Below are 69715 nucleotides of genomic sequence, written 5' to 3'. Positions count from 1 at the left end.
TCAGATTTCGGGACAGGTTGTTGTTTAGATCAGTATGTGCTCTTTTCAAGTTCAAATTTTATGTTCCATCATTCATATTTCCCTCATATTGTAATTGCTTCTGAATAGTGAGGCCTTCATCAGCGCCGGCATCTGTGGAACCATTAGCTCAACCACCTCATCCTAAGTCGTATATGGAGGTGTGCAGAATAAATCTGATCTTTCCTGTATTTACTTGACTTCATTATCATGATAGAAGTACTTTGTAGACTTTAATCATCTAAATATCTTCTGTCTATATGTTATTTTTTCTCTTTTCCTTCCGTGAAAAAAATTGGCTTATGAGTTCAAAATCTTTGTAGATAATGGCCATGATACAACGAGGTGAGAAGCCTCCTGGGATAAAGGTAACAGTTCTTCTTCTTCTTCATCATAATCTTTGTAGGAGATCAATGACATGCCTCCAAATCCTAATCAGTCACCATCAAAACCTGTCTATAAGTTGTGATTTATCAATACTTTTCTTTGATTCGCTCATGAGTTAGAAATTTTTTTTTTTTTGTTTGCCATTTGTTTCTTAATTTATAGGAGATCAATGACATGCCTCCAAATCCTAATCAGCCACCCTCAAAACCTGTCTTAGCACCTAGACCCAAGGTTTGTACTGAAATTTTTTTTTTTAATTGATTTACATTCATTATCATGTTAATTTCAATCTATGTTTTTGTGCTTGTCATTTAAAAAAATTTATTGCCGTTTTCTAAATGCTCCTAGAGGATAGTAGGCTAGATTCGCTTATTTCCTTTTGTTCTACATTCTTTGTGATTCTTATGACTTCCAAATCAATAAACCAAGTTAACAAGTTTGTGTAGTGACTGTCTTGAGCTAGCTACTTATCACTTCAACCAAAACTCTGATGAAAAATGAGTTCTCTTTTCGTGTCAAACAGCCATGGGAAATCCCTCAGCAGAGTCAACCAGCTCCGAACTATGGATATCCCTACCAAACTAAAAGTGACCCTCAGCCAATTCAACAAACTGTCAGCCAAACTAGCAGTGATGATGGCTCAGTTTCTGAATTACAAGATAATGGCCAACCTTCTCAGCCCAATGACAAAGCCCACTTAGTTTCAGAACCCTGGTGGGGAAAGAAAACAGTGAAGTTAACTGAACTTGATGAAACAGATGAAATGAGGGCATCCAGCGCCCGGCCAAACCAACGAGCATGGGTTCCTCCACAACCACCGGCAGTTGTGATGTCTGAAGCAGCCACGGCCATAAGACAACCGAAAGCATCAGTTCAGAAACGGCTCTCGAGCGATGATGATATTTCAGTGGCATCAAACTTGGAGGATACAGAGAATGAAGCTGCGAGAACAACCGTATCTGTTGCCGAAGTCAAGTACCCTTCTAATACAACCATGGATTTGAATCACTCTGAAATACAAGAAGAAAGGATGGACACAGTTGAAGTGAATAACTAGATTAGTAAGTTTCTGCAATTAATAATTTGATAACTTCACTTTGTTTGATGAGGAGGTTTATAAGAAATAGTTATTACTATCATGGACTATTATACAGTTCATATGAATATGCTTTACAATAACTTTCCTAATAATTTCAGCAAATTTGAATATTTTCAATGTATATTTAAATGAGGTTTGTGATTCATGTGGTGATATTTTGGTTCATAAATGCTGGTTGTCTTTGGAGGACAATGATTCATTTATGTAAAATGTTTTACAAGCTTGTTATGTTGTTATAGTGATGGTTGGACCATGCCATGCACGTTGTTGATAAAGAGAGTTTGTTTGTTTTTTTTTTTTTTAAGGTTTAGATATTTTTTAGGGTTTGAATGGAAATGAGAATTCTTTGCAAGTGGTTGCATGCCATTCACGTTATTGATAGAAGCACTTTTGTCCAAAATTAACTTTCATAGAAATTGCACTTTTGGTTCAATTGGCCGTTTCTTTTTTTATTTTATTTTATTTTAATTTTTATTATTATTTTTTAAGTTGAAAAACAATATCACACACACTTTATTTGATGGAATTGACATGATATTGAAAAGAGAGAAAATAATTTTGGGTTCATATATATTAGCTCTAGTCTTTATTTAGGACTTGCTTGCTAAAGGTATTATTATTATTATTATTATTATTATTATTATTATTATTATTATTATTATTATTATTATTATATATTGGAAAATTTTATTAAGAGTGTTTAGTCACTTTTTTTTTAATGAAAATATTATGGAATCTTTAGATACCATTAGAAAATATCAGAGTTTTTTACCTAAATATTTTTTCTATGTCATACGGTATTATTATTATTATTATTATTATTATTTATAAAAATATTTTTATTTTGATTATTTTGATTATTATAATTATAATATTTATGTGGAATATTTTTTACAATCTTAAACCAAGCACATTCCATAATATTAAAATTCCTATGTTCTTATGTTATGAGTTTTTTTATTTATTTTTATTCCCCAAAGTGACGGGTTACATCTTTACTTCCTAATGTCTTTAATTCTCATATAAAAACATTTTATATTTTCTAATTTCATTGCATATTCAACCTGGATTTTGTAAAAATAAAATAATGCTAAATATTTTCAAATAAAAAATTAAAAATTATCATCAAGACAAAGTACAAAAAATAACCCCTTCTTTTGGCTTAGTCCTTTTTTCTCTTTTTTTTTTCTTTTTTTTAATTGCTTTATTTTTTTCTCAATAAATTAATGATTTATTTATTCATTAAAAATAAAAATAGAGGAATGTTATTTTAGTCCTTCAAACTCAAAAGTAGACGGTCTGATCCTACTCAAAGTTTGGCCAAAATAAAGAACCTTTAAAATTAAGAATTAATATGAATTATAATATATATATATATATAATAGATGAGACCAATAAATTTGTCCTCACAAACTGAAATTAGGCTAATACATTAATTTTTTTTTTAAATAATAAATGAGTTTGGTGGAATCAAAACTACCAAAAAAAGAAGTCATGGAACAACCAAAAGGCAGGTTCTTTTCATTATCACATCAAAAGTGTGCAGTTTGTGACCAATAATAATAAAATTAAATGCAATGTTGCACATGAGATTGATTAATGGGACTTAGACAAGGCATCAAATTTCATGTGAGAACACAGCTTAATAATAATAAAAACCAAATATTATTCATTATAGACTGACATCTATCTCTCATTTTCCACTAATACCCCCCACATACTTTTTTATTGGCCATACTTTGGAGATCCACTTATGTTTCCTTTTGCCTTGAAATGTACATAACTTTCTTTATTATCTTCCACTTAACTTGAATGACCATTTGAGAATTTTTTAATTATGGCAATTTCTTACCATAATGGAGTCCATGAAATTAAAAAAAAAAAAAGTTGCTCTAATTTCCAAGCACTAACTACATGTAAATATAGAACTAATTATTAAGGATTTTTTTTTTTTGAAAAGGGTTAAGGATTAATTTTCAAATTAGACTATATATATATATATATATATATATATATTAAAAAGGTGGTTTCATGACTAGTGACTAATATCCTTCCTAGTTTGGTCTGTGCCACAAAAAAAACAAAAAAAGAGAGAAAGAGAAAAAAGATAACATATAAAATAGCATGGAGCACAATGAATGAGAGTGACATCAAAGACACTTGCATGACAATCACATTATTGTGTTAATTAAGTCAAGATGCTCTTTAATAGTTAAAATAAACATTTGTTGCCCACTAGATCTGATCCGAGTCAAGAAACCATTCATTAAAAATTATTAAATAAAACTAATAATTAGTTTAAGAGCAAAGTGATCTATTTTTAAGTTTAAATTTATTTTATAAAATAAATAAACCATATTTATTATGGGACAAAAAAAAATAATAATAATAAGTGTAAATTAAAAACAACACAATACAAGAGAACCATAGCCCATTAATCATGGAATAAATACTGAAAAAAGAAAATTACATTACTCAAAACAAAAAACATTCCCCACACACCAGTATTTATATATAAAAAAATTTGTCAAAATCATTTTTAAAGTGGACCTATAAAGAATTTGATCATAAAATCTATTTAATTTGAGATAAAGTATTTTATTACTGAAATATAATCCATGGCATTATTTACAACCTGAAATGGACTCTAGGAACTAGTCATAACCAATATATTCCTATTTTTCTAAGATAAATATATATATATATATAATATCCATGTAAATTTTGATAAATTTCAAACCTATATAAATAATTTATTTAATTATTCAGATTCAGAGAATCAGGATAAAGGGAGACGGTGGATCTTGTCCTGCCTCTATGGACATGATCATGTGTGAATTGTGACCGGAAATTACACAGATGTTTTTACCCATAAAATCCAAGAGATTTATAATAAACTCCATCTCAGGTATAAATATTTTGTTAGGTTACTTATTGGTTCAAATTATTCCATAGCACAAAAAAGGGATGTAGATAAATAAGTTTTTATTTAAATAAAAAATTATATTTAATTCTTCTAGTTCAATTGTCAAGCAACTTTTCACTCCCTTTTCATTCACTGAAAGTCTATATTTAAATTTTCATTCTCGACTCTTTTTTTGATTTTTGACATTTTTATACCGTTACTTAATCATCAGTTAGAGCTCTAATAAATGACTTCAGAAAAGCTTTTTGTAATTATGAATTTCTATATAAATTCAAAATATTTCACTATTTTCCGAAGGTATAAGCAAAATCAATTTTAGAAAATATAAGAGATTATAGATATAATTTTTATATATTTAATTAGAACTTCTGACATACAGACAACTCTCTTTATTTCTATTAAATATTAATAAAACAAGCTTTAAAATTACAAAATACAGACAACCAAATTTTATTTTGTTTTTTTTTTCAACAAATAACACAAACACTATTGTACAATGGGTTAATAAGGAATAAACAGTTACGATCATATATTAATTACTCAGGAGATTTATTAATCCGATTGATTAGAGTACTATAAGTTTACTCAGATTTTTTTTTTCCTTTTTTTTAACAAATTGCCGATAAGCATTTTTTTATTTTTTATTTTTATTTTTTACATTGAGTTTTAAAAGTTTCGAATTTGGAACCTCACAAATATAAATAAGATAAAAAATCACTAAGCTATGCCTTGATTTTTTTTTTTCTCAAAAAATTTTTAGAAATCAAACTATTAAACTGAGCTAATAAATCCGTAACCATCTCTTGATTGTTTTCTCAGTTAAAAAAAATATATATATATAAATATAAAATAACATTTTTTTTTTTAATGTTTTATTATTTAATTATTGGTGCCGGCCCGAGAGGAAGTGGAGAGCATAATCCAGTACGAGAGCTCGCGGTTTCAACGAGCTCTGCTCTCGATTCCTTCTTCGTCCCATCTCTCTCTCCTTCCCTTATATATAATCTCCATCTTCTCCTCTCCATCATTCACTCTCTCTTTCTCTTGATCTTCATGGATTTGAAGCTTCCTTTTTCTGGAGAGGTTGGAGCTGTCTCCTTCCTCGATGCCCAAAAGAGCCCCTTCCGCCAGCTCAGAGGTACTACTTCCATCTATCATGCTGGATTTCATTTTAATTTTGTTCTTTTTGGTTGGGTATCTTATTTGTGATTGATTTGTTTGAGTATTTCTCTGTAGCGTAGTAGGATTTACGATGTATTTTAGTGTTTTTTTTTTATGAATTTTATTGCAAAATGAGGAGTTTGTCTCGCCGAGTCTGGAATCTGATGTTTTTGTTTGTTTTTATGTGGGACTAGCTGAGTTGATTATTTGGGAGAGTTGGTGATTTAGCAGTGTGGATGTTGCTTGCTTGGACTTTGGCTTGAATGCTTGTGTTGTTGGATTTTGGTCTCTCTCTTCCTTTTGATTATGATTATTGAGTGTTAATCATTTCTAATTATCGAAATTTTTTCATACAAATTTGCGTTTTTTATCTCAATTTATAAGATGCATTTACTGTCCTGAGTGTTTATTCTTTTTATGAAATCATTTTTGAAAGTTTAAATGCATGCCTTTATTTATCTCTCTGAATAAACCGGTGCGTTTCCAGTGGGATTTTGCACAATGCAGAAGAAGGTGACAAGTTCATCTAGGAAAGTTTTTTGCTCATTGCAGCAGCCTCCTGCCCCAGCTTGGCCAGGCCGAGCTGTTCCAGACCCGGGGCGCAAATCATGGGATGGCCCCAAGCCAATATCTATTGTTGGATCCACTGGTTCAATTGGTACTCAGGTATATAATCTCCTGGTGGAGCAAGAACATCCCTGAGATTTTGTACTTTTTGGATCATGCTTTAGAAATATCTCCCTATTGCATGATAGCCACTATCAGCTTTGGAAATTTTTGTTTGTGTCATTGTTGGCCACTGCTTTATATTGTTGAACTTCTTTTTTGAACTTGGTAAATTTGGTGCCTTTCAGACATTGGACATAGTGGCTGAGAATCCAGAAAAGTTCAAAGTGGTTGCACTTGCAGCTGGTTCAAATGTGACTCTTTTGGCTGATCAGGTTAGAATGATGCAGGCTTATTGTAATTGCAAACTGAATGTTGATTTGTGCCTGTACTTACTTTGAAGACCTTTGGATTCTTATGGAGCGTTGGTATTTGGTTTCCTTGTGCAGGTGAAAACATTTAAACCTCAACTGGTTTCAGTTAAAAATGCCTCTTTAGTTGCTGAGCTTAAAGAAGCTTTGGCTGATTCTGATCACAAGCCAGAAATTATTCCTGGTGAGGAAGGCATTGTGGAGGTCTGTCACTTCACTTCCCTCTTCAAAGTTTCAGCTTGATATTGTTGTTAACATATATGGGCTGATAATTGTGAACATTAATTTTGTAGGTTGCTCGCCACCCGGATGCTGTCTCAGTAGTTACAGGAATAGTGGGTTGTGCAGGCTTGAAGGTAAGACAGTCAACTTGTGCCTATTCACTGTTTCCCTGATCAAAGTTAAGTATGTTCTATGGTGAAGTATAAAGTGGAAATGTCATTTTGCTCTGTTCAATAGTAACACTGATTGGATGTTGGCGTACACAAAAGAGTGTTTAAGATAATAAGAAGACAGCATGAATTTTTTATTTGCTGGTGTTTACACTGGGAATTGAGAGAATATAAAGCAATACAATGCACTTCTAGGGCTCATTTTAGGATGCTTTTCTTTGTATTATCTGGATGCTTGATGAAAGATAACACAAGGCATCATTGTGCATGTCTGCAAGTACATGTGTGTCTGCATGGATGATCTGTGCTACCTATTCTAGTTATAATGACTGATCAGCAAATATGAAGATCCCTCTTTTTCATTATTTTCACTGAAAGAAATTCATTTATCCATGTTTTTGTCATTGAACATCAGTCTCCTTTTTCCTCCATTGTCCCCAGCCTACTGTTGCTGCCATTGAGGCTGGAAAAGACATAGCTCTTGCAAACAAAGAGACCCTCATAGCCGGAGGACCATTTGTGCTACCACTTGCACACAAGCACAATGTGAAGATACTTCCTGCAGATTCGGAACATTCTGCAATCTTCCAGGTACAAAAGGGGGTTCTTTAACTGGACTGTATTTTAGAAATGGTTGCTCAAGTGTTGTGATACTGATAATGGAATCACTTCTCTGGCTGCAGTGTATCCAGGGCTTGCCGGAGGGGGCACTTCGACGTATCATTTTGACTGCATCTGGTGGTGCTTTCAGGTTTGTCACCACCAAACTTTTTGTTAAGACAAATGCTTGAAGGAGAAGAAAATTGAAAATTGATTTACTTTATTCCATTTTGGGACTCTGGGGTTTCATGACTTAATGAAGACTTCACTATGTACACTCACCAGCCATCTGGCAACATCTTCTGTTGAACTTTGAGTTGAATCTGTGGCTTTTCCTGTTAGCATCAGATCAATATGTAAATATCTGTACATGCAGGGACTGGCCAGTTGAAAAGTTGAAGGAAGTGAAAGTTGCTGATGCTTTAAAACATCCAAACTGGAGCATGGGAAAGAAGATCACTGTTGACTCTGCCACTCTTTTCAACAAGGTATAGCATACAACACATTCTGCCTAATTTTCTTAATTGTCTATAACTAGGAAACTGGGATCTCCACTTGCTAACAATTTTGGTGTTTTGAATAGGGTCTAGAAGTTATTGAAGCACATTATTTGTTTGGTGCCGATTACGACCATATAGAGATTGTCATACACCCACAGTCCATCATACACTCAATGATTGAGACACAGGTAACAATCAGTTACCATTACATACTATAGTGTGCAATGCATGTTTCATAAAAAAAATCAGTTACAAATGAAATGATTTGTTCAAGTCATTGACAAATGTGCTTTAATTCGCCTTCAGGATTCATCTGTTCTAGCTCAGCTAGGACTGCCTGATATGCGTCTGCCAATCCTCTACACATTATCATGGCCGGACAGAATTTACTGCTCTGAGGTCACTTGGCCCCGTCTTGACCTTTGCAAGTAAGAATTCTTTGTACATTCCGAGCTCTAAATTTGTATGGACAATCATTTTCATCCTGAACTCTCCAGACAGTAATGTAACTGTTTCAAATGAGATGATGCAGGATTGGTTCTCTAACATTCAAAGCTCCTGATAATGCGAAATACCCATCCATGGATCTTGCCTACGCCGCCGGTCGGGCCGGAGGCACCATGACTGGAGTCCTCAGTGCTGCTAATGAGAAAGCTGTGGAGATGTTTCTCGATGAAAAGTATATTTGTTTCTTGCTTTTTAAAGATAAATTCAAACTCCTGCTTATCAATGTATTTGACAATTTTTCATTGATATCTCAGGATTAGTTATCTGGACATTTTCAAGGTTGTGGAGGTCACCTGTGAAGCACATATGAAGGAACTGGTGATCAGTCCTTCACTTGAAGAGATAATTCATTATGATTTATGGGCCAGGGATTATGCAGCCACCTTGCAAAAATTAGCTGGTTTGAGTCCTCTCCCTGCTTAATTAAACCCTGTGCTTGAGAAAATGTCCATCAATGATCAATTACCATTCAGCCTAGTTCACAAACTTTGTATGTGAAGCACCCTAGTGTGCTTGCAGAGTGTATTTTAATGAAATAAACTAGTATGGGCAGGCTTGATAAAAGAATGGTTCAATCAACCTTAAGATTTGATGGAAATTTTATAATTGCATGCATACAACTGAACTGAGGTTAACAAAATTCTAAAATAAAGAATTTTAGGAATATAACTAAACAAAAGGCTTTGGGGTATTATAGTAATTTCTTATTTTAAAATTGACCATGATAAAGCATGATTTAAGGATCTGATTAAATATTTAATATGTACATGTGAAAAACACCTTAAAAAGATTTTTAAAAAAAAATTAAATGAGAGAGAACAAATGCAGTGTTTTGTTAGATGCAAAACAAACCAAATAAATTGCACGAGTGTGTGAAACTCATACGGATCAAATTATAATCCTACCTACCAAAAAAAACATGAAGAATTTTAAGATCAAATCAAGTTCAAAATCAACCCATTGACTTCTTCATCCATTCTGTCTCATTTTTGTACAACTAATAGTCAGAATACACCAACAAAATCAAATCAAATCAAATCAAAACTCTTCATCATGTTACACGTCTCTCATCACACCACAATCAATGTACACAAACAACTAAATAACGCTAAAATTAATTAATTAATTAATTAATTAAACAAATACAATGCAAAACATAATTAAATATATATATATATATATATTTATAAAAATTCTAGAAATGGGATCTATTTGCAGCATTGCCAAAGAACCCAACAAACTCCGGCCGGTAAGGTAAGAATGACCGCTTACCGCCCTTCATACCCTCACCGCCTTTCTTCGAATAGTAAAGCCTATGTGCGGTGACTATATCCAATTCGGTAACCTTACCCACCTTCCCCTTCTTCTCACTCCCTCCTTTAGATTTCTCCTTCTCCTTCTCCACCACCGGCGGCGGCGGCGGAGGCGGCGCGAGAAACAAGAACTTCTTATTCCCATCACTCCGGCTCCGGCCCTGAACAATATCACGAAGCCGCAACCTCCCTGGTTCGCCATACGACTTGCTCCGCACCTGCCGCTCCGGCGCCCAGACGCAATAGCTCGCCTCTGGAACACCCTCCAGCTCGTCGCACTCCGACGATGACGCCGACCCCACGAGCTCATCCCGATCCTTGATCGCCAGCCCCTGCATCGGGATCACCGGCGCAAGCTCTCGCCCGAAGAGGGGAAATGCTGTGCGGATCTGGCCATTGGAGAAGATATCATCGGCGGTGACCTCCTGGCCGGATATCGGATCCCGAGGCACGAATGCGAAGTCGGAGTCGTCGCCGACCTCCTCCTTCTCCGCATCACGGTTGCCATCTCCGTCGCTACGGACGGCCGGGATCCACTTCGGTGATCCTAGATGTGCGGCTGAGATCGCTTCTCGCTGTTCCTCCATGTGAGAGTCCCTTCTCAATCCCTTTCTCTCTCTTTGGATTTCGTTTTGCGTTTTTATAAAAAGAGATAACATGAGGCGCGTTTTCATAAAAGAGGAAAACGAGTGGAAGGCGGCCGTGTGATCACGAGCGGGAATCTTGAGAAAAAAAATTAACGGTGAGATTTAGTTGGAAGTGATTGGAAGGTTCGGGTTTGTAGGATGGCTTGATGCCTGAGAAACGCAACGAGGCACACGTGGTTGGTGGTGTGAGCTTCTAGAAGGTCAAGGGGCTACGTTTTGATTATTTTCTAGGTGAGCTACCATTTATATTTTTAAGTTTTTTTTAAATTTTTTTAATAAAATAAAATTTAAAATATTTCATAATTATTTTTACATCTTATAAAATTCAAAAATGCGCTTCTAGATTTTTTCTTGTAGAAAATGATTTTTTTATAAGTTATGAGAATTAGGTATGAGCCACTAAAAAAAATTTAATTTATAGATTTTTTTTGTTGTTTAAATGTATATTTAGTTCATTTTTAAAGCAATAGTTATGAAATTTTTTTGATCAAATTAATATTTATTTTATTTGTTTTTATTAAAGTAATTGATTGAATGGTTAGAAAAGTGTATTTCTTTTAAGTTGTGTCAAATAGAAAATTAGAGATATTTCTCCTCTTAGCAAAATGATCAGTCAGTTTTTTTAATCTATTTTAATTAATTTACATGATTCAAAAAGTCGATTAAAATTAGTTGATAATTTAAAATTTATAATAATAATTATATTATTTAATAAAATTATTTTATTTAAAATATGATTTAATAAAATGTGTGGTTAAATATGATTTATTGAATCTTATACAATTATATTGAATATAAAATGTAGATTTTAAAAAATAATATTTAATATTTCATAAATTTTTTAAATTAATAAATAAAAAAATCTTTTAAATGAGACAAGTAAAAAAACCAGAGAAGTAATATGAATAAGTAAGAAACAATAAAATAAATAATTTCATCTATTCAATTATCAGATTAATTGTTTCATTTGACTTTGGTGAGCTTAATAAATGAGATTGATCTCTGATTGTGATAAAGAAAGTGGTCCCTAATCCCTGAAGTTTTGTCCATAAGTTGTTAGGTGAATAATAAACTCCAAGAATGAAGATCAAAGCAATGACATAGCCTAGCCTAGCCTAGCCTAGCCACCATTGGATTTTGCAAGCCATCTCTTGCCTTACAAAAATAAATATATATATATCTAATTCAAAGTTTGGCTTTTAGCCAAACTTTGAAACCAAAACAATGACCCATTAATAAGAGATACTTAGCCAATGCCCATTTTAGGTTTACATGCACCCAAGTGCACCCCCTTGTTCCACAAAAATAAATATAAAGATTTAATTTATTTTCACTTATTTCTATTTTTTTTTTTTAAAGTTGAGAGCATCTCTTAATGAAGCATAACTTAGTTTTGAATTAAGAGTATATTTAACTATTTGAATTAAATGATATTTCTAAAAAATCATTGGAATAACAATTTTGTATTTATTTATTTTCATTTATTAATATAGAAATCAAGCTTAAAAAATTATATGCTCTGTGTGAATGAGGTTTAGTGACTTTCATATCAATACACCAACTCACGTAGTCACGTGCATGCCATCTTCAAAGGATTTCCTTATCATGTTACACATCATCCATTGCGTCACATAGTCTCTAAGCTTTGGATAAGTCATATAAATAAATATTTATTTATTTCTTAATTACTCGCTTGAGTCATTTGTTATTTATCATATTCATTTAGTATCAATGATATATAACCTCCTTATCTAGTAAATAATTAGTCTTTTATATCATTCTGTTTTTTTTTTTTTATTATTATTATTCTTATGTTGTTAGAACATTATAGTTAATTTTGTTAAAAAAATTGAATTAAAAGCTTTGTGAAAACTTCACATCTAAAGTGTATAGTAATATTTGATAAAACACAAACATAATATATATATATATATATATTAAGGTGGGCAAGCCACTCACCTCAAATAAAATTATAAGACGAAGTTGATTTTTTCTCTCTTGCTTGGTAAAAAAAAAAAGTTACCATACTTCTTATAATGTGAAAGTAAACCATATAATTTTTCCAAATAAGAGATGTTATTATATATTTTTTTAAAAAAAATCTTCCATATGTAAATAGAGGATAAATTGAGTTTATAGTAGAATAAAGAGAAAAAGCAAATTGAATTTTAAAAAAAAAAACTTGTAATCATGCTTATATATAATAATTGGGCTTAGCTCATTTTTTTAACATAGATCTATACATAATATATTGTATTGAATAGTTGTGGAATCTACCAAACTTCAATTTTTTTTAGAAAAATGTAATTGAATGAGAATAACTGTTTATAATATATTAAGATGAGATGGTTATTAATCAAAAAGCTTACCATAGTTAGCATGCAAATAAAATATCAAGCTTTCAAAAGCTAGGCTTGTCATTCAACAAATAATGGTGTTTTTCCTACTTCTTGGTCTAATGCACCTTTTTGACGAAATATATATATAAAATATTTAATTATGTACCACTTAATTCCTTTTTAATATCATCCATGTTTTTTAAATCATTTTATGTTGCTTTCTGCCACACATAAAGGGCATAAAACTTCTATATGATTCCACATTTCCACCATGTGGTTTAATTTAGCAACCCTAAACAAAATTCTTATATACATATCATACATTAGAGTCAAAAGTTTGAATATTAAATTAAGATTAACTGTTATTCATATATATATATATATATATATAGGATAATGACCAATCAAATTTTGTTGTTTTCTTATTCATTTTAATTTTAAATTAACCTATGACTAACAAGAGATATTTCTAAAAGTCACATATCAAGACTCAAAAGCACCAATGTTTTCAAGTGAACATGTGAACAAAAACAAATTGGACTTTTAAGAAGAAAACATTCTTGCTTATATTTTGTGTTTACAATTTCATAGTAAATCCAACACAATGGGGTGATAGTAATTTTAAATAGTTTTTGCACATATACTCTTAAAAAATCTAAAATTATAAATATATTTATATGAAAAGCCTTCAAATTTTGTGTCTCAATATCTCTGTCTTTGTGATTTAGTAGTTACTTTGTATTTATATTAAAATTCAAAATTAATGAAGCTAAATTTATGTTTAGTTATCATATATATATATATATATATTGAAAATGTGGATAAATGACTGAGATTAGAAATGAATGAACACAACAACAGCCCACTACAAAAAAATGGAACATAACAAAACAACAAAGATCCAGCAACAAAATGAAAATCAACTATATGTGGAATAATATGACAAGTTAAAAACAAAAGAAAGATAAAATGGGAAACAATAATGTTTTTTCACACCCAAACAACCCGCACAACAAGCTATTTCATGGTCTGGTCCTGCGCCTCCCCAACCAACGTGTCTCCCATGAACTCCTTTGAGCGCTGCCCCAAAAACTTGAGACTTCGCTTGATAGTGAAAATGGAATCCTCGAGCTTTGCTATGAAATTGTTTTCAATAATTTCCGCAAAGCCCCGTACCAATTTTTTTTAGTCGACCTCGGTAGTTCCGTCCATATTAATATTATCATTTTAATATTTAATATTGACATTATTTGTAATGCTTATATAATATATTTATAAAGTATTAAAAAAAAAAATCACAAATTCAATATTTCATTTCTTCAACCGTACAATAGTATATCCATAAAGTATACATTCGAAAAAACAAATTTCTACTTTTGCCAAGGGTGTGTAAGCAAATTTTCTTTTACTGTTTACTCGTACTATTCCGGACTAGATTAGACCACGGTAACTAACTTCTTACTTGCACCGCGAGATAACTTACAGCTCATCATCCAAATGGGCCCCACCATAATTTTTCTACGAGAAATAAATAAATAAATAAATAAATAAATCATTCGAAAAAGGGAGAGAAAAAGGGTTCTTTTTTTCTAAACCGCAAGAAAAGGGGGAGGGTTCGATCACCGAGAGAACCAGAACGAGATCAAGCGCGGAGCGAGAGAGATCGTTCGTTGATGGCGGAGGCGGCGCTGTAGATAGAGAACCATCGTGGATTCCGCGATCTCATCTGCGGAACTGGGGGGAAGGATCGATCGTTGCTGCCCTTCTTGATTGGGGCTTCGACAAGGGACCTGTGAACTGGCTTTGAGGGTTCTTGCTCGCAGGTGATCATCTATGCTGAATTTTGTGTTTCTTTGAGTTTTCTTGTTGTTTATCTGTGTTTTCTTGAAACTATTGATCGGTATTGTGATGTTGTGGTTTAATCTTGTGGATTATGAGATGAGAGGCTGTGAAATGGGTTAGATCATGGTATCTCTTTGAGCAATCGTGATCTGGAAATTCAGGGTTTGAGGGGAGTGATTTGCATTAGATTTGTTTTTGGTTTGATTGTCTGGTGTTGAATCTAGCTGTGTATATGATGTAATCTTGTTGTAAGGAGGACTTGGTGAGATTAGTGAATGGATTTTTGGGTTTTGTGTCTTAGGGTTTTGATACTTTCAAGTAGGATATGTAATCTCAATAGTTAGTAGTTTCCATAATTGGTTTCTCTTGATTTACCCATGCTTCTTGGGCATATGGGCATGATTAGGAAAGGGTTTGATGAAAGTGTACTTGCGTTGCTATTATGGTTCCTTTTGGGGTGTGCAGGGTTTCTTGTTGATGTGGATCAGATGCATTACATACACATTGATGGATAAAATTTGGGTGATGTGTTTAAACTGACATGGGTTTTGGTTGCTTGAACCAGCCCTGGACTGTTGAATTTGTAAGTGATGGTGTGTCATCTGTTCTGTTAAATGTTCATTTGGAGCGATTCAGAATGAGCTTGTGTTTGCACATAATTATCCATATCTGTTGGCTGTTTGAACTTCTTAAAATCTGTCATTATTCAATGTCATTAAATCTTTAATGTGCTGGTTGTTCAAGCTACTCTCTTTTTAAGTAGTTAAAAGCTACTGTTTTGTAGCTTACGATGAGTTCCGTTTGCCCATGATCAAGCATTCGACATCATCATAATTTTTTAATCCTAGTTCATAGTTGATTAAGAAAGCAATGCATATGAATTTTGGAACCCTTGCTTTTAGAGATCAATTTGACTGTTAGGTCTGTTGCCAAGTAGACAAGAAAGCAATGGCACTATTCCGAAAAGGCAATGTCATTGCCTTGAAAATGGTTGTGAAGTATTTATGTTCTTGATCCAAGAATTTCATTATTAGAAAGATTGGATTTTAGAGAATATGGCCTTTTGCTTCATACACAAGGTTGTACGATATTTTCTTTTGACAGTCTTAAATCTGTTTAAACTCATGGTCACTTCGCAAAAATGGTTTCTACTGTATTAAAAAAATTGAGAGAAGTAAAATGACCTAGGGCCTGTTCATTTCCCCGAAAGTGTTAGGAAATGAAACATTGTCTTCCTTTTCAGTTTAATGAAGTGGTTTTTAACATGTGAGGGAAGTGACATGAACAGGATCTTACTTTATGTAGCTTGTTCACTAAATAATTTTGTATTAGTAGAACCAGAAAAGCATTTTGCATCATACTTTCAACTTGAGTACTACTATAGCTTTTAAAGTACAAAATTTCAAGTTATTTATTTTTTTTAGGAAAGAAGGAAAGCATGCTTACTCTCTCGATAAGACTATACATTGAGTTGATGCACGTGATAGCTTCCAGACACTGTATTTTAGACAGTTGTTGGTCCAGTAGCGGACACTATTAGAGTTACAAATGAGTTAAGCCTGGTTTGGGATCTGTCTGGATCTATAATTACCTGACTATGTTCTTGCTTAATTGTGATTAATCAATAGGTTGTGATTTATCAATAGTCTGAGCCTAGTGCTAAAGATGATAATGTTTGTTTCGATATCAATTGTGGTATATCCAGCTTATGTCCCATCTAGGCTTGTCTTAGACTCTTAATCCATGCCCTAAAATCATGAGTTGGAGCCCAAGTTCTTTTGGCTTGCAAGCAAGGTCCATCGGCAGGCCTATATACCAAGTTGCCGTGCTTAGATGGCAATTGTTAATTGCTGTTCTTATTTGATGAGAACATGGACTGTGCTTTAAAGGGCATTACTCAAATATATTGAGTTTTTATGATGCTAGAAAATATTGTAAAATATAGTTTTGCTTTGTAGTTTCCTGAAAAGGATAGTATTAATCCCTATTGTCAATGCCTGCAATCTTGAAACAATCCAAGAAGAAATAAGTGAGCTAAAAAATTGGACTGTTTTACTACAAAAGAAGCAAACTGGTGAAAATTAATAGGAACAGCTACTTTAAATGGGATAAATTTATCTTGTTTGAATAGAGTGTCTTAATGAAATTCAAAACTATATGGAACATTTTTTGTTTCTTACTCATATCTCTTTATATTTTAGTCTCTTGGAATTTAGGCACATCTGATTTTTGAAGAAGTATATTTTTGTGCTATGTCAATGATTTAGATTTTGCGCTATTATATGGTCCTGAGATAATCTTGTTTGGCTTTGGAGCAATTAAAATGGTGCTGAGGTTCCTTTTTATTCTTATTAATTGGTTTAATGGATGCATTAATGCTCATGCTTATCATTTTTCTTAATCCATTGAAGGTATTCAATTTTAAGGCGCAGGATACTATTGGATACGTTCTACTGGTGGAGATGCTTCTGAGTTATCTATTTTATAGACATCGATTCTCTCTCAGAAAAATAATTTCATCTCCAGGCATCTTTTGGCATTCTGAACGTAGTTTTTGCCATATGCTTCTTCAGTCATCACGTTTTTGTCACTGAAGGACAGTTTGACACTGGATATCCAAATCAAGATATTCTGAGTGCCGGATAGTATAGTTAAAAGGGTGTAATAAGGATTATCTTGGAAGATGATACATGGTATTCTTTATTGCTACATTAAAATGGAAAATAAGCTCATCTCATAGCATCTCAGGGTTTGTGTAGGATTCTCTACCCAAATGACACAAATACTGTTTTCAAGCCAGAATAAATTTCAAGTTGGCCTGACTCCAAATGCGGTTTTATCTCCAGATATTTATGTATCCTGGAATTTATAGGAGGGTGTTGTTACTTAATGATGTTCTATAGGAAAGGACCATGGATCATGAAGTTCAGAAGAGGTTTCCTGCCAATCCTAAAGAGTACAAGTTATATGAGGAAGTTGGTGAAGGTGTCAGCGCTACAGTATATAGGGCCCTTTGTGTACCACTTAATGAGATAGTTGCTATCAAGGTTCTTGACCTTGAGAAGTGCAATAATGACCTGGTATGTTCTCTTCGTACTGCTGATTGATAGAGGTTTTGAGTTTCTCTAATTTTTCAAATGTTTTTATAAAATATCTTCTCACGTGAATATCGTATTAAAACTTTTAAACTGTATAGCTTTTTTTTTCTATTGGATAGATATGCAATCTCCTCACTGGCTTTTAATCTTCACAGATTAAATGTTATATATATATATATATATATATGTTCTTTTTAGTTTTTCTGGAGTTCAATTTGGTTGTATGTAGTTTTAACTATACTTGAAAATTTATCTAATTTAGCTGAATGATTTGTATCAACCATAAAGTTACAGGGCCCAATATTTAATTCTACAAAACCCAATGATTTAAGAAAACCCTTTGGGATTGACACAGTGTCACTTTCAAACTCCTTCACTAACTGCTTTTCTAATTTCATCAAAGCTAATAAAGACCTTCCCTTGTGATTTTAAAGGTTGTGTTTGTTTAGCTGTTTTTTGGAAAACTTGTATTCTGTAACTTTCTTTTTCTCTGTTCCAGGATGGAATCAGACGTGAAGTTCAAACTATGAGCTTGATTGATCATCCAAATGTGCTTCGTGCATATTGTTCTTTCCCAGCAGATAGGAACCTTTGGGTAGTTATGCCTTACATGGCCGGCGGATCATGTCTTCATATAATAAAATCTGACTTTCCAGAGGGATTTGAGGAGCCAATTATTGCAACTCTTCTAAGGGAGGTTCTGAAGGCTCTTGTTTATCTTCATGGTCATGGGCATATCCACCGAGATGTTAAGGTAAAATATTAAGATGTTCAATAGCTTAATTGTAGCTTCTAGAGTGCTTTATTCCCACCCTGTGTATGATCCTATCAACTGATGTTTTAAGCATTCCATGTTGTGATGCTTAACTGTATCTGTTTTATTGTTAGGCTAATCATGGAGAAAATTGAAATGGGCAGTGGTTTTTATGATTTACTTCAGACTGCAGTGAATCGAGTATTATTATTTTTTTCTTTCAATCTTGCATAAATGATTTTCATCTACCAGACGCCAAGTACATCTGCACTGATGTTGTAGTAACCTCTTGATCATTATATGTATGGTATCTCTAATTTAAATTCTACATTTGGCAGGCCGGTAATATATTAGTTGATGCAAATGGAGCTGTGAAACTAGCTGACTTTGGAGTCTCAGCATGTATGTTTGATACCGGGGACAGGCAACGGTCACGAAACACATTTGTTGGCACTCCATGCTGGTACATCTCTTGTATCTTGCAGTTTGAATTTGCTTGAACCTGGAATTTCTGATTTTGTATCCCTTCCTTTATGCATTTGGTTTACTACTACGGCTCTGATTTATCAAATATCACACTGAAGTTAATGCTCTATGTTTCACAGGATGGCTCCTGAAGTGATGCAGCAATTACATGGATACGATTTTAAGTAAGTGGCCGAATTATATGATCTGAGGCTCTTCTTTCCTGTTGTACTGCAAGTTTTGTAATTGTATACCGGTTTCTAGTTTCAAACATTTTTCCACTTGTATTTGTGGTAAACAGAGCAGATATATGGTCGTTTGGTATTACAGCTTTAGAACTAGCACATGGCCATGCACCATTTTCGAAGTATCCTCCGATGAAGGTATGCCTTGCCAGTTAAGACGTTCTCCTAACATCCTCTTTGTATGTTTTATTAATCTCCAATATTGAAGATAAATATTTCATGCAGGTGTTGCTTATGACCTTACAAAATGCACCACCAGGTCTTGACTATGAGAGAGACAAGAGATTCTCAAAGGTCTGTCTTGTTTGTTTTGAAATTTGTAATGAAAAATTATATACTAGATAATAAATTTGAAAGTGCTATTCTGTTTCAGTCTTTTAGAGAATTGGTGGCTGCTTGCCTAGTGAAAGATCCAAAAAAACGTCCGGCCTCAGAAAAGCTTTTAAAGCATCCATTTTTTAAACAGGCCCGCTCAAATGAATATTTAAAAAAGACTATTCTTGATGGTCTTGCTCCACTTGGTGATCGTTTTAGAGCTCTAAAGGTTTATATTCAATTTTATTTGTATCATAACATTAGTGAATGTGGGACACTTAAAGCGTTAAATATCCTGGGTATAGGGGAGAGAGTCCAATTTTCTTCTGCAGAACCAGGCTATCTATGAAGATAAGGAGCACTTGTCACAGGTAAGCTTTAACACTTGTTCTACTTCACATTGATGCCATTCCGCCCTTTTGTTTCAAAATGACATTGTATTTTCTGTGCCATTTTAGCAAGAATATATCCGAGGAATTAGTGGATGGAATTTTAATCTTGAGGACCTGAAAACTCAAGCGGCACTTGTAAGGATTATGTATTTATTTATATTTTGTGAAAAGATTTAATTAATATGGTATACATTTTTGGCGATGTTAAGAAAAGATTCAGGAAAGTAACACAGTTTTTTTTTTTTTTTACTTTTATTCAGCTTGATGAGATCCATACGAAAGATCTTGATAAGAAGCAAAAGTCAAAAGATTCTACAGATGATTATGATGGCTATATATGCGCAGGGCAAACTTTGTCCTCTACAACTGAGAATCATGGTGCAACTCCCAAGGAGGTATTCTTTTCTTAGTTTGTTGTCTGGTTGCATGAAACTCTCCTTCCAATTTTATGCAAATTATCCATTTAAGATTTCTTGTTTAGATACTTTGATACTCTTTTTTTAATTCTCCTTTAGGATGGATTGGAGGATCTTCAGGATTTGGAGGGTCCGTTCTCCTCGGCATTTTCTGGCCGCCCTCTTCAGGCGCTTAAGTATGTCTGAAAATTGTAATTTATTAGATGCTGGTAAATCGTTTAAGCACACATATATAAGTTTAATGTGCTTGTTTTAGACTTGTAGCACAATAACAAATTTAGCATTTTGCAAGTGAACTGATGGAGTTAGTGATGCAGATTATGCATCAACACTATTAGTTGCCATTCAGGTTTAAAAGTTGTCAAGATTTGTGTTTTTGTCCGTTTATGTGGTATTGTGTAATGTGATAATTTCAAATTTTGGTCTGCAAAGAGTGCCAATCTAGTGGGTTTGTTTTTAAATTTGCTTCAAGTTTGACTTGATTAATAAGCCTCTAAGTTGATAAGTTTTGGTTCAAAATATTCTTGTCTGCTTGAACATTATGTTTACCTTTAGGTGTAAGTGCTGCATTGGTCCAAGTTTCAAGGACTACCTGTGAACACTTATCTTAGTTCTTGGATCCAGGTGACCCACTTTTGAGTTTAGGGACCATTTTGACCCCAAAGGTGCTTAGTTAAGGGACCAGTGTTGCACTTACAACTTCATTTGAATTCAAACTTTATTTGAATGAAATGAATCTCCTCATAGGTCATTTATCGAATGTGATATGTGTGTATATATATATATATATATTTTATAGTTTTATCTTCAAGGTGTCATTGACTTCTTCATTTTCGCAATCAGTTAGGTTAATGTAGTAGTGACTATTTTTGGTGCTATTATTGCTTTCTGCAACTGTCTTTTTGACATGTTATCTGGAGTATATTTCCTTATGTAACATTTTCATCTTAGTAATTTATGCTGTTTGTAATAAAACAAAATGGTTAACTTCTGAATTCAGTTGACATGCCATTATTCTGGATAAAGTATGGATTTTTATCACTTTGCAAGACCAAGAGCAAGTAGTAGATATAAGCAAGAGTAATTCAGGCTTGTATCTTACAGAAGTTTCAATTTAATAGTATGACTATGATTTTTTTCCTAATGGGTATATATTGTAATTGATGCAGAGCTTGTTTTGATGTTTGTGAGGATGATATTGATGCTACCAGTCCTAATTTAAAGGATCCATTACACCTAAGTTCAGAATCGATATCCCAAAAGCAGCACCAATCACAGGTAGGAGATCTTGAAACTAGAAAGGTTAATGGTGAAAATTTGGGAAAAAGTTATTCTGTACCCAAGAACATAAATGTTCTTGGACGTCAGAAATTCTCAAGTGGTTCACTTGTACCAGAGCTTGTTCACTCATCTTCAAGTAACATTGCTGGGGATGTAGAAAGGTAATAATCATGGTTTCATAGGTCATTAGTAATATTTTGCACGATTTAAAACAGTAGTAATTTGTAGTATTAAAAGCAGAATTTAATGTGGCGTTTGTTATCACTTTTAACATGTACTATATGATGTTTATGGCTTTATATGTGATTCTGTTTTTTTTTTTTTTCTGTTTGTTTGATCACATTCGACAGTATTGAATTTCAAATGCTTGATCATGTGGGCTAAGGAAAATTAATTGCAATTCTCATGTTCATGATAATTCTGTGGTAAAATTATTGTTAGTATTTATCATTTGTAATACTGGTAGGCCACTGGCCATTAGTGGGAAGCATGATTTGATAAATTCAATCTGCCCATTTATGAATTTCTACTTTCAGATATATTTATATTATAGAAAAGTTCATACAGGCTCAAACAATTCTTCTGTGACTTCATGGGAGCCACTGTGTAGGGTAGACTGATTTTATGAATATGGTTGATGTTATCCGTCTGGAATTATGGACACAATGTGTTGGTCCAAAACAGCTTATTCCAAATGTCTGATCTGCACACCATTTATTTGTAACTGCCACTTTGGACTTCTAGTAGCGCACACTTGCTCATAACATAGCTGAGGTGGATGCCATTTTGCTCCCATTTTAGGTTATTTAGGGGCGCTCATTTTGGAGGAAATGGGGGAAGTGGTTTGACTTTCCCCGCTTCTAGTGTTTTTTTTTTTTCAAAAGTATTTTGAACTAAACTCACTTTAGTAATTTTTTACTAAAGTGGGAGAAAGTGAGCCATTTTATAAAAACCAACCTCCCCCACTTCCCGTGCTCTTTTTGAACTCATAGAAGTCGACCCATCTGAACTCTCTAGTTTCATCCTCACATTCTGACAAATGAACACTAGAAGTACCATAAGTGATATCACTTCTCCCACTTTCCCATTTCCCTCTTCCCCCGAAATGAATGCCCTCTTATTTGAAGTTAAACTTGTGATTGAGCAATGTTGAAGGTAATTAATCTTCATGTCTTGCTAGTTATTTTTTTAATATTGATATATATATTCAAGTGTTTGCAGAGCATTTGTTCACATCTGAACCAATCATAAGCATGAAATGCCTCACTTTTTTTGTTTGAACTTGTGAAAAGCTGATACTATGTCTTTTTATCCAACTGTTTTGAGTGATTAAAAACAAAAACTTAATTATAGTCTGATTCTATCTGTGTTTGAGTTGCTTTGTTGCATCTTTGTTATTTCAGTGTATATTATTGTCTCTTTGGATTTGCAATGAATCATATTGAGGATTACTAATTCTTTTGCCTTTTGCTTGTAAGGGGTGATTCAAATCAAAAACAGCAGCATGAAAGGAATTATAGTGGACCACTTTTGTATCGCCAAATCAGAGATTTTGCGGCTGGTATGATCACTCATTTTGATACACATACACATGTAAACACACACACCCACACACATATCATAGCTAAGACTGAAAGTTATCTTACAAATAAAGCAAGTGGGCAAGAAGAATCTTTGGAAGGAAGACTTGTCCAACGGAAGGGGCGCTTCAAGGTTACATCAGCCGATGTCAATGCAAAGGTAATTTTACAAGAGAAAATTCTGTAGTTATGAATAGGCTTCTTTTTTTTTTTTGTATTTGGAAGCCTAGCTATGTTGTGAACACTAACCAATTTGAGATTGTTTTATCTAGTGATTCTAGATCGGCGAGGAAATAATTTTCATATATATTATTTCCAGTTGTATTTGTCATTTTAATTTAAGAAGTTATGCCTGGTCATGCTATCAATTTTCATACAGTATACAATATGCAAGTAACTTCACTCTTTTCTTAGGTTGCTTCAGTGACAAACTCTATCAGCAACCAAGTTGGAGTTGCAGCAAACTACCCTGTAAATACAGCCTCACTGCTTCCCACACTGCACTTTTTGTTGCAGCAGAATGCATTGCAAAGGGTATAACATAACACTGCTTTCATACAATGTCTAGTTTTTTAGTATATTTGTGCATTTTTTAGTCAGTTGTAAAATGTTTATCACAGGAGCAACTGGTGAAGTTGATCAAGTGTGTGGAACAATCATCCAGTATGTATATTCTAGAAAGAACTTGTGCTTTTAGTTGGATGTCTTGAAACATTCTATAAATTTTCTGGACTTGGTGTCACAGGTCGGCAATCTGAAACTCCTAGTGTGGACGCGGGCACCAGTGACACATCGCAGGTAGATTTATTTATCCAACAAACCGTCTGGGACTAATCACTGGGATGCTGTTCTTGTCAGGCTTTAATATGAACCCAAAGCATGCAGACCTTTGTGTTTAAGCTTCAGTTTGGTTTAGGACTGACATTGAACCTATTATATGATTCAGCAGCCTTTTCAAGCTCCGAATACTAGTCGGGAGAGGGAACTGCAGACCCTTCTTTCCCAACTACAACAGAGGTCTCTTCTAAGTTATATCTTTATGCAGCTGCTGCATGTTGCTAATTTCCATTTGCTTGATAATTTGGTATTTCTACTAAATGCCTTTTCTTACCCTGTTGCAGTGTGGGTTCCCTTGCTGAGGACGTTCAGAAGTTGAAAGCGAAGAACTCTCAGGTATATATGAGCAACAAAGTATTTGCACACTCAAATTAGCATATTGTGTAGATGTAATTTTTTTTTGTTAATAATAAGGGGGTTAAGCAATTAGAGGGAGAGAGACAGACAGACAGGGCGAGAGAGTAAATATCAAATTTATATAATATATTGGTAGAAAAAGTTAAGATATTAAATATTCAATTATCACAAGTATTCAAAACCCCCATCCTAATTTCCTCAATACATGATTTGCAACATCAAAGTATTTATTTTACCGAAAAGTAGAAAGCTGCATTCTAACTGTTTTGATTCTGTATCTCAGCTGGAAAGACAAATTGGGGCATTTGTGGGCAAAGGTGGTAAGTTTCAGATCGCAAATGAGGTGCAGAGATCTAACCTGGACGGTTGATCGCAATGTAATATTTATTTGTACAATTATGATGGCAGGTCCTCAATTTTGATATTGTTCATTTTGGGTGTATTATTAGTGTGTAATTCGATTATTATTATTATTACTATTATATATATATAGCTTAATTAATGCGTTTTCCTTTAACCCTTTTTTTAATCCAACACATTTTTAGCACAAACATTAATGATACAAACTACTAACACTTTTGACTCTTTTTGCAATAATGTACAGGTATATGAAATAGCCGATATCTGTATGTTTATAAATGCATAGCAGATCATGGTGTATGTAAATATCTTCATCCAATATATATATAATATATATATAATATATATATATATATTACTGTCACTCAATATATTTTTTCCATCCAAGCTAAAAAAAGATGACAAGAATCAACTTTACAATATATCTTAATAAGTTAAAGAGAGCGATGAAATAAGAGATGTCCTACTAGGATCAGACGCCTCATTCATAACGCAGATAAGACTGACCGCATACAAGCATGGGACAATTGGGCAAAGGCAGGAAGAAGATAGATTCACACTTTGTTTGGCATGCTTGATGCTTATGGGTGGTTCATCAACCTTTCAGTGCCCATATTTCTGGAACTCCCATTCACTATTGTCTGCATATTTCATACATTATTAGCAAGTTACTATTTATATAAATACGTTTAAAAGTTTAAACTCATTAAGATATACAAATGGAGAAGAGTGTATTTTACCCAGTGGACAAACTTGGCGAGTTTTCAGCCATCGACTGATACAATGGAAGTGAAAGGCATGATTGCACACACCTATTTTCAACAAATGCACACAAATTGGATCAGTGAGTAAGGAAAGACTCAAGGCTTACAAATACAATTATAAGCACAACACACACCAAACCGTATAAGATTTAGCACCAAGACTAACTCAACAAGTGACCAGCAAATTACCACACAAAACTTTTTTTCACAAAAATATAATTATTTAAATTGAATATATTACCTAATTATAATAATATTAATAAACATCTATCATTAATTCGAAAAATAAAAAATCAATAAATAATCTTCAACAAATTATGTTGATTAACAGTAATTAAGTCAAAGTTAGATACAAGTTTTCCACACAAGTACAATTTCAGAAGAGTGTTCCTTTCCTTAACCTCAAACCTTCAATGTTTCAACAATAAGCCAACAAGGATATAATAAATGGTACTTAATCAGATAGCAGAGAAATTTGATGAAACTCAAGTATGCACAAATTATTATGTCATGGACAAGTTGGCAATATTAATTCACAAATACGAACAGCTATGATGGTAGGCTCAGGTGCATGTACGTATGACTATCAAAATGGGAAAAAGCCATATATATTGGGTACAAACTATGATTCAATGGCATTGGAATGAACTGGTAATGATAATTCAAGTTGGTGAGCGAAAAGAAACAAACATTAAACCAAAAAGACACACCTAAAGGTCAAAGAAAACCTTAAATGTTGAATCAGGAAGAATAAATAAAATTTGTGTGATAAGACTTAAAAAATAAAGTTCTCCCTATAACCTATCTAATACATGTCCTACAATTTAAACCACACACATCCTTGAGGTAAGGGGATTAATATGAGCACTAGATAAGATGAAAATATTTTTTTGAAGTAACAACATATGATTAAAGAAAAAAAAATGTGGCACAGACAAAGTACCCACATATACCAAGAATAAAAGAAGAAAAAAAAAACCCAAAGGATTTATATTATAGAAAATTGAAATATACTTCTATATTAAATTCTTCCTAATTCAAGTGTTACTTGGACATGGATACCTAGTATGCAAGTATTAGAGGATATTCAACACTCAAATTTATTGAAAACGGATACATGGAGACAGCCACATATATACATATGCTCGTGTGTGCGCATGCGCGTGCCTGTTTGTATGCAAATGTGTATACATATAGACATGTGAAGCACATTGCTCTTAGAAGGGTAGCATTATTGCTTTCAGAGAAATAGAATTTAAGATGAGGGATTTAAATTATATTAAAATTAAATAGAACTCTTAGAATTGTGAATATTTAAAAAGATTATATAAGAATCAATTTATAAAGATAAAAAATTATGGAGTTTAAAAACATATGAAATGATAAGGTAATTAAAAAAATTTCAGAGTTAAAATGAAATCAAAAGAAAAAAAATTAAGATGGAGTGGAGATAAGCCAATCTAAAACTCTATTATTCAGATCAAAAGTAAGATCAAGAGGGCAACATATGATCAAATTTATCCCTAGATAAATAATTCTCCCCAGATAAAACAGATATCTAGGTTACACTGCTTGAATCTCACTTACATTCTGCTTGATGCTTATTTACACTAGTTCAATATTCTAGTTAAAAACATAACACATACGTTGAATATTCTAGTTGCATTATATAACATGTAGTAGCAAGCACATATGTTGTATCTTGTAGTTTTGTTTTCAAGTAATACATTAGTAAGCAAGGGAATTATAATCACCCTCCATTCAACTTATTACTGGTCTTCATATTTATAAAAGTAGAAATATGAACTAGATCAACTTAAGGGGAAAATGCATAAGCTACTAGCTAGACTAAACCAAAATTGAATAAATATATGTGCTTACATACCCCACAGAATATCTACTTTGCTTATATACCTTAATCAAAAGTCAACGTGAAAATCCAATAAAAGAAAGACTTATCTCTCGTAAGATAGACAGAAAAGGAGAGGGGGGAGGCAGTTTTTTATTAATATTTAAAATTAACTTTAGGTTATAGGGGCATAAAAGTAAGTATGGCTTTTACAAGGGCATACCAGTATTTACCCATTTTATGAGGAAGCACAAGCAAATATCCCTACAAGATAACACAAGAATATTCTACCAAAACAAATAAAACCTAAAAACTGATCCTTGTACCATAGTCAACAAATTAAAGTCGGCCAGATCAATCACTGAAAGAATTTGGAACCCCCTGCAAATAGTGGAACTCCTTCTAAACATTAATACACCTTTAAACTTATTATTTGTTATTTGGCAGCAATATATGTAAAATAACTGAAGTTGGCACTTTCTTACATCAATTAATCCAGCATTTGTATTAAGTAACCCAAGTATTGTTTTCTATTTATGGCTATGCACAAAGCACAACATAGGTAACATGTAGCATGCTGATACATTACCAATAACATGTGCTACTCAAAAGGGAAATAAGAGCGACCAAACATAACATGTTGTACAATAACAATTCAAAATATAAAACCATCACACATGAAAAAAAAGAATACATAAAATGAGAAGATTAAATATTATTTTTGCAAATTAAAAATCAGTCAAAATTATAGAGAGCTACTGGAGTGGAGATACAAGTAAGATTAACTAAACAAGAAACTGGACATGAGAAAATTAAATGAAATAAAAGACCCAAAAAAAAAAGGCACAACTAAACACAACCTCTAAATTGTAGGGCAAAAGAGATATGGAACAAATATTATAAGAAACCATCTAAAAATTTCCATAAATTTCCATGCTAAGGCTCTCACACAGTCACTTACGTTGAATACTTTTTTTTTTCATTTTAAAAATCAGTTAGTTAAGGAGATTTAATGAATTGGAGATACAAACAAGGATAAATAAACAAGAAACTGGCCATGAGAAAGTTAGATGGAATAAAAGATAGAAAAAGAGCAACCAAACACATCCTTCCAATTGTAGAAGAGAAATGGAGCAAAGATTAGGAGACGCATCTAAAAATTTCCATGGCATGGCACTCGCACAATCATTTACATTCAATGAACAAGAGACTATACTATACTAATCACAAAATGCATTACGTGAAATTTAATTGATCCATAACCTGAACTACTACTTTTCTAGACATGCTTTAATTCTTATGAATAATATGAAATAGATAGCATCAAACATACAAGACATAAAGATCCAAATCAATGGAACTCCCATTGAAGATCGGATAGAAAACTTATAAATGGAAAAATGTCGACGTTCTTAAGTTCAGATCACAAACTGCAAAAAATCATGTAGGTGGAAATTCAAAATCGCAAAACAACACAAGAGCGGGAATTAGATAGAAAAAAAAAACCATGATGAAAGCACTGGAACCTTCAAAGACAATAATACCCAGGATGACAAAATATTATTCACATAAGGAAATCTCAAGAACCTTAGCTTTTTGAATAATCAATAAATCTTTTTCTTGCAAAAAAATGATAATGAACAACTAGAAAAGACAAACAGAAAAATAATGCACACTCTCCACTAGTTTTCTAAAATTACAAATTAAATACCTTCATAAGAATTTGACTGCTTAATGAAACAGAGTGAATCTCCCTACCATATGGTATCATACGCATTCCAGATATTGATGAACAAAAGCAACAATCACATTCAGCAATGAGAAGCACAGTATCTTATACTTTCATGAATATTGATATTAAATTAGAATAAGGAAAAGGAAAAAAAAATCCAAGAGAAGATCCTGTAAAAAAATATTAAAAAGGCCATCATACCACACAATAAGTTTCAACTTGCCAATTTTGACTTAAATTATGCTTATCATGTATTATTTTATGGCCCTCTTTATATTTTCTTAAATGAGCTCCTCCTAGAACTTTCATTCCCACAAAAATGACGACATGAATGTCCACATATGCTTATCATGTATTATTTCATGGTCCTCTTACCATTTTCTAAAACAGGCTCCTCTTAGAATTTTTGCCCCCCAAAAAGGATGACAAGAATGCCCACAAATGGATGAAACAACATCAGTTATTATAGGCAGACTATCAGATAACTAATACAAGCAAGAGCACAATACTATCAGCAAGATACGAATCTAACTAAAATAGAACAATACAACGATCAGCAAATAAAACGGAAGCACATATAAAGGTAAGCATCATAAGAACAAAGAGATATACCCCAAGCGACGGTGCACTCCTCGCTGGTCGCGCTGGCCTGATTAGCCTGGCACTCGATGCCTGACATAAAGTTCAAGAAACCACCAAAACCCTCATCAAGAAGCGAAAACTAAAAAGAAAACAAAACCCTAACCCTAACCCTAACCCTAACCCTAAATCAAGAATCACATCCAAAATTTAGCGGAAAACAAGCCAAATAAGAAAACAAAACATGATCTCACATAGATCCATGATGTGATTCCGGCAAATCGCACAGTTATCCACGACGATATCTGCATCGAAACAAGAAAAAACAAAGAAAATAAGATCAGAGATCTTCAACCAAAATACCCTAACCCTCAATGGTGGGGTAATGAAAGCCAAATGACTGATCCTAGGGTTTCGAGTCGGCATACCCCAAGCCCAGAGCGCGACAGCGTTCCACTTCTTGATCTCGAACCTCTTGGGCTTCTTCGCTACCGACGAAGACGGACCAGCACCGCTTGAACCCTCGCCGGCGGGGACCATGTTGATGTCGGTGTCCATGGCCGCCATCGGACGATCAGAGAGAGAGAGAGAGAGAGAGAGAGATGAATGGAATTAGGAACAGTGGGAGGGCTATTTATAGAGGCCCTGGGATGAGAGAGAGATGGTTTGGGAACATCTGAGCCGTTGAAAATCTTAGGCGAGGATTAGAAAATCAAAGCCGTTGATCATATTTATCTTTGATTGGATTTAAAAATAAAAAACATTATAAATATAATGCTATATTTAGATAATAAAAATTTGTTTGTTAATAATAATGGTTATTTAAATATTGTTTGCTTAATAAATATTTTTATTTAATTAAATTTTGGAGGGGAATAATATTAAGTTGGTTCTATAGGGTGGAAAATTATTTTTTATTTATTTAAATGCTCATAATAATAATAAAAAAAACAAACAGAGAAAATAAAACCTAATAAATATTTAAATTAAGAAACTCCTTTTTATTCTTTTCTTTTCTTTTTTTATTTTTCTTAAAAAGGTTTATTTAGGTTTGCCGTTAGTTTGCGCGGGAAATAACAACCCGCGAAGCATCCCGAGAATGGAACCAAAATGTATCTCAAGATCGCTATGATTTTTAATTTTTTTCTTTCCTTTTTGAAGGAAAGGGCGTTATCTTCCATTGGTTTTCAATGGCTAGTATCTAGAAAGAAGAGAAGAGAGGGGAAAACCGGCGAGGTATGCATTTCCTCTTTTTTTCCTGTGAATTTTAATTAATTTTTCTTTCTGGGGTTAGGGTTTTTACAGTAATTGTTGGATCTTGCTGAAATTTGAGTTTTTTTTTTTCATTCATTTTGGTGTTGTTGGTGTCTTGCTTGCATACATGGCTATGTATATCTTGTAGTATTGGTGACTATATTTCATGGTTCTCATTTAATTATCAAGTGATAAGGATGAACAATTGTAGAATTTGTTTGGAAATAATTGTTTGTAATGTTCCCATTGTTTGGAATCAAAGCTTGTTTCTCCTTTTGATATTCTTGGATTATCTAAATGGCAGATGAACTTGGGTTGAAATCTATGAACAGAGTTTAGCATTGAAGAGAATAAAAACAGAAGATAATGTTAAAGCTGTGGATTTTTATCAACAGAATTTTGCTTTTAAATGAACATTAATACTTATATATGCACTGGAATTTTGTTTACAGGATTGTCTTAGAAACTGTGAATGATGAATATTCATCCTTCCTTTTCTATGACAATGAGGAACGAAGGGAACAATGGAAGAACAAGGAAGTTGATTTTGTAGTGTATCATTTGCCATGGATGAAGCTGAAATTTCAGGTGTAATCCAATCACTTAACTGCAGTTTATTTGCAATTTTTGTTCATGAGTAGTGTGTCTTGAGAGTTTCAAGTACTATATTAATGTTTACAAAGTTATCAATGGTTGAATTGCAGGAACTATTAAATCTGGATCTTTGTCGAAGTTTGAGTTCTCTCTTTTGCCAACAAGATTCGAAATGCTAGATCCTGTTACTCCTCCGAGTCCATCGTCTTTGAGCTCTGCTCCACCTCCTGATTCTACAAATACAATGCCACCCTTATCAAACTCTGAATCCTTGCCACCTCCTCTACCTTCACCAGCACTATATTCAAATGGATCTAGTTTACCTCTAGCTAACCATTCTCAGCCTTCTCCTCCTACTCCTGTCGAACAGTCACCTTCTTTTCCGCCTCCTCAACAAAGTGTCCCCTCTCCTTTGTCGAAATCCAATTCTCATACTCCAGCTTCTCCATCTTCATTAACACCGCCAACTTCACCCGTTTCAAATGGACTACTCTCTCCACCACCTCCGCCTTTGCCTTCTCCTCCTCCTGTTGTCAATAATAATTCACCATCTACACCATCCAACTCTTATTCATTTTATGAACCTTCTTCTCTTTCACCTCCTCCTCCCTCTCCCTCTCCCCCTCCTCTTGTTGCCATTCTTTCCCCACCCAATGTGACACCGCCACCACCGCCGCTTCCTCCAAGTGAATTTCCAACATCTCCATCCTCTGAGTATTCACCATTCTTGGTACCGGTACAACCTGGTTCACCGACAATTCCAGTAGCTCCAGCATCTTCTTCAACTAGTAATAACTCGAACCCATTGACATCTACTAACTCAACCCAAACCATGCCATCAAAGCCATCACCAGCATCCATATCAAATGGCCAACAATTGAATGGTATCCAAAGTGTAAATCCTCCTAAAGAGTCCAGTTCCTCTTCTGTGAGGCCAACACCAACAAGAGTTTCATCAGAAGCTGGCCTCTATGTTGGGACTCAAGTCATTATTGGTTTAAGTGTTTCAGCACTGGTCATTATCCTATTGTTAGTTGGTGTCTTTGTGGCCATCAAGAAAAGGAAGAGTAGGACTCATGCTATAAGCAACCAGTATAGACCACCTGGTAACTTATGTGTAAACTCAAGTGAAGGAATATATTTTTTTTTTTTATCTTTGCTCATATGGTTCATTCATTTACTTTTGTTTTTGCAGATGGCTTTTACAATATTCATGGAAACAAAGACCAACTTGTGGTTTGCCGGGATCCATATTTCATACCACCATTAACTTGTCCTGGTGCTCCTGGCTATTTGAATGAGGATTATCATGGTCATGCTTATGTTGCTGCATTGACAAACCCTGCTGTTTCAAAGACTTGGTTCACCTTTGAAGAGATGTTGGAAATAACAAATAGTTTTTCTCCGGACAATCTCATTGGTGAGGGTGGCTTTGGATGTGTATACAAGGGTTGGCTATCAGATGGGAGATGTGTTGCTGTCAAACAACTTAAAACAGGGAGTGGGCAAGGGGAGAGGGAATTTAGAGCAGAAGTTGAGATCATTAGTCGAGTTCACCACCTTCATTTGGTCTCTTTGGTGGGATACTGTATAGCTGAGTATCATCGATTACTTGTCTATGAATATGTTCCAAATAACACACTTGAGCATCATTTACATGGTAATTTTTTGCATGGATGATATGTGTTTCACTTTACTTGAACATTGGTGAAGTATCATTCATGAAGGTTATCTTGGATTTGGTTGACAGGGAAGGGATTGCCCGTCGTGGATTGGTTAAAAAGGGTGAGGATTGCTATTGGTTCTGCTCGTGGATTGGCGTATTTGCATGAAGATTGTAAGGATCATTATTACATTAGATAAAAGATAGTGATCATCTTCATAAGCTTATACTTTTTTAGTGTTTCTTCTTCAGGTCATCCTCGAATCATTCATAGAGACATTAAATCAGCTAATATTTTGTTGGATGAAGCCTTTGAAGCACAGGCATGCTAACTGTGCCCATACTTATTGTTTTTTCCCCATTCACATATTTATGTATCTTATGTTAAGAATTTTGAAGTAAATGTTTTTCTGAAATGGCAGGTTGCAGATTTTGGGCTTGCTAGACTTTCAAATGATACAGCCTCTCATGTATCGACTCGTGTAGTAGGCACATTCGGGTATGTCCTGGATTCTTTTTAGAGACTTTGTTTTTCTCCATGCTTTGTTTCCTTTAATCTTTAAACAAGATCATTTTTCCAGGTATATGGCACCAGAATATGCGTTAAGCGGGAAATTGACTGATCGATCCGATGTGTATTCATTTGGAGTTGTGCTTCTAGAGCTTATAACAGGCCGAAAACCTGTAGATTCATCTCAGCCTTTGGGAGAAGAGAGTTTAGTTGAATGGGTAATGCTCTAGCATTTGCTTATCTATAACCACTTTTGTTTGTCTCTAAAATAAAGATGTACTTAATTATTTGATGAAAGCATAATTAAATAGATACATATATACTTTGCACAAGCGTAAGATGCTATCGGCGAAATCTAACACTGATCGAGGAAATGTCTTTCAGACTGTAGTGCAACCTGAGACAAATTTACATTCAACAAGATGATCATTAATTTCTTTTGCTTTGTTCCTTTCCTTTATAAATCAGTTTGTGTGGGTTCCTAGTCTCGACATTGCGAAGTTTTGGTTGGAGATACATCTAGTTGGTCCCTCATCCCAAAATCTCTATACACTTAAATCTTTCTGATAAGGATAATGATGATCCCCTAGATCATATCATACATCACAAGTGGATTAATTTCTTAATTTGATTGTCATATCGCTTAGCTTGTGTTATTTAGAATGAACAAATAGACAAGTGAGGTCTGTATGGTAACTCTTTATTCCAATTTCAGGAGTGGCCTAGTTCTGCATAGAACACGAAGAAACGATCTTTTAATAGTACCTTGCAAACTTACCTGAATTCTTTGGAAGTTTAGATTTTTATGCAGAAATCATCTCTTTTGTAAACAAACCATCCACAATTTATTGTTTGGGAGTATTAGATAGACCTTTTTATTTTAGTTGTAATATGTGACACAAGCTCTCTACTTTGACAGGCAAGACCGCAGTTAATCAATGCACTTGAAACAGGAAATTGTGAACAATTAGTTGATCCAAGGCTTGAAGGCAATTTTAGTAAAAATGAGATGTTTAATATGATTGAAGTGGCAGCTGCCTGCGTTCGCCATTCAGCTCCTAAACGTCCTCGCATGGCCCAGGTAATCATCCTACACATCAAACTCTCAGTATAAATTCAACAATTTATATTACTGCATAACAAATACTTTCATATTCAATGTTGTCAGATAAATTACATTGTCACCTTTGTATTAGATCTGTCACTTCATAAATTATATATATAGACAATGTAGTTAATTGTTTTTCATACATTTACTGATAAATAACAAGTGTGATTTATCATTCCTGTTCAGGTGGTGAGAGCAATGGACAATGATGGACAGATGTTTGATCTAACAAATGGAGCGAAGTTCGGACAGAGCACGGTGTATAATTCCGAGCAGTATTCAGTAGATATTCAACAATTCCGCTTAATGGCTTTTGGAAGTGGCAAGTGTAGCTCTCAAAATGGCTCATCAAGAGATCATGAAAATTGGAGCTCTGACCACAGTGATGATTCTAGGGACTCAAGCAAGCCACTGAATCTTCAGAATTCTGCATAACAGAACACTGAAGAGCTTAGGCATTGTGCCGAGATTCACAGTGGGAGCCAAAGAGGCAGCCTTCCTTTGGAGCTCTGAAGGAAGTTACAAGTATTTTGGAAGGGGTTTCAATTAATAATTGTTTGAAATTTAGACCAGAGATACAAGACCATGTTTGTCAACTCTCAAGTCTCAACCCAAGCATAATTTTTTTTTTTTTAATAAACTGAATTCAATATAAATTTATTAAAATAAAAACAAGTATAAAAAAAATAATTAACAACAGAAAACAAGGAGAGAGTAGGGTGTAAATGAGCCAAGCTTCTCATGAGCTACTCAAAATCGGCTCGGTCAGTGCTCGAATTTGATTCGATTTTTCACGAGCCGAGTCGAGCTCGAACTGCTCGTTTATGTTGTCGAGCCGAGCTCAAGCCCAAACATACTTAGCTCGTGAATCTCGCGAGTCTAAACGAGCTTATATATATAATATTAAATTATTTATATATTAATTACAAAAATATATAATTATATAAATATATTAAATTACTTACATTATATATACTATCTAAACTCGAGCTTAAACGAGCCGAGCTCGAGCTACTTGAAATTTTCAGAAAACCGAGCTCGAGCACAAAAAAACTTGCTCAAACAAACTCGAGCCGAGCTCGAGCTACTTGAAATTTTCAGAAAACCGAGCTCAAGCACAAAAAAACTTGCTCAAACAAACTCGAGCCGAACTTGAGCCTAGTGATACTTGGCTCAGCTCAGCTCGTTTACAGCCCTAGGAGAGGGGGAAAATAACACAAACATAAATAGGAGGCCATCATCAAAAGTGATGGAAAACAAACTGGGTTCAAGCATAAAATTAAAAAAACACTAGTGGTCTCTATATTCAAGAAATTCTATTTAGCTTCTTCAATGAAAGAAATAATAACAGAAGAAATGGAACAACCATCAATTAATTTTATATATAAACTTAAACTTTTATTATTAGGAAATATTAGAAGTTTAGTATATATAAGTATAATTACAGAACTTATCATTGTGGAGAACTCATTGTAGGATAATGTAATTATTTAAATATATATATATTATTAAAAAGTCCTATCCACACGTATTATTTATTTATTTTTTTTAAAAGGCCACACATATTATTGTCTGTGGTAAAAATTTTTTTTTTCAGATAAAAATGGATAAATCACAAATTTATTGAATAAGAAACCCTGTTGACGGCATTAACTACATAAAGTTAAAAAAATAATCACTTATAATTAAAGTGGTCTACATAAAAATTATGAGACTTTCACTAAATCAATTGTTCATTCATTTAAAAAAAAAAAATAGGACAAAACAGAAGAAACGTGGCAATGCTACTGAGTGTTTTTTTTATTATTATTAAATTAGATCGGCAAACTACGAATATAAATATTTTTGACTTATTGAATTAACTCCAAAAATTATGATATATATTATTTTAAAAGGGTGACAAACGTCTAATCAAAGGAAGGGTACGTGGGTGAGCCACACTCTATGCCACAATGTCCTCACCTTGCATTGAGCGAGGATTGAACTCGGGAAGCTACACTCTATCCAAAATAAAAACCCATATAAGAGATTCGGTGCCAATTAACCCAAAGGTTGTTGGCTTTTATATATATATATATATATAGTTGGGAAGAAATAAACTTTGGAAAGCGAAGCCAGTACTCCTAGGCTGAACACACCCAACACACAAACAAACAAAGCATTGCATGACAAAGATAACATTAATTATAATATATTTATATATTATTAAATTATAAATTTTGTATTCGATCACTGTTGCGTAAGTTTTCCAGTCAGGAGTGTTAAACTCGACAACAACGGGCTTGGAGATAAAGAAGAACACAGGAAGAAGAAGAAGGAGAAGAAAAGGGATATGAAACTCTAAAGATTCAAATCAGTTCATTCAAAGTAAAAGGACTCATAGTTAAAGCTATTACAAAAGACAAAAACCATTAAATGCATACAGACAATATAGTACTTTGAATTCAAAAAAACAACAGACAAACAGTGAAAGTAAGTTGACTACCCAACCATTGAGTGCCAACACAGACTCATTAAAACAACTTTTCAGTTTCTCTGATAACCTTAACCAATGCATGCACCTTGGGTTCCACGCCATTACTTTTCAGACTCCTCAAACTATGCGCCATCCCAACTCCATGCAAGCCTCGTCTTTGCTGATTTTCAGTCAATATTTTCAACATCTCCCCTTGAGTGAAAATCATACACTCCCAACATTATCTTTAGGTAGAGAAATTTTTGACTCCCCAACGGCTTGGTCAGAATATCAGCAACCTGGTTCTCAGTACTACAATGCTCCAATATTATCAAACCTTCAGAAATTAGATTTCGGATGAAATGAAACCGGATTTCAATATGTTTAGTCCAACCATGAAGAGTCGGATTCTTTGCCACCATAATTGCTGACACATTGTCGCACAAAATTAAAGTTGGACCTCTCTACTCAAGTCCACAATCACCAAGCATTCTCCGGAGCCAAACACCTTGGCAAGCCGCAGCAGTAACCGCAACGTACTCGGCTTCAGTTGTTGATAAAGCAATGATATCCTGCTTCTTTGACTGCCATGATATTACACCCAAGCCTAAGCTGAAGACCATCCCTGATGTGCTTCTTCGATCTTCGACGCAGCCACCCCAATCACTGTCTGTATACCCAGTGAGCTTGAAGTCTTCATTGTGTGTGTACCATAATCCATGGCCCATGGTTCCTGCTAGATACCTCAACAGTCTTTTCCCAGCACCATAATGATTCACAGAAGGATTACTCATGAATCTTGAGAGTACTCCTACTGCGAATGCTATGTCGGGCCTAGAATGTGATAGATAGATTAGCTTCCCAACAAGCATTCTATATCTTTGACCATCTGCTCTAGGTGCTTGATCATTAGCATTAAGTTTTTCATTTTGATTCATTGGAGTTGTCACAGCTCGACAGTTTAGCATGTTGAATTGTGTTAACAGATTCTCCAAATACATTCGTTGACCAACGAACACCCCATTAGTTAACTGGATTACCTCCAACCCTAGGAAGTAGTTCAGCTGTCCTAAATCAGACATTTCAAAGGCATCCTTCATGTGTGTTTTAAACTCTTCAATCAATGCCGATGAAGAACCCAGATACACTATGTCATCGACATAGAGACAGACTAGCAAGACCTCCCCTTCACCTCTAGTTTTCTTATAGAAAGTATGTGCATTTGGACTCCTCTTGAAGCCAAGTTCGATAAGATAATTGTCGATCTTGCTAAACCAGGCTTTGGGTGCCTGTTTTAGCCCATAGAGAGCCTTGCTAAGCTTGTAGACTTGATTCTCTTTCCCTTCAATCACAAACCCTTCAGGTTGTTCGACGTACACATCCTCAACAATTTCTCCATTTAGAAATGCTGATTTAACATCAAAATGATAAAGAGACCATTTCAATTGAGCACCAATGGCAAACAACAGTCTCACTGTCTCCATCCTCGCCACGGGTGAGAACACCTCCTCATAATCTACTCCAAACTCTTGAGCATATCCCTTAGCCACCAGCTTTGCTTTATGCCTCTTCACCGTTCCATCAGAATGAAATTTCGTTTTGAATACCCACTTAAGGCCTATCTTCTTCTTGTCTGCAGGTAGAGTTGTTAATCTCCATGTGTCATTCTTCTCGATAGCTGCAAGCTCTTCCAACATTGCCGTTTTCCATTCTTCAACCTTCACAGCTTCTTTATAGGATGTTGGATCAGTGACTCGCAAAGCAAAGGTGCAACTCTCATAGATATCACTTAGAGATCTAACTCTTTGAGGTGGAGTTTCATCTGAGGACGCACCACTGAACTCCTCCTGAGTTTCTACAATATCAATTCCCTCAAGTGTAGGTGCAACATCAACTCGATGTACCGTGTTTTCATCAACAATCTGTGCATCTGAATTATCTTCAGTTGCTGAATTTTCAACCACCACAACTGAATTCCTTCTAGTTACTTCCTTGTTGACCTTCCAATCCCAACAAAGGTCTTCATAGAAAACCACGTCTCGACTGATTATAACTTGGCACGTCATTGGGTTATATAACTTATAACCCTTTGACTCTTGACTGTATCCAATGAATATACAACACTCACCTTTCTCATCAAATTTTCTCAAGTTTTGAGAAGGGATGAGTGCTCGAGCAACACAGCCAAATACACGCAAGTAATTCACAGTAGGTTTAGAGTTATACCATACCTCATATGGAGTTCTTCCAGTCACCGCAACAGTTGGAGTGATGTTAATGAGATGTACTGCCGTAGCAACGGCTTCTGCCCAGAAGCTCTTGGGAAGACTCTTGGATGTGAGTAGAGTGCGTGCCATCTCCACAGTTGTCTGGTTCTTCCTCTTGACTACTCCGTTGTGTTGTGGAGTATATGAGACTGTTAGCTCTCTCTTGATTCCAAACTCTGAACAAAACCTCTTGAACTCATTAGACATGAACTCCCCACCACGATCAGTACGAAGTGCTTTAATATCACATTCCGCATGCTTCTCCACAAGAGCCTTGAATGCTCGAAAACAACCGAAAGTCTCTGATTTTGACTTGATGAAATAAACCCAACAGAACCTGCTGTAATCATCCACCAAGAGAAGAAAATACTTACTCCCACCAAGTGAAGCTTCCTCCATAGGTCCGCAAAGATCGGCATGCACCAATTGTAGTCTTTTAGTGGCCCTCCAAGTCCTTTGAGTTGCAAAGGCTTTTCTTACTTGCTTTCCAGCAGCACATTCTTCACATCGTTCCGAATCAACAACTTCAGGAAGACCTAACACCATGTTTTGTTGCTTTAGTTGAACCATGCTTTGTATGTTCACATGGCCCAGCCTTTGGTGCCATAGCATAGAGAGATTAAGATCTCTTGCTGCAACATTTGCCCTTCCAAGTTCAGAGGTAAAAAGTGGGAACATATTGTTTCCTGTTCGCATTACACTAATGACCTGAACTCCTGTGTCTTTATCCTTGATAGAGTATACATTATCTTCAAAGGTAACTGAATACCCTTTCTTCACCAGCTGCCCCACGCTTAACAAATTGTGAGCAAGCGCTGGGACAAACTGCACTTCATGCAGTAACCTCACAGCTCCATCACCAATGTTCAAAGCAACTGTGCCCAATCCTTCAATAGAGAGCTCCTGATCATCTCCCAACCTCACCTTATGCTTGTGAGTCACGTCTAGATGAGTGAAGAGCTTCTTCTCACCTGTCATGTGATTGGAACACCCGCTGTCCACCAACCACACCGTATCATCTCTGGAATGATCATTACAACAGGCCATGAACAGATTAGAGACCTCTTTCTCCTCAGCAACAAACGTAGAGCCCTTCTCTACTGGTTTGTCTTTAAGCCAGCAATTTGCCTTGACGTGCCCGTATTTTTGCAATGATAACACTGGACTGAGCTCTTATTGCCTCTATTTTCATGGTTTCCTGAACTCCGCCTCTCAGGACTTGCACCACGGCCTCTGCTTCTACCTCGTCCCCTGCAAGAGCCTCTAAACCCTCCTCTGTTGGTTCGTCTCTCAGCATCTCTCGGATTAGATGCATCACCTTTCATATAGAAAGCCTTCTCAGTCCCCTTCTCAGAAGACCGATTGATGCGAATCTCATGAGCTTGGAGAGACCCACTCAGCTCATCCATGGACATCTTTGCAATATCCTTGGCCTCTTCAATAGCAACAGCAACATAATCCCACCTAGAGGAGAGACTTCGAAGAACTTTTCCAACAACTTCCTCCTCTGTTAGTTTGTGCCCAATAGCTTTGATCTGGTTCACAATAGTGACCACTCTTGAGAGATACTCCTTTATCAGTTCACCTTCTTGCATGTGGAGCATCTCAAACTTTTGCCGAAGTGTCTGTTTCCTCACAGCCACAACTTTAGATGATCCTTGGAACTTCGTCTTGATCATCTCCCATGCTTCATGAGCGGTACCAGCTTCTGCAATAAGGTCTAATATGGGTTCGTCAACAGCTTCTTGTATCAAACACAATGCTTTGGCATCCTTCTTTGCCGCTTCTCTCTTCCGAGTTTCATCTTCTACCCCCGGTAAGCGCTCCTCAACCAGCTCCCAGAGCTCATGGGAGCAGAAGAGAGTCTTCATCCTCAAACTCCATCTGAAGTAGCTTTCTCTAGTGAAGATGGGCACAACCGGCTGTGACAAACTCACAGCATTCTCGTTCGTCGCCATCGAGACCAACACTGCACCCAACTATCTCTGATACCAGTTAAACTCGACAACAACGGGCTTGGAGATAAAGAAGAACACAGGAAGAAGAAGAAGGAGAAGAAAAGGGATATGAAACTCTAAAGATTCAAATCAGTTCATTCAAAGTAAAAGGACTCATAGTTAAAGCTATTACAAAAGACAAAAACCATTAAATGCATACAGACAATATAGTACTTTGAATTCAAAAAAACAACAGACAAACAGTGAAAGTAAGTTGACTACCCAACCATTGAGTGCCAACACAGACTCATTAAAACAACTTTTCAGTTTCTCTGATAACCTTAACCAATGCATGCACCTTGGGTTCCACGCCATTACTTTTCAGACTCCTCAAACTATGCGCCATCCCAACTCCATGCAAGCCTCGTCTTTGCTGATTTTCAGTCAATATTTTCAACAAGGAGAAGCAACTCATTGATGAGCCGAGTTAACTCAGTATAAGAAGACCCATCTTCCATAACAGCACTCTTTGCCATCACTCCCAACTCTCTAGCTCTCTTCCTCATGGCCTCAGCTTCTTCATCACCACCCATCACACAGTTCACAGCTCTCTCTATATCTATCCCATAAATCAATGGCCTATCCTCATGCTTCATCACATACTCCTTCATCCCAACAGCAACACCAATCTTCAGCACATCTAAAACCAACCTTTCATTGTAAAACTGCTCTGCAAACAAAGGCCAAGTGATCATTGGCAAGCCTGCACACACACCTTCAAGAGTAGAGTTCCATCCACAATGAGTCATGAACCCACCAACAGCTTTATGATTCAATATCAACAACTGAGGAGCCCATCCTCTTATAATAAAACCTTTTTTCCCTTCAATATTAATCCTCCCTTCAAACCCTTCTGGCATCCAATCCATATCCTCATCCCTCTTAAGAACCTTAGGAACCACCCAAATGAATGCATGATTAGAAGCCTCAAGACCCAAAGCAATCTCACGTAGCTGATCACCAGAGAAGGCACACAAGCTCCCAAAACAAACATAAAGAACAGACCCGGGTTGCTTCTCATCAAGCCAACGTAAACACTCATCATGATCTTTATCATCAGTAGCACTAGCACCGTTGATGACATCCTCATTGCACAAAGACACAGGACCAACATGCCAGGCTCGGCGCCCAATGACAGTGCGGTAGTGTTGGACGTAGTCCGGCTCCAGCTCATAGAAACTATTCACCACTACACCATAACTTCTACTCTCTGTGTCCTTAATCTTAAGCAGGAGATCAAGCATTGGTTTCCCAGCTTTCATGATGTCTAGAACTTGGGTCTTGAGAAGCTCAACCCGGTGAGGGATTCCAGGAACCAAGAAAGACATAGTTTCAGCTGGCAAGGTCTCATGTGGCTTGTAGTTTGCTATGATATCAGAAAGACAAAGAGGAAAGAAGCCGGTGCCATGGGAGATGATCTGGGGGATTCCCAGCTTGGTTGTGATGTCAATGGTCCAAGGAATGAAGGCATCTGTGATGGTTACATTGGGTTTGAGCTCTCTGAGGATTTGTTCAAAGGGTTGAGTGAGCATGGAGACAGCTTGAATGAAGTTGGGTGTGAGGTCATCATGAGAAGAGATGGTGGTGAGGTTTTCACAGCCGAGGGGGAGACCGGCGGCGGTGGAGGGGAAGGGGATGAGAGCTAGTTCTATTTTGGAGTTTGAGTTAATTGTGATAGTTTTGACAAGAGTGGTGACGTTGGCTGGGGTGGTAAGAATGGTGGCTCTAACTCTGTGGTCATGACATGCAAAGAGCTTGGCCATGTTGAGCATGGGAAGCATGTGACCTGGTGCCATTAATGGAAAGAAGAGGATGTGTAGCTGATTTTGTGTTAAGGTCGCCATGAAGGGATGACAAGCTTACACACAGAGAGACAGAGAGAGAGAGAGATGAGCGTTAGAAGAACAATTAATTGGAGTTGGAGGATGGCAAGTGTGGCAGGATTTTTCCACGATTTATAAAGAAAAAGATAGAGAGGCGTACGTGTGTGGCCAGATGAAGGTGCGCTGTAATAATGGACTAATGCAAAACACTTGCATGTGGTCAAAAATTCGAATATAGTGATAATAAACAGTAAACATGGTGAAACATGATAAGTAGTTGTAAATGTCTATCAATAATTTAATGATATTTTAAATGCATTATGGGTGATTTAAATTATCTGGCCTGTCATACAATTTTAGACAGGACAATAAATCATTTTCTGCAGTGAATACATCGGACTCATTAAATAATAGTATTTTATATTGTTTTAAATTAAAGTATTATTTATTGAGTCGGATGTTTTCCTATTCTAATGTTTGACCATATGCTTTACTCATGCACGGTACTGATTCTCAAAAAACTATATGGATTTAATTTAAATTAAAAACAATGGTTGTTGATGCATGCAGGCTGCCACTGCATTAATGCCTCCAAAAATAAAAAGAAATCATAAATATAGATTTTTATTAATGAACGTGATTTATCACTTTTTTTTTTAAAAAAAAATTGCTGGCAAACAACCGCATTATATTAAAATTAAGTAGCTATTTGGACGAGTGGTGTTGCTTCCATTTGGTAACATCCTATTAATTCTAACCAATAATAATAAAATAATATTAAAGTTTTAATTAGATTTCTTATAAAATACTATATATCTTTTAATCACATTCTAACCAAGAGGAGAATTAGAATCAATAATGATTACTAATTTTCTGTTAATATAGTTGGTAAACAGTAAAAACATGCTAATAGGAATACACAACAGTGGCACCTTCAACATACCGTCTATGAAATCTATAACCATTCTATGAAAGATAGTGCTTAAAGTGATTATATTATATAATGCACTTACTCCAAATAATTACAATAGTTTTCTAATTAACAACAAAAAAAAAATCAAATACCAATAGTTTCTATAATGCAAATCATCGCAAAATAAAAATAAAATAAAATAAACATATAAAAGTTACGAAAAATTTATTACAGTTACAGAATTTTAAGTGAGACATGTGACATATTTTTAAGTATGCAAACCTATTAAGGATATAAAGTTTGGAAGCTTATCATTACCAAATACTCCATATAGATTAACGAGAACAAAAATCAAACAAAAAATTATATTAATAACACCATGTTTGAGGATCAACACTCAAAGTCACTACACAACTGGATAAATTAAATCAGACGTTTACCCTATAAATATAATTATTAAAGAGAAAGAAAACAAAATCCTACTTATAAAATCAATAAAAACAATTTTACTTAAATATTTCACATTAAAAGAAAAAAAAATTAAAGCATGTTAATTAATTTTAAAAAATTAACACACTCAAAATATAATGCTGTGAAAGAATAAAAAGTAATAGCCATATTTTTAATCAATCAATAATTTTTTTATAAGTCACTCACCTCAATAATGTTGTGAAAGAGAAACCATTTCTCAAAGTGGTCTCATGTAATAAGAAAAAAAGAAAAAGTTACTGTCCTTGTGCAAGGTAGTAATTAGTTATAATAAAAAAAAATCAATTACAGACCCACATTTCAACAAATTAAAACAAGTAATGGCAAATCTTCAATAGGTAATGCCGGCCGGTAAATAATCACAAACTTTTCCAGGAAGGGTCACATCAAGTACTTCAAAAGTTACAGCGGACCAGAGTTGTTGGTCCCCTTCTCAAGCCAAAAATGTGTGGAGAATGGGAGTAGAGGATGGCATGTAAAGCATTCAAGGACAACGTTTAAAGGAGAGCATTTAAGGAGTGTTTGGTTCCATGATTGGAGTGAGAAGGGAGTGAATTCAAACTTTTATTTGAATGGTCATAAGTGAGAGTGAGAGTGAGTGGATGAGAAGTGAGCTCCACTCCTCCGTCACTTCTCATGGAGAATGATCAATTTGTTCTTTTTATTTAATAATTAAAATAATATTTTAATTTAAATAATAATAATTTAATTAAATATAATAATTAAGTTGATAATTTAATAATAATTAATAATTAAAATGAAATAATAATAACTAATAATTATAGTTAAATATTTATTTATAATAATTAATTAGTTATATTTCTTCATTAATTAATTATTTTTAAAAAAATATAATTAATTATCAATTTGATATAGTTATTTATTATAGTTAATTAATTACTAATGATATTAATAAAAAAATTGAAATATTTATTTATAACAATTAATTTTTTTTTAATTTACATAATATTCATTTGAATAAATGACATAAAATGTCATCTTATCATATTTACCTTTTTTACTTTTCCTATTCTAATAAATTACACTCTCCAATCCTTATCAATCAAACACATTCTTCATTCTCACTCCTACTCCACTCCCCCTTATCTCACTCCTATTTCACTCCTCCCTCAATCCACTCCTGACAACCAAACACATTCTTAGAGGATGAGAAAGCCACCACTTTTTGTTTTGTTTTTTTTTTAAATGTGATAAGCACAAGCCAAGGGTGAGGCAATACTGGCTAGTTCATACACCTTCACATTGGGAACATTTTCAATCATTGTATTCACAGGCCATCAGCTCTCACAACATATGTTTTTAGTGAGCAAAAAGGAATTTTATGTATAAAGCCACTTAAGTGTTTTCACATGCATATATATATATATATATATATACCTTGAAACTGTAAATGTGCATGTGCTTTAAATTTTAATGAACATTGATCCATAAATAATCAAGATAATCCAATTAATACTTGCTTGATTGTTTTTTCACATACTGAAACTCTCATTCTCAATTTTAAATTTTTTTTTCACCTTATTCATATGGTTAACACAGCGGCCTATGACTTCAGTAATGTGACACTAGTTTGTATATATAACACTCTCTCACTGTCACCGGAGTATATATATATAGCTTGTTGAAATATTTGAAAAATAGAACAAGGTGACAACTCATGGATATATAGCTACTTATTGATGTGCTGAGTTAACTCAATACAAGAAGACTCATCCTATGTGACAACACTAAATTTTTCAGGAGGTTACTAAATTTTAGCTCATTTTCACTTTGATGATTAAACTTTAATTTGATTTCACCAGGCAATAAATAAAAGATTTTAACCTCTAATTAATTACATGGTTATCTGAAAATCTGAGTCAATCCTCACCATGACACCTTATTGAGTCTATTGGAGGTATCTATGTCATAAAAAAAAAGCCACATCATTTATTTGAGGGCTAAAATTCTTTGATTTACTACCCGGTTAAATAAAATTAAAGTTGAGTGACCAAATTAATACAAATTGAAGTTCGGTGATTAAAGTGAAAATCAGCCAAAGTTTAGTGACCCACTATAAATTTACCCCACAGTTCTCTCTATGTCCATTCCATGAATCAAAGGCATATGTTAGACGTCCACAGTTTTGGTAACAGTGTAGCTTTGTTTTTAAATTTGTGTACTGCAGGTGTTTGTAGACAAGAGTAGTTTTTTTAAATTTTTGTATTGTAAATGTTAGTAGAAATAGAGTTCTACGGTTGTGATTCGTTTAGTTATTGTGTAAACAATAGATCGAATGATTCAGATGAAAACGTTATACATCTCATTTTTTACGGTACATTATTTTTAAGCATAGTAATAGAAAACTGTTCATCCTTTTTTACTGTACAACACGAGAATTACTGTTTATTCATATATATATATATATATATCTTCATGCTTTTATGGCAAACTCCTTCATCCCAACAAAAACCCCGGCCCAATCTTTAGCACACAACCTTCATTGTAAAGCTGCTCTGCAAACAGAGGTAGGCTATGTGATCTTCAGCAAGCTTGCACACACACTTTCAAGAATGAACTTCCATACACCAACAATATGTCATTAACCATCAAAGGCTTTATGATTCAATATCAATAACAGAGGAGCCCATCCTCTTACATTATAACCCTTTTTAATTATCTTCATTAATCCTCTCCTCATACTAATCAAAATTTTCAACCAAACAAATAATGACTGTTCTAAAAGATAATGAGGATCTGGTTGTCCTACTTACAATTTTTTTTTATAAAAAAGAATTTACTTATAAATAAAAATAAAAAGGAGAATGGTTGGCCCAGCAAGAAACTGTAGACCGGAGCAATGTCCATCACCTGGAATAGTATATCAAAAGTGTAGGGACCAATTTGAATTGGTATCTCAATATCCCCCATCACCTCTCGGCGTGTTCCATCAAAAGCCCGCAAGAACAAAATAAACAGACTTAGACAACAGAGTAACAAATAACAAGCCCTACTTACAAATTCTTTGGTTGCAATTTTTTCACATAATTATAATCTCACACCGGGCAACTCAAAATTAAGCTATATATATATATATATATAGCAGGGGAGGAGTCAGGAGAGTAAGATTATCGGCTCTAACATTATAAAGTTGCGCAGATGTGCATAGAAAGAAAATTTTTACGCACGCCTCTAATTGCAGATGGCCTTGAGAAACGCCGTTGTTCTTCGTTTTGTTTTTGTTAGTCTCTTATTGTACTTTTGATTGGTGTTTTATTGTATCCTTATCACATATAGTGGTAGGTGTTTATTTTTATTAATATAATGGTTTATTTATTTAAAAAAAATTAAAAAAAAGGTGGGGCCTGCAAATTAATTGTTGCACTGGAATTCAAGAAGAAAGAACGTAGAGTAGCTTTTAGTTGTTGTCACCAAATAATTTTGACTGGAAAAAAAGGATTCAACGAATAAAGCCACCAGCAGTGTTTTCACACACACACCCCTTTAAAGTACTATATATATATTTATACTTTAGGAAAATGTTAGTCAACATTGAAGCATAAATAATCAAGATAAGCCAATAGATGTTTAATTACTTTTTTACATACTAAATCTCTCATTCTTAACCTGAATAGTTTTCACCATATTCATATAGTCAAGTTGTTAACACAGCCATGTATATGCAAATATGACTAATTAACTAATGTCACACAAGTCTTGATGAAACTAAATCTCTGATCCCAAAATATCCTGTTGAAATATTTGTTAATCATTTACTTTTATTAAATATGAAAGAGTAAATTATGAAATTACAATACACAAAGCCTGTATGAGCAGGGGAACTAGTGAAGAATAGAACAAGATGGTAACTCATGGAATTCATTGATGAAGAGCTGATAACTCACTGATGAGTCGAGTTAACTCAGTATAAGAAGACCCATCTACCATAACAGCACTCTTTGCCATCTCTCCCAGTTCTCTAGCTCTCTTCCTCATGGCCTCAGCTTCTTCACCAACACCCATCACACAGTTCACAGCTCTCTCTATCTCCATCCCATGAATCAAAGGCCTATCCTCAGGCTTCAACACATGCTCCTTCATTCCAACAGCAACACCAATCTTCAACACATCTACAACCAACTTTTCATTGTAAAACTGATCTGCAAACAAAGGCCAAGTGATCATTGGCAAGCCTGCACACACACCTTCAAGAGTAGAGTTCCATCCACAATGAGTCATGAACCCACCAACAGCTTTATGATTCAATATCAACAATTGAGGAGCCCATCCTCTTATAATAAAACCTTTTTTGCCTTCAATATTAATCCTCCCTTCAAACCCTTCTGGCATCCAATCCATATTCTCATCCCTCTCAACAGGCTTAGGAACCACCAAAATGAATGCATGATTGGAAGCCTCAAGACCCAAAGCAATCTCAAGTATCTGTTCTCCACGGAAGGTAGACAAACTCCCAAAACAAACATATAGAACTGACCCAGATTCCTTCCCATCAAGCCAACTCAAACACTCATGATTTCTATCAGTACTAGTAGTAGTAGTACTCTTGATCATGTCTTCACTGTACAAAGACACAGGACCAATGTGCCAAGCTCGGCGCCCTATGACTGTGCGGTAGTGTTCAACATAGTCCGGTTCCAGCTCATAGAATGTATTCATCACCACGCCGTAGCTTCTCTTGTCTGCATCCCTAACCTTATTAAAGAATTCTTGACGTTCTTTGTTGGTTTTGCTAGTGTCCAAGACTTGGGTCTTGAGAAGCTCAATCCGGTGAGGGATTCCAGGAACCAAGAAAGACTTGGTTTCATCTGGTAAGGTCTCATGGGGTTTGTATTTTTCTATGCTATCAATAAGACAAACAGGAAAGAAGCCGGTGCCGTAGAAGACGAGCTGAGTGATGCCAAGCTTGGATGTGATATCAATGGTCCATGGGAAGAAGCCATCAATGATGGTGATGTTTGGGTGGAGTTCTTTGAGGATTTGATCAAAGGGTTCAGAAAGCATTACGACAGCACGTAAGAAGTAAGGTATGAGGTTTGTTGAGGGGACAGAGGAGAGGTTTTCACAGCCTTCAGGGAGGCCAGCAGCAGCAGAAGGGAAGGGGATGAGAGCTAGTTCAATTGGGGAGTTTGAAATTATAGGTTTGACAATGGAAGTGTTAGCTGGAGTTGTGAGGATGGTGGTTCTTACTCCACGGTTAGCAAACAACTTGGCCATGTTGATCATAGGGAGTATGTGACCTGGTGCCATGTATGGAAAGAAGAGGATGTGAAGGTCTTGGGTTTTGGTTGCCATGAATGAAAGTGTGAAGGAGAAACAGAGAGGTGAAGGAGAAGAGGTGTGGCTTGATAGGAAAATTTATGTGTTGAAAATTAATTAATTAATAGCGCATTAATAATGGAGAAGGTGAGAAAGTGGAAAATTCCGTGATGTTGAAGAAGTGTTCAATGTTTGGTGCTTGACTAAGAATTTTAAAACACATGGTTGGACACATCAAAGAGCCGGACTAGGTAGTGCTGGTCAAATGCAGGCGTGGTGACTAGAGAGCTAAAGCATAAGGTATGATTACTAACATCCAAAACAGAAGTTACCAACGATCTTTGGGTCTATTAGTATACGGGTCACCGATAGAATTTTCACCGAATGGTGAGAGTTCGATTATCGACTGAGGGCACATTTTTGGGAGTTGTAAATAGTGGTTATGTATAGGTGATTCCAGCGCCTATGTGAGTATGGCCCTGTCCCCACTTGTTCCACCGAGGCTTGTGCACGTCTCTGGGTCTTTAGTGGGTTCGCCCCACTTCTCTACCAAAAAAAAACATCCAGAAACAGAAGTTCTAGTTTATTGTGTGAAGGTTCCAGATGGGTTTATAATAACCCTCACTCCAATTATATGTATATATATATATATATAGCCTCAAGGATGGTGATTTTTTTTTTATATATATATAATAAGGTGGGCAAACTAGTGAATATTTTTGGGTTATTGAATTCACTATAAAAATCAATTATATATATCTATATATTTATAGTTGGGCAGAAATAGACTTTGAAAAGCAAGTACTTCTAGGCTGGACACACCCACACACAAACAAACAAAACAGTGTTTGATATTTACTTGTTTTGTTGGAAACTTGGAATGTTAGTTTGTAATTGATATTTTTTTAATTATGATTAGTTACAACCTTGAACAAGAATAATTACTCTTTCTTTTTATGAAAATAGTAAAATAAAAAACTTTTAATTGTATTAAGTGAGACATTGAGAAATCATTTCTCTCTGGTAACATTGATTGAGATGAGCAGTTTATCTGTTTTATAAAAATAATTTTACTGATTTATTAAAATGGGTATAATACCCAAATTGATTCATCTATTTTTCTCTCTTTTTTCTTTTGGTCTCTCTACTCAGAAATGCTCCCAAGTAGTCTTTCTACTTTTGAAAATAGTTCTATTTAGTCTCTTCTACTCTAAAATAGGCCAATTATTGGCTGTATTTTTTAAGATTAGAGGGACTAAATGGAAAAAGATTAAAGGTAGAGAGACTAAATTAGATCATTTAAGAGTAGAGGGATTGGTGGGGCGTATTTCTGAGTAGAGGGACCAAAAAAGAAGAGAAAGAAAAATAGAAGGACCAATTCGGGTATCATACCATTAAAATATGCCTATTGCTCTTTATTTTTTCATGTTGTTTCGTTTAACCAATCACCCTCAAAAAGTAGCAACATTATATTTTGAGTGCATTAATTTTCTAAAATTAATTATCATACTTCAATTTTTTTTTACGTGAGAAATTTAAATAAAATTATTTTATTAATTTTATAAATAAAATTTGTTCTCATTCCTTTTAATAATTATATTTATAGGATGAGCACTTGATCCGATTGATCAAGTTGTGTGGTAACTTTGAGTGTTGATCCTCAAACATGGTGTTGTTTACATAATTCTTTATTTAATCTTCGTTCTCTTTAATCTATATGGAGCATATAGTAACAATAAGCATCCCAACTTTATATCCCTAATAGATTTGCATACTTAAAAATATGTCACATACTTCACTTGAAATCCTGTAACTAGCATAATGCCTCCATATATAGCTTTTACATGTTTATTTTATTTTATTTTATTTATTTTCTATTTTGAGATGATTCTTAGTGTGGAAAGTATTAGTATTTGATCAATTGTATATATTATAAGGGTGCATGGCGGGGTTACGTGTCTTTAATTTAATTTTGTTGTTAATTAGAAACCTATTGTAATTATTTGGAGCATGTGCATTATACAATATAATTATTTTAGGCATTATCTTTGATAGAGTGGTTATAGATTACATAGACCGCCTCTTAAAAGGGCCCACTATTGTGTATTCTTGTTAGGTTAAATATATTAGCATGTCTCTATTGGTTACGGGAGGTGGAGCTAGAAAATATTTTTAGAATGTCCAAATTAAAAAAAAAATAATATTTAATTTTTACATAAATTAATTTAAGTCATTAAAATTGAGCTCTACAATAATCAATCTTGCAATCCTCTTCTCTTAACCGATGCTTTGCGATCCGATTTTAGTTCACGATGAGCCAATCACTGTTTCATCATTACCAATCAATGAATCCATTTCCAATGATGTGATTAATGTTAATGCTCACGTTTTTAACACTGAATCTATTACCCATCCCATTTCCAATGACGATGATACTTTTCACCATGATGAGGTCTCTGTGGGCATTCACACTATTCCCCATGAAGAGAACAAAATCACACCGGTTTTCTCGCCAACGTACTCCTCTCAAATCATCACCTCAGCTAAATCAGGGTCTTTGCCTGATCACTTAAAATTCCTCCCACCTTCTATTCCTATCCCAGAAGGTTACACATGGGTGGTTTTACATGGAGGTTGGACCTTAATACCCAAGGTCAACTCCGATAAGTTCTCAATTCATGTTCAACCTCCCATTGTTTCTACTGACGTTGATCCTCTAGATGAGGAATTAGTAGACTGGGGAGAGGATGATGATAATGACTTCTTGGATGAAGATTTCGCAGATGTTGATGATGTTCCTCCAGAGGACTGCGTTGACCCCGCTAACCCGGACATCATCACATTGGCTCCCCAGCAATCTGAGGTTAGTTCAGTGGATCTAATTGTTTCCAATAATCCTCTATGTTCCCAGGGATCTTCATCTTCTGACCATTACTCTTCTTCTGATGCCCAGGGCAATTCCAATGTTCGTCGAAGTGACAGAACCAAAAAACCTTCCACCAGATGGAACGAAGAGGCGGGATTTATACCTCACCCGCCCAGATCTACCAAGAAAAAGATTCCCGAAGACCCCAGAGAAGGTACTCTTCCTCTGTTGCATTCTTCTATTAATTCTTGGTCTGATGCACAACTTCATAATTATAGTGTTGCATGCGGGGTTAAATTCCTTGGGTCTCCACAACATAAATCCAAATGCTTTGATATTATGAAGAATTTAGAATTAAAGAGATTTACCCCTGAGGTAGACCCTGTGAGGACTACCACCAAGACACATAATCCCGCTTTATGAAAATCTTATCATGGAACGTTAGGGGTTTAGGTAGGCCCTCTAAACGCCACCTAGTTAAAAATTTCCTGTCTTCTATTAATGCCGACATTGTTTGCTTACAAGAATCCAAATTACCTGACCTTCACCGGTCCCTTTGGATTAATATTGGTGGGAGATCCCTTGATTCCTTCGAATTTATTCCTGCTACTGGTTCTGCTGGGGGCATCATCATGTCTTGGGACAGCTCCAAAGTCTCTGGAACTCTCTTACACTCGGGGACCTTTTCCCTTACCTTAATGTTTACCAGCAACCTCCATAATCTTTCTTGGGTTTGTACAACTGTTTATGGACCTAATTCCAGACCCATTCGTCATGAATTTTGGGAGGAACTCCGTTTTGTCCGTAACCTGTGTTCTTTCACCTGGGTTTTATGTGGCGACTTTAATACTGTGTTTTCCCTCAATGACAAGAATAGAGGTTTCCCTAACCCCAGGGATCTTGCCTCGGCGCAAAACTTTCTTAACGAACTCAGTTTGGCAGATCCTCCTCTTCATGGGAGACGCTTTACCTGGACGAATGGACAAATCGATCCAACTTGGACGCGTCTTGACCGTTTCCTCCTCTCCCATGACTGGTTTTCTGTTTTTCCAAATTCTATTCAATCTGCTTTACCTAGATTTGGTTCTGATCATGCTCCCATTTGCCTAGAGTTTGGTTCCCACTCTCGGAGATCTCGTATATTTCGCTCAGAAAAATCTTGGTACACCAATGATAATCTTTTCACACTTGTTCAAGATTGGTGGTCTGAATCTAATCAGGTGGGATGCGGTGCTTTTATTCTTTCTAAAAAACTAATTCACCTCAAATCTCGCCTCAAGGTTTGGGCATATGAGAACTTTGGTTCCATCTCAGTGCAGAAAAACGCCCTTCTTCTTGAACTTAACTCCTTAGATTCCATCAGCGAGAGCAGGGGTTGGACGGACCCCGAACTCCTTAGAGTCACTCAGTTACGCCAGGACCTCTCTATCATTCTTAGAGATGAAGAAACTTATTGGAGACAACGATCTAGAATCACTTGGCTTAAAGAAGGTGACTCTAATACCAAATACTTTCACTCAGTTGCCAATGGCCGGCGCAACAAAAACTTTATCCCTAAAATTTGTGTCGATGGTTCCTGGATCGATGGCAACCAAAATTTGGGTAAACTTTTTTCTGACCATTTGGGCCTTCTAATTGGTACTGCTAGACCCTCTCGCTTCATGTTGGACTGGCAACATTTATTCAGCTGTCGTGATAATGTTGACCTCTCTCACCTGGACTTGCCATTTTCCTTGGAGGAACTCAAACTGGCAGTGTTCGACTTGAACGCCGACAAGGCTCCAGGTCCTGATGGTTTTCCAATTTTTTTCTTCCAAAAGCACTGGGACCTTGTGAAAGATTCCCTAGCTACCCTTTGCAATGACTTTTTTGAAGGGAAGGCCAACCTTGAACGCTTAAATTGGATTCACATCGCTTTGATTGCCAAAACCAATTCCCTTGATAAGATTTCTGATTTCCGACCTATTAGCCTGATCAACTCTTCATGCAAAATTTTATCTAAAGTCCTCGCTAATAGGTTGCAAAATGTGATTGGTTCCCTTGTCGATGAGTCACAATCGGCGTTCATTAAAGGCAGATGTATTGCAGATAATATTATTGCTGCCCATGAACTAATTTTCCATCTTCAGAAGAAAAAAGTACTTGGCTACGCTTTTAAAGCTGACTTTGCAAAAGCCTTCGATTCACTCGATTGGGGTTTTCTTTTCGATATTCTTGCTGATCGTGGCTTTAGTCTACGTTGGATTTCTTGGATCTCTAACATCCTTCACTCTTCCAAGGCCTGAGTACTAGTGAATGGGGAACCTCATGGATTCATCCGTTGCAAACGTGGTTTACGTCAAGGAGACCCCCTCTCCCCCCTCTTGTTTGCACTTGCTGCAGATACCCTCAGTGCGATGTTCTCTCATGCTCTCCGTAATCGCATCCTTATTGGCATTCCCATTGGTCCTTCTGATAGTATTTGCCATCTTCAATATGCTGATGACCTCATCATCTTCTCTTCTGGAGGTCAAGATGATCTTCTCGTAACCAAGCTTATCCTGTACCTCTTTGAAGGGGCCTCTGGTCTTACTATCAATTATAATAAGAGTTGTCTTTACTCTACCAACTATGCATACCAACCTAGTGTAGTTTCTGCTGCTATCCTCAACTGTTCAAGGGATAGCCTTCCACTCACTTACCTTGGCATCCCTATCTCTGGTCGACGCCCCAAGCGTGAAGATTGGTCCAAATTAACTTCGTTGGTTAGAGTCAAACTTTCTTCTTGGAAAGCCACTTATCTCTCTCTCGGGGGTCGTCTCACCCTTCTTAATTCGGTCCTTTCCTCTATACCTACTTACTGGATGTCTGCTTTCAAATTACCAGCTTGGGTAATTAAGGAAATAGATAAAATCCGTAGAGATTTTCTCTGGAAAGGTCCGGACCTTGATTCCAAAGGTCTTCGTCTGGTTGCTTGGGACAGAATCTGTCGCCCTCGCAGCATGGGTGGTTGGGGTATTCTTAATCTTCGCTTCTTTAATAATGCCCTTCTCGCCAAATGGTGGTGGAAAATTTTCGCTGGGCAACAAGGTTGCTGGTCTAAAATCATTCACTTCAATTACCTTAGTGGAGGTCCTCCTGGGCCACTCTTTCATTCCCCGCCAAGGAACTAATCCTTTTTGGGTGGCATCACCCCATTACTTCACCTTTCGAGCACATGACTTCAAAAATACTCGATGGGGCCTCTACCTTCTTACGGTTTGATAAGCGGCTAGGCGGCCGAGCTCCTAAAGATATTTTGGCTCGATCTTTTTTTAACAATTAGTCGACACCCCTCGGACCACCACCAAACATTTTTACCAGAATTCTTCCATTCTCGCTTCCTTTTTCCACGAAACTACTATGGAAGATCTCTTTCCCATTATTCAGTCTATTCCAGAGTGCTCCTCTTCCCAGGAGGATTTGTACATTTGGACCTTAGAAAGAAATTGTTCCTTCTCGGTTCGCTCCTTCTATAAGTTCCTTGTTGATGAAGATTTCTGGAATATTTGGTTGGAAAGGAATAACAGAATATTCAATCTTGCCTTTCTTTCCACTACTGTAATCTTGTTTAAAATTTCTCATATGCTTATTGATTAGTGTTTTGCAGCTAGGGATCCTACTCTGCATGTTTCCAGTGATTTCATACAATCCGTCAAGCGTTCTCTCGACTTCCTGAGCGCCAGATCAGCGGACCTCGCCAGCAACTCGATCTAGCCCATCTTCAGGAGTGAACCTTCTTAGTCTGACTGAGTTGACCTTTGTTGCCTCTTGGTATACTTCGTCTTCTCAGTTTTAGGCTGGGGGTTTCAGTTGGTGTTTGATGCTTCCGTATTTTTTTTCTTTTGTCGTTTGTTGTGGACTGTCACACCGCTGGTAGGGGTGTATTTGAGCCGAGCCGTTCGTCAGTAGCTCGGTGTTCGGCTCGATAAAGGCTCGTTCGTGTTTAACTCATATTGTAAACGAGCCAAGCTTGAACATCATTTTCAAGCTCGATTAATAAACGAGCCAAGCTTGAGCAGCCAAAAGCTCGGCTCGTTTTGGCTCACGAACACAGCTCGTGACCAAGCTCATGAACAAGCTCGTTTATAAGCTCGATTGTGAGCTCGTTTATATATATATATATATGTATGTATGTATATGTATATTAAGGTATGTATGTGACTATGTCATTGTTGTCAATTTGAGTTACACATATAGGGCTATAAAGTACTATATATTTGAAGGCTAAGCTCATTAAAAGCTCACGTCAACTAGTTCATTAAGTTAAATGAGCTCATAAGATAAACGAGCCAAGCTTGAACACCACCAAACTCTGCTCATTAAATCTTGTGAAGAACTCGTTTATTGTATAATTAAAAGCTCGTTTATAGTATCATTTACAATTTTATTTGTAACAATCATTAATATAATCAAACTCAAATTGAGTTGAGTCACACTTGATAATGATTCATTAAATAAGTTTACTAAATAAAAAAATAAAATATAAAAAAAATAGTCAAGCCTTAATCAAGTTAGCTAGCTAAGTCTAAGCTTCGAATTTTCTTAACAAGTTGAGCTCGAGCATGAAGCTCGAAAGAAGCTCGATTAGAGCTCGAGCTCGGTTAAAATAGTAACGAGCCAAGCTTGAACATAAAAAATGAAGCTCGAAGAAAGTTCAGCTCGAGTTCAAGCTCGATTAAATAATAACGAGCCAAGCTTGAACAAGGCAAAGCTCGGCTCGGCTCGACTCGTTTACAGCCCTAACCGCTGGTGTAGCGTCCTTTTTATCTTTGTTTTCGTTCTGTTTTTCTGACTGTTTTTTTTTGTTGTCTGTTTGTTGTTTGGTGCTTTGTTTTCCTAATAAATCAGTGGTTTATCCACTTTATTCAAAAAAAAATATATTTAAAATTGAATCAAAACTAAATTAGAAGAATACGTTCCTCCTATTTGTTACCAACTACATTATCAAAAAATTAGGAATTATTATTGATTCTAGTTTTCCCTTGTTCAATGTGATTAAAAGATATGTAATGTTTATAAAAAATCTTATTAAAACTTTAAAATTATTTTATTATTATTGGTTAGAAATAAGATGCTCCCAAATAAAAGCAACACCACTCTCGTCTAGCTAGCTACTTGATTGTAATATAATGCGGTGGTTTGCCAGTATTTTTAATATAATAATAATAATAATAATAATAATAATATAAAATTTTATATTTATGATTTCTTGACTTGTATATATCTGCTTGCATCAACAACCATTTTTTTTTAATTTAAATTATATCTATATTCATAGTTCTTTTATTTTTAGAGGATCGTCGGTGCAGTACATAATACATAAGTATATGATCGAATATTGTAACAATATTGTTTAGACATTGTTCTGAATTAAAGTACTGTTTATTGAATCTTAATATGTTCGAAATCATTTAAATCACTTATGATGTATTTAAAAGATCATTAAATAACCGATACATCTTTACACCTACTAATTATATTAGGGGGCGTTTGGTTCAGTGTAACTGTAAATACAGTGGATTTCTAGTTACAATGTAATTGAAAATCCATGGATTTTATAATACAGTGCAGTCAAATCTAGTGTTTGGTTAGATATACTGTACATGATGTATTATAGGATTTTGTATTTGATAAAAGATATTTATAAATTTGAAATTAGAAATTTTTTTACATTATAAATATTTTAATGATTTTAAGTACTGTATTAATTAATTTAACTATTAATTTTATTATTAAATTAGTTATTAAATTTATTAGTATATTTATTTATTTATTTTATTATATTTAATATTTTTTAAATTTAAGTTTTAACCCAATAAAAAAATATTTTGAACTTTTCATATATTTTTAGCATGTTATTAATGATTTTAATTATCGCATTGATCATTTTAACTCTTAATTTTATTATTAAATTAATTATCAAAGTAATTATTAAATTTATTATTAAATTTTATAATTTTTTTCACTCCACAAAAAAATATCCATAAATATTTAATCATATTTGTTTTTTTCTTTAATTGGTCACATATAGGTCACGAGTTATCGTTTGAAGAAATTTAAAGATGAGGGATTTTGGTTTCTGCCCGATTTGGCAGTAAAAACCAAAATCCCTCATTAGATCGTAATATGAGTTACGTTGGTTTTTGAAAATCGCGTGAGCCAAACACCTGGATTTGAGAAACCCAAGATAGCTCAAGTTACATGTAACTCAAAAGCCCTCCAAACAAACACTACCTTAGTGTTTATTGTCATTATATTCTAAATTTTGGCCACATGCTAGTGTTTCGCATTAGTCCATTATTACAGCGCACCATCATCTGGTACACACGTCTCTCTATCTTTTTCTTTATCTCGTGGAAAACACGTCTCTATCTTTTTCTTTATCTTGTGGAAAAATTCTGCCACTGGCCATCATCCAATTAATTGTTTCTTTTCCGTTCATCTCTCTCTCTCTCTCTTTGTCTCTCTGTGTGTAAGCTTGTCATCCATTCATGGCGACCTTAATGGCACAAAATCAGCTACACATCCTCTTCTTCCCATTAATGGCACCAGGTCACATGCTTCCCATGCTCAACATGGCCAAGCTCTTTGCATGTCATGACCACAGAGTTAGAGCCACCATTCTTACCACCCCAGCCAACGTCACCACTCTTGTCAAAACTATCACAATTAACTCAAACTCCAAAATAGAACTAGCTCTCATCCCCTTCCCCTCCACCGCCGCCGGTCTCCCCCTCGGTTGTGAAAACCTCGCCACCATCTCTTCTCATGATGACCTCATGCCCAACTTCATTCAAGCTGTCTCCATGCTCACTCAACCCTTTGAACAAATCCTCAGAGAACTCCAACCCAATGTAATTATCACAGATGCCTTCATTCCTTGGACCATTGACATCACAACCAAGCTGGGAATCCCCCAGATCATTTCTCATGGCACCGGCTTCTTTCCTCTTTGTCTCTCTGATATCATACAAAACTACAAGCCACATGAGACCTTGCCAGCTGAAACCAAGTCTTTCTTGGTTCCTGGAATCCCTCACCGGGTTGAGCTTCTCAAGACCCAAGTTCTAGACATCATGAAAGCTGGGAAACCAATGCTTGATCTCCTGCTTAAGATTAAGGACACAGAGAGTAGAAGTTATGGTGTAGTGGTGAATAGTTTCTATGAGCTGGAGCCGGACTACGTTCAACACTACCGCACTGTAATGGGGCGCCGAGCCTGGCATTTTGGTCCTGTGTCTTTGTGCAATGAGGATGTGATCAACAGTGCTAGTGCTACTTGTTGGATTGATTGAAGAGATTTTGCTGATGCTGTTGTTTTATTGCTGAAGTTAAAGAGTTGAATGGTTGCTGAATTGAAGCCTGGCATTTTAGTTGAATGTTTGGAGGAGTACTTGAAGAATATTATCAACGGTTGAGATTGCATCATCTTGGATTGTATTTAAGTTCTAGGCATCATATGTTGGTTAGACTGAACCAGTTAGTATTAAGTCAGTCCTATGTATAAAGTTGAGTCAAGGTATGTCTTGGGTCTAGTTTAGTTACAATGATATAAATATGTAAGTGCTTTGATTGTACTCTTGACGAATGTGAGAAATTAGAGTCTCAGCTGCTCTAGTTTTTTTCGGTTTTCTCAGGAATCTTCGTTCCTCTTTCTTCTGTTCATCTTCTTCTTTGTGTTACGGGTTACGGGTGGTATCAGAGCTTGGTAGGAGAAGGTGTGAAGCAAGGAGAAGGTTCTTTAGTTCTCTAGTTCAAGATGTCTTCAAGTAGTGGAACTTCCAATATTTCTCAACCTTCATTTTCTCAACCTTCTGTTCCTATATTCAATGGAGAAGGCTATGATCATTGGAGCATCATGATGAAGACATTATTCCGCTTCAATGGCCTATGGGAAGTAGTTGAGAAAGGTTTTTCTAAAGAAGAAGCTAAGCTCACTGAGAACCAACAGAAGGATGCTCATGCTTTATTTCTCATTCAACAAGCAGTGCATCGTCCTTTATTCTCTCGAATTGCAGCAGCTAATACTGCTAAGGAAGCATGGGACAGTCTCAAGATACAATTTCAAGGAAGTCCCAAGATTAAGGCATTGAGAATTGGGGCATTAAGGCAAGCTTTTTGAAAAGCCTACAAAGAAAGGAGAGTGAAGGTGTGCAAGCATATATTGCTAGAGTAAATGATCACGGTTAATCAAATCAAAGGACTAGGAGATGAAATGCACAAGCCCTTCTTTCGTTGGAAAGGTCCTTAGAACCTTGGGACCAAAGTATAACTTTGTTGTTGCAACGAATTGGTGAAGCTAAAGATCTCACAAAACTCACCATGGATGAGTTAGCTGGTTCACTTCAAGCTCATGAAGCTCTATTCTCTGAGTCGGGATGATCTCATTCTTGATAAAAGCTCTTGTTATGAAAGAAGATTCATTTGATGATGAGAATTGGTCTTCCACTTGTAGCGAGGCGAGAGGTTTTTCAAGACAAAGGGGTAGAAGTCCCTAACGAGGCGAGAGGAAGAGCATATGGGCCAAAGGGAGGATTTAGCTTCGAGAGATACTCAAACAATAGATCATGGAGTTCGAGTTACGAGCAAAGGTATGCGGAAGCAATTTAAAAAAATGTGCAATGTTTTTCATTGCAAAAAGGTTTGGACATGTACAATCTAATTCTCTGGTTCAAAGATAAAAATTCTTGAAAACAAGTATGTGGAGAGAGGATCAAGTTCTCGGGAATCTCAAAAATCCTCAAACTCCTAACAAAGATATGGGGAGTTTATTCATGGTTCATGCACGAGAATGAAGCTTGTGAACCTTCAATTTGAGCTTGTAGATAGTGGTTGCTCATGTCATATGTCGAGTGAGGAAAAGAATTATTTTACACTTTGGATGAATCAGACTGTCATAAGGTTAGACTTGGAGATGATCAAGAGGTGAATGTAGCTGGAAAAGGCTCAGTCGCTGTCACAATTCATGGAGGAGAAACTAAATTAATTCATAACGTGCAATATGTACCCAGTTTAGCACATAATTTGCTGAGTGTGGGGCAGATGTTAGCTAATGGATACAGTGTGACTTTTGAAGATGATAAGTGTACTATCAAGGAAGTAGCAACTGGAATGCAGATCTTAGTAATTCAGAAAAACAAGAATAATCTTTTCCCTATTGAATTCTCTCAAGTTGCTCAAGCCAATTCTGTAATGACTGCACCAGATAATTCAATGTTATGGCATAGGAGATATGGTCATTTGAACTCTCAAAGTCTTCAACTATTATATCAAAAAAGTATGGTGAATGGGCTGCCTTGCATAAAGAATTTCAATGGGTGTGAAGCATGTATTTATGGCAAGCTAACTAGATCTTCTTTTCCTTCAGGAAAATCTTGGAGAGCCAAGGAAAAGCTTCAATTAATTCATTCAGATGTATGTGGCCCCATGCAAGAAGCTTCTCTTGGAGGCAATAGGTATTTTTTACTTTTTATTGATGATTACACAAGAATGAGCTGGGTTTATTTCATTAAAAATAAGAGTGAGGTGCTTGCATGCTTCCAAGAATTCATAGCTTATGTTGAAAGACAATCAAATTATAAACTCAAGGTGATTAGGACGGATAGAGGGGGTGAATACATGTCAAATCAATTTAGAAGTTTTTGTGATAAACTTGGCGTAAAACATGAATACACTGCACCTTATTCACCTCAACAAAATGGAGTGGCTGAGAGAAAAAATAGAACATTGGTGGAGAAGGCAAGAAGTATGCTGAATTTCAAGCAATTGCCTATCTCTTTTTGGGCAGAAGCTGTGTCTACTGCAGTTTATTTATCTAATCTATCACCCACTCGTGCAGTGATTAATAGAACCCCCTATGAAGCTTGGTTTGGTGTCAAACCAAATGTTGATCATTTAAAAATTTTTGGTTGTATTGCCTACACTAAAGTGCCATCTCAACATTTGCAGAAACTTGATGATAGAGCTCAAAAATGTATCTTCATTGGATATTGTTCTGAATCTAAGGCTTATAAATTGATTGAACCACTCACAAACAAAGTTATAATCAGCAGAGATGTGCACTTTGATGAAGGAAAATATTGGGAGTGGAATACTCATAATTCAATTGATCAAAGAATTTTTTGTTTCTGGCGAGGTTGTCTTACGGTTACCGTGAATTCATCTCGCATCAATTGGGAATGGTGATTCATCGAATTAAACACCACGGAAGATGTTTCTCAAGATAACGATCCTTCTATGACAGATTACGAAAACCTTGTGCACATGCTGAAGATTCAACACTGTGAGAGTAAAGAGAGCTCGGGGAAATATATGAGAGCTGCTCTTTTGCACTATCGAGTGATGAACCTGAAAAACTTTCAAGAAGCACAACAATCCTATGTTTGGAAGCAAGCAATGCAAGATGAAATCACTGCAATACAGAAAAATAATACATGGGAATTGACAGAATTGCCTCCAGGCAAGAAAATAATTGGATTGAAATGGGTGTTCAAAACTAAATACATGCCAAATGGAGAAGTACAAAAGCATAAAGCTCGGTTAGTGGCAAAAGGTTACATTCAAGAGCATGGAGTAGACTATGAAGAAATTTTTTCTCCGGTCGCAAGGATGGATACTATCAGAATCCTTTTGTCCTTAGCAGCTCATAAGGATTGGATTGTATTTCAATTGGATGTAAAATCTGCATTTTTGAATGGGGAGATCAGTGAAGAAGTGTATGTTGAGCAACCCAAAGGATTTGAAGTTCAAGGAAAGGAGAATTTGGTGTACAAATTGCACAAGGCATTGTATGAGTTTTAAAAGCAGGGCTCCAAGAGCCTGGTATTGCAAACTTGATTCATATCTTCAGAAGCAAGGGTTCAAAAGAAGTGCCAATGAACACACCTTATATGTGAAAAATGAAGGTCAAGGAGAAATTCTGGTGGTGTGTGTTTATGTTGATGATTTGATATGTATGAGCTCTACTCCTATTTTGGTGGAGAATTTCGAGAAAAGATATGAAGAAGGCCTTTGACATGAATGATTTGGGAGTAATGTCATATTTTTTTGGGTTTTGGAGATTAAACAGGGACAAACTTGGTATTCATGTTAGTCGGGAAAAAAATATGGAGGACTTGCTAAAAAGATACAACATGCAAAATTGTAGACCGGTTTCAACTCCATCGAGTCCAAGCCTCAAGTTGCAAATATATGATGAAGCGAAGTCGTAGACGCAACAACATCTGAGACAATTGATTGGGAAATTAATTTATATCACACACTCAAGGCACGACATAGCCTTCCCGAGTTAATTTTTCTATCAAGGTTTATGCACAAGCCTTCTAGACATCATTTTGGTGCGACAAAAACATATATTAAGATACTTAGTCGGGTTCTAAAAGAGTTTGGGATTTTTTTACAAAAGAAGGAGCAATTGCATAGTGCAAGGATGGTCAGATAGTGATTGGGGAGGAAGCACTGAAGACAGAAGAAGCACTTCTGGAGTGGCATTTAATATTGGATCAGGAATTGTATCATGGATCTCAAAGAAACAAGGAACTGTTGCTCTTTCATCCACGAGGCGAATATATCTCCTTATGTGATGCATGTTGTCAAGGAGTATGGATTAAAAGAATTTTGGGTGATTGTGGCTATCAGATTGAAAGGCCAATTACAATTCATTGTGATAACCAGTCTTGTCTGGCAATTGCTAAGAATCCAGTTCTTCATAACAGGACTAAACACATAGATGTGAAATTTCATTTCATTAGAGACTTGGTGAATGATAAAAAAGTACAATTAGAGTACTGCAACACTGAAGATCGATTGCGAGATGCTTTTTACAAAAATGTCTGGATGCAAAAGAAGTTGTGCAAATTCAGGGCTTCTTCTTGGTGTTTGTAATCTTCAATCAAGGGGGAGTTTGTTGGATTGATTGAAGAGATTTTTCTCTGATCTTTGTTGTTTTCTACTCTGAAGTTAAAAGAGTTGAATGGTTGCTGAATTGAAGCCTGGCATTTTAGTTGAATGTTTGGAGGAGTACTTGAAGAATATTATCAACGGTTGAGATTGCATCATCTTGGATTGTATTTAAGTTCTAGGCATCATATGTTGGTTAGACTGAACCAGTTAGTATTAAGTCAGTCCTATGTATAAAGTTGAGTCAAGGTATGTCTTGGGTCTAGTTTAGTTACAATGATATAAATATGTAAGTGCTTTGATTGTACTCTTGACGAATGTGAGAAATTAGAGTCTCAGCTGCTCTAGTTTTTTTCCAGTTTTCTCCAGAATCTTCGTTCCTCTTTCTTACTGTTCATCTTCTTCTTTGTGTTCTGGGTTAACACTACTGATGATAAAGATCATGATCAGTGTTTACATTGGCTTGATGAGAAGCAACCCCGGTCTGTTCTTTATGTTTGTTTTGGGAGCTTGTGTGCCTTCTCTGGTGATCAGCTACGTGAGATTGCTTTGGGTCTTGAGGCTTCTAATCATGCATTCATTTGGGTGGTTCCTAAGGTTGTTAAGAGGGATGAGGATATGGATTGGATGCCAGAAGGGTTTGAAGGGAGGATTAATATTGAAGGCAAACAAGGTTTTATTATAAGAGGATGGGCACCTCAATTGTTGATATTGAATCATAAAGCTGTTGGTGGGTTCATGACTCATTGTGGATGGAATTCTACTCTTGAAGGTGTGTGTGCAGGCTTGCCAATGATCACTTGGCCTTTGTTTGCAGAGCAGTTTTACAATGAAAGGTTGGTTGTAGATGTGCTGAAGATTGGTGTTGCTGTTGGGATGAAGGAATATGTGATGAAGCATGAGGATAGGCCATTGATTCATGGGATAGATACAGAGAGAGTTGTGAACTGTGTGATGGGTGTTGGTGAAGAAGCTGAGGCCATGAGGAAGAGAGCAAGAGAACTGGGAGAGATGGCAAAGAGTGCTGTTATGGAGGATGGGTCTTCTTATCTTGAGTTAACTCAGCTCATCAATGAGTTATCAGCTCTTCATCCATGAGTTACCATCTTGTTCTATTCTTCACTAGTTCCCCTGCTCATACAGGCTTTGTGTATTGTAATTTCATAATTTACTCTTTCATATTTAATAAAAGTCAATGATTAGCAAATATTTCAACAGAATATTTTGTGGTCAGAGATTTGGTGTCATCAAGACTTGTGTGACATTATTTATTTATTTATTTATTTATTATATAAAAAAAAAGTTCAAAAGCTATTTATTCGAAAGAAGAAGAGAACAAGAAATAACCAAAGAATCTCAACAATAACCAAAAAAAAAAAAATTAACGAAAATAAACCATCTAAGAACAAATCAATAGCTATTTATTCGATCACTGTTGCGTAAGTTTGCCAGTCAGGAGAAGCAACTCATTGATGAGTCGAGTTAACTCAGTATAAGAAGACCCATCTTCCATAACAGCACTCTTTGCCATCTCTCCCAGTTCTCTAGCTCTCTTCCTCATGGCCTCAGCTTCTTCACCAACACCCATCACACAGTTCACAACTCTCTCTGTATCTATCCCATGAATCAATGGCCTATCCTCATGCTTCATCACATATTCCTTCATCCCAACAGCAACACCAATCTTCAGCACATCTACAACCAACCTTTCATTGTAAAACTGCTCTGCAAACAAAGGCCAAGTGATCATTGGCAAGCCTGCATACACACCTTCAAGAGTAGAATTCCATCCACAATGAGTCATGTACGTTCATGACTCATTGTGGATAATAACCTAAACAGAAGTTCTAGTTTATTGTGTGAAGGTTCCAGATGGGTTTATAATAACCCTCACTCCAATTATATGTATATATATATCTAGCCTCAAGGATGGTGATTTTTTTTTTAATATATAATAAGGTGGGCAAACTAGTGAATATTTTTGGGTTATTGAATTCACTATAAAAATCAATTATATATATAGTTGGGCAGAAATAAACTTTGAAAAGCAAGAACTTCTAGGCTGAACACACCCACACACAAACAAATAACAAACAAACAAAACATTGTTGAGGTGTTTGATATTTACTTGTTTTGTTGGAAACTTGGAATGTTAGTTTGTAATTGATATTTTTGTAATTATGATTAATTCCAACCTTGAACAAGAATAATTACTCTTTCTTTTTATGAAAATAGTAAAATATTTTTTTTTAATTGTATTAAGTGAGACATTGAGAAATCATTTCTCTCTCGTAACATTGATTGAGATGAACGGCTTATCTGTCATATCAAAATACACCAATTAATGGAATACAAACATAAACAGATAATAAAAATAATAATATTTTTTAATTAAAAATTAAATAAATACATGAAATTCAAAATAAATAAATAAATACATAATCTAAACTTTAAACACATGAATTATTCACAATTTAAACAATTATCGAAATTTAGAAATTTTAAATAATCATAAATCAATTGTGGACCCCACTTGTTATTTAAATTTTTAAATTTTTAAATTTAATTTAAAGTCTGAAACCAACCTTATCTTTTCGGGGATCGTGAGCCCCTCACGTTCCCTCAGCAACCGCTAGTGGTTACGGGATAAATTAAAAATTCCTAAAAATTAGATAATTCGTAGCCTTCCTCTTTCGCTCGTTGTTCAATTTTTGGGGGCGTGTAGCAAGGGACGAGGAAATCTTTCGTGTCGAGTGCTCATCTAGGAGTATTTGTGGTAGGTTCGCTTTCTCTTCTTGATGGGTTATCTTTTTATTAGTCCTTGTTGTGATTCCTTAATGCTTAGGGTTTCCTTTTTTTGTTTTTAAATTGTTCTAGGGTTTTCGTGGAGTGGTCGGGAGTATCTGGTTTTTGTCCTTGAAAAAAAGTTAACGGGGGTAATTTGTGGAAGCCCTAATTTGAGTGCTTTTTAGTTTTGGTGTTAGACAGGTAAGTAAATCACGTATAAACCTGTATATATATAATTTCTCATTACTGTGAATCATCGATAAAATTATTTAATAACTTTGGATTTTATTGTTAAAACCATTCATGATATTATATTTAAATGTTTTTGAGATTTAAAAATATCAGTATCTATCCTTATTTCAAAACTTAGATTTCTAATTATTTAATTGCTATTTATTTGATTCTATACTTAATTAATTACGGATCTAAGATTTATTTGATGACCATTACTCCGATGATGTATTAATTCAATATTTTTTTGATTTTTGATTGTCTGTGAACACTTTGATCATCAAAGGTTACGAATTTTTGCATGTATTTATTCGTTTATTTAATCGATTAATATCGATAATTTAATTAAGGATCTCATGTTCCGTCAACAACCATTTAATTAGTTATTATATAATCTACTCATTTTTGTTTTTATTATGAAAGTACAGAAATATTTATTACTTGAGAATTTTTGGAATGGTTTTTCATAATTATTATTCAAATTCTTTAACCATAAACTCAGTGATGAATTTTTATACTTAATCAATTACCAGATTTATTATTGAGTGGTTATCTATGTTAGGTAAATTGTATTCATTAATTGCTTTTATGGATTAGATTATGAAGATAGTGTACTTCAATTATCTATTTGTTTAAGTTATTATTATTTGATAATAATTGGAATTATTTTTCATTAGAAAAAGGGGATCACCGAATTTCTGTATTTTTGTATTGACAATGATTTTAGACCCGACTTATTTTGACATAGTAACCTGTAGTCCCCAAATTAACTTTGCAATAACCCTGTCACTGGGGGTTAAACACTGACCGTGTCGACACGTACTCTGACTCTGATAAGAAACTAGTTTCGCACCGTTCCGTCGGTGGAGAATAACGGGCTCTGAAAATCTGGCTCGGGTCACTGAGGGTAAATAAATGAACTCTGACAATCCAACTCGGGTCACCGAGTTTAAATATATGAATTCTGTGGTTTTGTTTCTGGCATTAGTTATTTGGGGGACATATATACTCGTTTACTTGGAGAAATTATAGTTGTTTGAAAACACTCGAAATCGAAGTTTTATTTACATTACTTATTGTATAAATTTTTACACTTAAGCATGTTTTGTGAAATTATTGAGTTTTTGTGATCCCTATATTTTTTTAGTGGTTGCTTCATCGGGTCATCAAGCTCATAAATAGTGGTTTTTATCCTTTTCAGATCAGGAGTAAGGGTGTGGTGGATAGCTTAGCGGGGACTGTTGAGCGAGCACCAGTTGGTTATCATGTAAATAGTCTTTATGTTTGTGAACTTAGAACTGTTATTTGTTTAAGCTTTGAACCTTGCACTTTTAGTTTCCGTGGATCATAGTTGTGAACCTGGTTATCGTATCCCTTAAATTCTTGTTCTTGTGATGTTAGTACCTTGTTATATCTTATCTTTGTAAGACAGATCCTGAGGCCTTGTATGTCCATTGGGTCTCGACCTTATGGGTATACGGCCGTTTGTCAATGCCTCGGGCTCGGGGCGTGACATCAATACAGTATATGAAATTTCAAAAGTAAAAAACAAATCAGGATTTAAATGAATTATCTCAAAATTCAAAATTTATTTAAATCAAGACTTCCACCGCACGTGTAAACACCTCAGACTCTAAAGAATATCATTAATTTGAAATATTAAATAAATTAAAATAATTATGAAAATAGTATTAATTATATAAACAACATTTGAATAATAAACAGAAACCTAATTATCACAAAATAAATAAATAAATAAAATACTTATTTTCACAAATTTAACTAGTTTTAAAAGATATATATAGTATAATTTATATATGGATATTTAC

The 69715-nt window shown here is 35.1% G+C and overlaps 11 protein-coding genes across 15 annotated transcripts in view; 5 read left to right on the top strand and 6 right to left on the bottom strand.

The window, feature by feature from the left end:
* Window positions 1–1649, top strand: part of LOC120280772 (peroxisomal membrane protein PEX14) — a 4297-nt gene extending 2648 nt beyond the window's left edge. The window contains exons 8-12 of one of the 2 annotated variants that reach the window (XM_039287716.1): window positions 1–16; window positions 109–179; window positions 342–386; window positions 568–636; window positions 929–1649. The exon at window positions 1–16 is cut by the window's left edge and continues 27 nt beyond it. In XM_039287716.1, the coding sequence (XP_039143650.1) occupies window positions 1–16; window positions 109–179; window positions 342–386; window positions 568–636; window positions 929–1462 (735 nt within the window). In that variant the 3' untranslated portion in view covers window positions 1463–1649. The remainder of the gene's footprint in view (window positions 17–108; window positions 180–341; window positions 387–567; window positions 637–928) is intronic. The other variant, XM_039287718.1, reaches the window with a different exon arrangement.
* A 3678-nt stretch (window positions 1650–5327) lies between these two features.
* LOC120280573 (1-deoxy-D-xylulose 5-phosphate reductoisomerase, chloroplastic) lies at window positions 5328–9090 on the top strand. Its single transcript, XM_039287444.1, has 12 exons — window positions 5328–5568; window positions 6079–6257; window positions 6446–6532; window positions 6647–6772; window positions 6862–6924; window positions 7402–7551; window positions 7644–7711; window positions 7937–8048; window positions 8144–8248; window positions 8367–8488; window positions 8593–8739; window positions 8822–9090. The coding sequence occupies exons 1-12, from the start codon at window positions 5484–5486 to the stop codon at window positions 8988–8990; spliced, it is 1413 nt and encodes a 470-aa protein (XP_039143378.1). The 5' UTR covers window positions 5328–5483; the 3' UTR covers window positions 8991–9090.
* A 75-nt stretch (window positions 9091–9165) lies between these two features.
* On the bottom strand, window positions 9166–10539 carry LOC120280574. The gene has a single exon (XM_039287446.1). It carries the CDS (start codon window positions 10537–10539, stop codon window positions 9763–9765), a length of 777 nt encoding a protein of 258 aa, XP_039143380.1. The 3' UTR covers window positions 9166–9762.
* Window positions 10540–14443: 3904 nt separating this feature from the next.
* On the top strand, window positions 14444–24964 carry LOC120280167 (serine/threonine-protein kinase BLUS1). 3 transcript variants are annotated; one of them, XM_039286911.1, is made up of 22 exons: window positions 14444–14689; window positions 15174–15291; window positions 17120–17788; window positions 18306–18560; window positions 18899–19023; window positions 19166–19210; window positions 19327–19408; window positions 19496–19564; window positions 19644–19814; window positions 19891–19956; window positions 20044–20112; window positions 20238–20372; window positions 20493–20569; window positions 21563–21835; window positions 23153–23235; window positions 23329–23414; window positions 23669–23788; window positions 23875–23917; window positions 24000–24052; window positions 24201–24271; window positions 24376–24427; window positions 24732–24963. In XM_039286911.1, the coding sequence occupies exons 3-22, from the start codon at window positions 17621–17623 to the stop codon at window positions 24816–24818; spliced, it is 2130 nt and encodes a 709-aa protein (XP_039142845.1). In that variant the 5' UTR covers window positions 14444–14689; window positions 15174–15291; window positions 17120–17620; the 3' UTR covers window positions 24819–24963. The 3 variants fall into 3 exon arrangements, with proteins under 3 accessions (XP_039142845.1, XP_039142846.1, XP_039142844.1); XM_039286912.1 differs by lacking the exon at window positions 15174–15291 and having other exon boundaries at window positions 24204–24271; window positions 24732–24964; XM_039286910.1 differs by lacking the exon at window positions 15174–15291.
* Window positions 24965–25161: 197 nt separating this feature from the next.
* LOC120280168 (RING-box protein 1a-like) lies at window positions 25162–30337 on the bottom strand. Of its 2 annotated transcripts, XM_039286915.1 has the most exons (5): window positions 30161–30337; window positions 29987–30037; window positions 29766–29825; window positions 25549–25620; window positions 25162–25449 (listed from the first exon to the last, which is right to left on the bottom strand). In XM_039286915.1, the coding sequence occupies exons 1-5, from the start codon at window positions 30297–30299 to the stop codon at window positions 25412–25414; spliced, it is 360 nt and encodes a 119-aa protein (XP_039142849.1). In that variant the 5' UTR covers window positions 30300–30337; the 3' UTR covers window positions 25162–25411. The 2 variants fall into 2 exon arrangements, with proteins under 2 accessions (XP_039142849.1, XP_039142847.1); XM_039286913.1 differs by having other exon boundaries at window positions 29987–30337.
* A 946-nt stretch (window positions 30338–31283) lies between these two features.
* On the top strand, window positions 31284–35297 carry LOC120280438 (proline-rich receptor-like protein kinase PERK8). The gene is made up of 11 exons (XM_039287283.1): window positions 31284–31300; window positions 31439–31574; window positions 31628–31646; window positions 31691–32686; window positions 32776–33240; window positions 33331–33417; window positions 33496–33566; window positions 33666–33742; window positions 33825–33972; window positions 34674–34835; window positions 35049–35297. Exons 1-11 carry the CDS (start codon window positions 31284–31286, stop codon window positions 35295–35297), a joined length of 2427 nt encoding a protein of 808 aa, XP_039143217.1.
* A 5384-nt stretch (window positions 35298–40681) lies between these two features.
* LOC120280436 lies at window positions 40682–41542 on the bottom strand. Its single transcript, XM_039287279.1, has one exon. It carries the CDS (start codon window positions 41540–41542, stop codon window positions 40682–40684), a length of 861 nt encoding a protein of 286 aa, XP_039143213.1.
* A 109-nt stretch (window positions 41543–41651) lies between these two features.
* LOC120279983 (scopoletin glucosyltransferase-like) lies at window positions 41652–43530 on the bottom strand. Its single transcript, XM_039286672.1, has one exon. It carries the CDS (start codon window positions 43423–43425, stop codon window positions 41962–41964), a length of 1464 nt encoding a protein of 487 aa, XP_039142606.1. The 5' UTR covers window positions 43426–43530; the 3' UTR covers window positions 41652–41961.
* Window positions 43531–48565: 5035 nt separating this feature from the next.
* LOC120279960 (scopoletin glucosyltransferase-like) lies at window positions 48566–50606 on the bottom strand. The gene has a single exon (XM_039286648.1). It carries the CDS (start codon window positions 50117–50119, stop codon window positions 48686–48688), a length of 1434 nt encoding a protein of 477 aa, XP_039142582.1. The 5' UTR covers window positions 50120–50606; the 3' UTR covers window positions 48566–48685.
* An 8624-nt stretch (window positions 50607–59230) lies between these two features.
* Window positions 59231–66058, top strand: LOC120281174 (scopoletin glucosyltransferase-like). Its single transcript, XM_039288073.1, has 2 exons — window positions 59231–60249; window positions 65297–66058. Exons 1-2 carry the CDS (start codon window positions 59462–59464, stop codon window positions 65964–65966), a joined length of 1458 nt encoding a protein of 485 aa, XP_039144007.1. The 5' UTR covers window positions 59231–59461; the 3' UTR covers window positions 65967–66058.
* A 239-nt stretch (window positions 66059–66297) lies between these two features.
* On the bottom strand, window positions 66298–66672 carry LOC120280434 (UDP-glycosyltransferase 73C4-like). Its single transcript, XM_039287278.1, has one exon. The coding sequence runs from the start codon at window positions 66670–66672 to the stop codon at window positions 66298–66300; it is 375 nt and encodes a 124-aa protein (XP_039143212.1).
* Window positions 66673–69715: the final 3043 nt, after the last annotated feature.

Source organism: Dioscorea cayenensis, chromosome 17 (assembly GCF_009730915.1).
Source record: "Dioscorea cayenensis subsp. rotundata cultivar TDr96_F1 chromosome 17, TDr96_F1_v2_PseudoChromosome.rev07_lg8_w22 25.fasta, whole genome shotgun sequence".
Lineage (NCBI taxonomy): Eukaryota > Viridiplantae > Streptophyta > Magnoliopsida > Dioscoreales > Dioscoreaceae > Dioscorea > Dioscorea cayenensis.
The sequence above is the reverse complement of the archived record's forward strand: the minus strand, read 5'-3'. Positions and strand labels throughout refer to the sequence as shown.

Coding starts and splice junctions, on each gene's coding strand:
- LOC120280573 (XM_039287444.1), top strand. CDS start 5,484: ATGGATTTGAAGCTTCCTTTTTCTGGAGAGGTTGGAGCTGTCTCCTTC. Junction 6,925..7,401: donor TGGGTTGTGCAGGCTTGAAG/GTAAGACAGTCA, acceptor CATTGTCCCCAG/CCTACTGTTGCTGCCATTGA. Junction 8,049..8,143: donor CTGCCACTCTTTTCAACAAG/GTATAGCATACA, acceptor TGTTTTGAATAG/GGTCTAGAAGTTATTGAAGC.
- LOC120280574 (XM_039287446.1), bottom strand. CDS start 10,539: ATGTTATCTCTTTTTATAAAAACGCAAAACGAAATCCAAAGAGAGAGA.
- LOC120280167 (XM_039286910.1), top strand. CDS start 17,621: ATGGATCATGAAGTTCAGAAGAGGTTTCCTGCCAATCCTAAAGAGTAC. Junction 24,053..24,200: donor GCACCAGTGACACATCGCAG/GTAGATTTATTT, acceptor TATATGATTCAG/CAGCCTTTTCAAGCTCCGAA. Junction 24,272..24,375: donor CTTTCCCAACTACAACAGAG/GTCTCTTCTAAG, acceptor ACCCTGTTGCAG/TGTGGGTTCCCTTGCTGAGG.
- LOC120280168 (XM_039286913.1), bottom strand. CDS start 30,299: ATGGCGGCCATGGACACCGACATCAACATGGTCCCCGCCGGCGAGGGT. Junction 25,621..29,765: donor GGAGTGCACCGTCGCTTGGG/GTATATCTCTTT, acceptor TGTTGAAAATAG/GTGTGTGCAATCATGCCTTT. Junction 25,450..25,548: donor TCGCCAAGTTTGTCCACTGG/GTAAAATACACT, acceptor TGAAATATGCAG/ACAATAGTGAATGGGAGTTC.
- LOC120280438 (XM_039287283.1), top strand. Junction 33,418..33,495: donor GGCGTATTTGCATGAAGATT/GTAAGGATCATT, acceptor TTTCTTCTTCAG/GTCATCCTCGAATCATTCAT. Junction 34,836..35,048: donor AACGTCCTCGCATGGCCCAG/GTAATCATCCTA, acceptor ATTCCTGTTCAG/GTGGTGAGAGCAATGGACAA.
- LOC120280436 (XM_039287279.1), bottom strand. CDS start 41,542: ATGGCGACGAACGAGAATGCTGTGAGTTTGTCACAGCCGGTTGTGCCC.
- LOC120279983 (XM_039286672.1), bottom strand. CDS start 43,425: ATGGCGACCTTAACACAAAATCAGCTACACATCCTCTTCTTTCCATTA.
- LOC120279960 (XM_039286648.1), bottom strand. CDS start 50,119: ATGGCAACCAAAACCCAAGACCTTCACATCCTCTTCTTTCCATACATG.
- LOC120281174 (XM_039288073.1), top strand. CDS start 59,462: ATGGCGACCTTAATGGCACAAAATCAGCTACACATCCTCTTCTTCCCA. Junction 60,250..65,296: donor ATCAACAGTGCTAGTGCTAC/TTGTTGGATTGA, acceptor GGTTAACACTAC/TGATGATAAAGATCATGATC.
- LOC120280434 (XM_039287278.1), bottom strand. CDS start 66,672: ATGACTCATTGTGGATGGAATTCTACTCTTGAAGGTGTGTATGCAGGC.